General features: G+C 38.9%; 3 protein-coding genes across 10 annotated transcripts; 1 reads left to right on the top strand and 2 right to left on the bottom strand.

Annotated features, from left to right (window-relative positions):
- Positions 1 to 13,503: 13,503 nt before the first annotated feature.
- Positions 13,504 to 42,702, top strand: LOC18446504 (etoposide-induced protein). Of its 7 annotated transcripts, none has more exons than XR_016044334.1 (12): positions 13,504 to 13,830; positions 13,913 to 13,978; positions 20,450 to 20,591; positions 26,289 to 26,341; positions 26,593 to 26,721; positions 26,859 to 26,922; positions 27,074 to 27,159; positions 27,243 to 27,325; positions 40,843 to 40,919; positions 41,308 to 41,436; positions 41,645 to 41,715; positions 42,346 to 42,702. XR_016044334.1 is itself a non-coding variant. In XM_088851797.1 (12 exons), the coding sequence occupies exons 1-11, from the start codon at positions 13,691 to 13,693 to the stop codon at positions 41,688 to 41,690; spliced, it is 1,002 nt and encodes a 333-aa protein (XP_088707923.1). In that variant the 5' UTR covers positions 13,504 to 13,690; the 3' UTR covers positions 41,691 to 41,715; positions 42,346 to 42,702. The 7 variants fall into 7 exon arrangements, 2 of the variants coding, with proteins under 2 accessions (XP_088707923.1, XP_006856683.3); XR_016044337.1 differs by having other exon boundaries at positions 27,238 to 27,325; positions 41,321 to 41,436; XM_088851797.1 differs by having other exon boundaries at positions 41,321 to 41,436.
- Positions 42,703 to 45,342: 2,640 nt separating this feature from the next.
- On the bottom strand, positions 45,343 to 70,450 carry RPL21C (Ribosomal protein L21). Of its 2 annotated transcripts, none has more exons than XM_088851799.1 (5): positions 70,024 to 70,450; positions 69,871 to 69,951; positions 55,416 to 55,517; positions 55,255 to 55,329; positions 45,343 to 45,757 (listed from the first exon to the last, which is right to left on the bottom strand). In XM_088851799.1, exons 1-5 carry the CDS (start codon positions 70,336 to 70,338, stop codon positions 45,746 to 45,748), a joined length of 585 nt encoding a protein of 194 aa, XP_088707925.1. In that variant the 5' UTR covers positions 70,339 to 70,450; the 3' UTR covers positions 45,343 to 45,745. The 2 variants fall into 2 exon arrangements, with proteins under 2 accessions (XP_088707925.1, XP_006856685.1); XM_006856623.4 differs by lacking the exon at positions 45,343 to 45,757 and adding an exon at positions 54,113 to 54,630.
- On the bottom strand, positions 61,198 to 64,311 carry LOC110008320 (uncharacterized). The gene is made up of 3 exons (XM_088851796.1): positions 62,285 to 64,311; positions 62,049 to 62,167; positions 61,198 to 61,900 (listed from the first exon to the last, which is right to left on the bottom strand). Exons 1-3 carry the CDS (start codon positions 63,342 to 63,344, stop codon positions 61,838 to 61,840), a joined length of 1,242 nt encoding a protein of 413 aa, XP_088707922.1. The 5' UTR covers positions 63,345 to 64,311; the 3' UTR covers positions 61,198 to 61,837.
- Positions 70,451 to 72,089: the final 1,639 nt, after the last annotated feature.

Genomic DNA, 72,089 nt, shown 5'->3' with positions numbered 1-72,089 from the left:
GACTTGTCAAAAGCTCTCTTCATCCTCCCCTAGTGGAGTTCAAGGTTCTATTGCATTTCTAATCTCTTCCCATCAAGTTCGTCTAGTTCTTGATAACACAACTTGACCTGTTGATCTTCTGTCATATCATGATGTACTGTAATGCGAAGTGATGGTAGTTGAATTTCAAGGGGTAGCACCGCTTCACTCCCATAGACTAAAGAATAGGGAGTACAGTTGGTGGCACTCCGTGTGGTAGTGCGATAAGCCCATAAAGCTTCGAGAAGCTTCTCATGTCAGTTTTTCCTCGTTTTTAACATTTATTTTCTTAAAACACTGCAAAGGGTCTTGTTGAAGGCTTCAACTAAACCATTTGCTAGAGGGTGGTACATAGTAGAGTACTTTCACTCGAAGAGAACTTGGTTAGCCGAGCGGTTGATATGCTGACTCCGAAACTGGGGTCCACTGTCTGATATGATCCAGTCAGGCACACCGAATCGGTAAATGATGTGATGTCGCACAAAGTTGGCTACTGATTCCCCGAGGACATGTTTGAGAGGAATTGCTGCAGCCAATTTTGAGAAGTAATCCGTAGCAGCTAAGATGAAGGTATCACCCAATGCTGAGGGAGGATCGATGGGTCCGACAATGTCCATACTCCATTGTGAGAAGGGCCATGACATCACCGTAGGATGGAGAGGCTCTGGTGGTTGGTGAATGAGGTTTGAATGTATCTGACACACTTGGCACCTTTTGGCATAGGACAGTGAATCCACAACCATTGATGGCCAGTATACCCTAACCTGCGTATCCGTTCATAAAGCTTAGGACCAGACTGATGAAGGCCACAGATCCTGGTATGTACTTCTTCTACAACTTGCTTTGCTCCTTTTGTGTAGAAGGATACCTTTGAAGGATCATCGAAAGAGAACATCTCCATAAAAAAGAGTGTATTTGGTGGACATTCTTCGTATACTGTTGCATTCAATGCGATCATCCGATAGTCGACCCTGTGAAAGTTGATTATTGGCTCCCTCCAATCCTCCACTTGTTCAAGCTCAACACATATTGGATCAAAGATCTCCTCCTCTCGTCTTTCAGACTTATCACCTTGGTCTTGCTTCGCCTTCTTTTAAGCTTCGAGAGCATCCTTAGCAGCGAGAAGTGCCCCAAATGGATAAGGACGGCATTCTGGAAAAATAATCCTTTCATCATCCCCATCTAACTCTCTAACCTGCTCAATGTGCCTCCACTCTGCTACCCATATAGGCATTGGTTCCTTCAAGGAGATTTGAATAGTGGCATCGAGCTTGGCAAGGGTATTAGCCTGGGAATTTAACCTTCTAGGGATGTGGCCTAAGGAAAAATCATCGAGGTTTTCCATCAAAGTTTTTGCAGTGTCATGATAGGGCATGAGACTGTCTTTCCTCACATCATATATCCCTTTGAGTTGGCGTATTACTAGCTCGAAGTCGTCGAAAATGGCTAACCGCTCCAGTTCTAGATCTAAGGCAACCTCAAGCCCTATTATGAGGGCTTATACTCGGACTCATTATGCGAGTCGGCTTTTGCAAGGGAGGAGGACAAGGGAATGATGCCATATTGCGGGGTAAAGAATACTATTCCAGCACCACCTCGTTCAGGCTGAAAGCCCTCGTCAAAGTACATCTTCCAATCATAAACTGGCTCAGTGCAAAACACTTCCTCATCAGGGAGGTCCCTTGACAGGGGAGTCTCCACCGGTACGGGGTGTGCTACCAAGAAATTAGTCAGGGCTTGACCCTTGACAAATTTTTGCGGTACGTACTTGATGTCGAACTCCATTAGTAATAGTGCCCATTTAGCCCATCATCCTGAGAAGCAAGGGCGCATCATGAGGAACTTGATGGGGTCAGCTTTCAAGATAAGATCCACCTCATGATCGAGGAGATAATGACGAAGCTTTTTGACCGCGAAGGTTAAAGCCAAGCACATCTTCTCAATTGGTGGGTAATTCTTTTCAGCCCCTTGCATGCTGCAGCTGAGGTAATACTCAGTGACTTCTTTTCCTCCCTCATTATTTTGTGTCAGGAGTGCATCGAGCGACTCGTCGAGGGCGGTCACGTATAGAATGAGGGGCTTTCCTAACACTAACGTGGAGAGTACCAGGGGGTGTAACAAGTACTCCTTGATGTCTTCCAAGGCGGCCTGACATGCCTCGTCCCATATGAAAGGAGAGTCCTTCTTCAACAGATGTGTAAAAGTCTTACAACGACCTGAGAGATTTGAAATGAATCTTCGAATATAAGCAAGCTGGCCTTGAAGAGACTAAAGTTCTCATAGCATTGTTGGCAGTGGCATTGCTCGAATCGCTTTGATCTTGACAGGCTCGATCTCCAATCCCCCAAACCTGACAATGAATCCTTAGAATTTTCCTGAACATACACCAAAGGCGCACTTCAAGGGGTTCATTTTGAGCTGATGAACGTGAAGCCTTTCGAACACCTTCTCAAGGTCATGCATGTGATCCTCCTTCTTTTTGGATTTCACCACTAAATCATCCACTTAATATTCTACCTCTTTGTGGAGCATATCTTTGAAAATGGTGGTCATGGCTCACTGATAGGTGGCACTTGCATTCTTCAACCCAAACGGCATCATTACATAGTAGAAGACACCTTCGGGAGTTAGGAAGGCAGTGGCCTCCTCGTCCTCTGATGCCATCCTTATCTGATTGTACCCTGAATATCCATCTATGAAGGAGAAAATATGGCAATGGGCTGGGGAATTGATAAGCATTTCCATGAACGACAATGGGAAGTCGTCCTTTGGGCAGGTAGCGTTCATGTCACGGAAATCGATACAGACCCTGAGTTTCCCGTTCTTTTTAACTGGCACAACATTGGTGAGCCATTTTGGGTATTTGACTTCCCGAATAAAACTTGCTTCCTTGAGCTTAATTACCTCAACATCTATCTGCATTTCAAGATTAGCCCAAAACCTTCTCGATTTCTGCTTCATAGGTTTGAAGGATGGGTCAGTGCTTAGCCAATGTACCGTGACCTGGGGATCGAGACCAGGCATCTCATGATAGTGCGAAGTGAAGACGTCTCGGTTTGCCCCTAGAAAGGCAATATAGCATTCCTTCTCTTCTGGCGTCATGTTTGCTTAAATAAAAGTTGGCCTTGGATCTTTCTCGTAACCCAAGTTTTTTTCTTCGAGATAGTCAGTTGTAGCTTGTCCACCTTCTTCCCATTCTTCAGGGGCTTCGAACTTCCACTTCGTCATCAGTCAACGGTCCAGAGGATCCTTTATTGACCTCGAATGTCCCGACTTCAAAGGTTATGAAGACCCATGCTCTTGACATTTCCACCTCAAATTGGCCTTTGACAGTATAGAGCATGGTGCCTAGTTCTTCCACTGGTTTACTTGACGAGGGGTTAGTTTCAAGGAGAGGGAGTTCATATAGTTGAGACATGCAAGTTTGAGGCTCCTGACTTACCTGAGAAGAACTGGGCTCAAAGAGTGCAAGGGGGCAATTCTGTGATTCAGCGATCATAGATACAACCAACACATCATCCTCATTTTTGCGATGACCATTTTTACATTCTCATGGATTCGACACGAGTTTTAGTGAGATGGTAGGTTGAGAGATAGTTTAGGTGGTGCAGGTTGGTTTTGGAGTACTGGCTGTTTTTGTTATGTAACCGGCGTGGGTTGGGTAGGTAAAGATTATGCCACCGGACTTGGTGTTGACTGGCCAGGTCTAGTAGAGTCTAGTGTGGGCTGGTTGGATTGGGTAATAGGGTTAGGTGCTGGTAAAATGGAGGTTGATTGAGGTTTAGGTCTTGGAGATGGTTGGGTAGATGGGACCAATGGTGATCCCAGGAATTTAAGGAGTGGTAGATTGGTTGATGTGTTAGGATCTGGGATGAGTGGGCGACTAGGGTACTTCAAAAGCTTCGGCTTCTGCATAGGTGGCTATAACTTCTTACTTGACCTAAGACTGATCGGGTCAGTATTGGTCACTACTTCAGAGATCTGCACCATATGGCACGCTTCGTGAGAATAAAAGCTCGACCCTCTTGACTCTCTCATTCTTTGCTCGAAGTCGAGCTCAGGGGACAATTGAGGTTTCTTGGCCTTGCGATTCTTGCGCCGCTTGGGAAGCTCTTCGATAGTGAGAGGAGGCTTTACATTAGCTCTAGATGCCAATTCATCAGCGACTGACAGGAAGCCAGCTGCTTGGGCCACCATCTTTTTTAGCTACGTTCGATGTCATCTGTTAGTGTTGCAACTTTTCAGCTCTTTGTCAAGGGCCTCAAAGTTTGGGCATTCGCGTGTTGAACCTGCAGAAGATGTGTTAACAGAACAAGAAGAAGGGCTAGAAGAGTTGACAATAGAATAAGGGGGAGAGCTTTTAAGGTCGTCGCTTAGATTGGACCGATCTGGGTAGCTTTTAACATCATCACCAGAATTGGACATGTGTAAGGAATCTTTTAAGTCTTCACCCTGCTTGGACCGCTGAGGGGTGCTTTTAATGTCGTCACCCTTATCTGATGTAATGGGAGCCTGAGCTGAGGAAGGCCCAGGAACGACCTCATGACTGGACTGCAGGTCCTAGTCAGTGAGAATGACTATGCCAGAGAAAAAGTCCTACAGGGTTGGTAATGGAGGAAGGGGCTTGAGGAACTCGACCTCAGTTTGTGGTTGAGGGAATTTCCTCTTTCAGCGAGAGGCTCTTGGTGCTCATCTCCTTTTACCTTTTTTGGGAATGGGTGCAGCTCAGGAGCTGGCCTTTATTGGTGAATAGCCTCTCTCTTCATGGATCTCATCCTGCTTCATCCTCGATAGACTTGCCATGGTTGAGAGGCCGAGGGTTCATCAAAGTCAAAAGGCTTAGGTAGCATGTCATCACAGGGGGTATGTGTCTGGGCGACCTCCTCTGTTGACAGTTCAATGGGTTGAGCATGATCCTCTAAGATAGAGAGGACAGAGCATCCTCGTCGTACGTTTTTTGATATTATAGCTTGAAAGCCAAAGCATCATTCTAAGTCATGACCTCAGATCTGGTGATACGGGCACCAGAGGTTCTCAGTCCCTCGAGTAAGGTGTCTAGGTTGTCTTGACAACTTTGGTGTGATGACCCCAAATTGGAGCATCATGCAAAACAACACTTGAAGGAGGTCTAATGGTAGTTCATCGAGCCGATATGCTTGCTCAACTGCCCCGAATGCCTTCTTGAGGCTATCGAGCTGTATCTGCCCCTTCTTGATTAAAGCTTCGATGTGATCTTTTAGGGGTGACAGAATCCTGAGTAGGATGCCCCAACATTCTATGATATGCATGGTTAGGTGCCTCGTTCTCACTTGGGGTGACCTGATGATGAGACTCTGAGTTCAATATGGACCCAGGATCTGAGACCGCTCTCTCGGAAACCATGTGAGGAAGACACGAGAAGGAATACCAACCGGTAAGAGAGGAATTAAGGTATGAGGTGGGACTTACCTCACTTGGGCTCGTGATGCACTCATGGTAGCTCACGTGGGAGCCCTCTTAGATCACGTTGGAATACCCCTCGGGTTTATGACCGGTTCGAAATCTCCTCCTTTGGCCTATTTCTTCTTTTCTTGCAATCACACATACACATTAGAATACAAGACAAGTGGGTTTGAAGACCCCACCTTGTCATAGGGTGAGCGCACACGTGCATGTGTACTCAAAGGAAAAAAGAAAATAACATGATCAAGTTCGTACCAATTTGATAGCCTTCTGACGTCTTCATGACAAAGAATTATCAGTACATAGTTTACAATACAGAGGGGTAGAGAATAAAAGGATCAGATAAAGAAAATACATTAGAAGGAAGAGAAAGAGAGAGAAGAAGATAGAGAGAGGAAAAGAGGGAGGGCAATACACAGACGATGGGTTGTTGCCGTCTATGAAGAGAGGAGAGATAGAAAGAACACAGAAAGTGGCCCACTGTCATCTATGAAGAGGGAAGAGAGAGAAAGAACATATATGACAGCTTGACTACCATTTGCAAAGAGGGGAGAGAGAGAAAGAACACATATGGTGGCTTGCTACCGTTTGTGAAGAGGGGAGAGAGAGAACATAGATAGCGGCATGACTGTCATCTGTGAAAGGAGAGAAAAGAAAAAGAGAGAGAAAGAAGAAAAGAGAGCACATGGACTGCAATGAGGCCCACCAAAAAGTGTAGGCCCACGTCGCTGCCCCTGTGAGAGGAGAGAGATAAAGATATTACAGGAACACTGACGAGGCCTGCCAAAAAGAGTAGGCCCACATCGATACCCCTGTGCAAAGGAAGAGGAAGAGAGACTAGAGAAGAGAGAAAGAGAAAAGAAACAAGAAAGATAAAGAAAGAAAAGAGAGAAAAAAGAGAGAAAGAGTAGAAATAGAGAGAAAGAAGAGGAGAGGGAGAGTTTGAATAGAGAGAGAAGAGAGAAAGAAAAGAAAGAAAGAAAGAAAGATAAGAGAGAGAAAGAGAAGAGACAGAGACACAGACGGCTGCTTGCTGCCGTTTGTGAAGAGAGAGAAAGAGAGAATTGACATAGGTGACGACTGGTGGTGATGTCTGTGTTAGAGAGAGAAAAGATTGAAAGAGAAAAGGGAAAAAGAGAATGGAGATAAAGGGAAGAGAGAGAGATGAAGAGAATAGAGAAAGAGAAGAGAGAGAAAAGAAAGAAAGAAGACAGAGAAGAGAGAGAAAGAACATAAAGAGAGAGAAAAAGAAGAGAGAGAGAAAAGAAAGAGAAGAGAGAGGAGAGGGAGAGTTAAAAGAGAGAGAAGAAGCGAGAGAAAGAAATAGAGAGAAAGAAGAGAGAAAGAGAAAAGACAAAGACATAGACGGCGACTTGCTGCCGTCTGTGAAGAGAGAGAAATAAAGAATTGACATAGTCAGCAATTGGTGCTGACGTATGTGTCAGAGAGAGAGAACAAATCGAAAGAGAAAAGGAGAAAGAGAAGAGAGAAAGGGAAAAGAGAGAGAGGAAGATAAGAGAGAGAAAAGAAAGAAATAGAAGAGAGAGAAGAGAGACAAAGAAAGAGAAAGAAGAGAGATAAAGGGAGAAAGATTAGAGAGAAAGTAACTTAGGGGTACCCACCAAAATATTCTCTATCCTCTCTCTCTCTCCAAGCCATGACCGAATGCTCAAGCAAAAAATAATTTTTTATTCATCCAAAAAGAGGGCTTTACAATGAGATTCATGCTTATGTATATAGAGGTGGGGCCTAAACATGAGTGTACAATCAATTTTTAACCTAATTGTTGAAAATTGGGTAGGCGACACTCAAACCAAAATTTGTCCAAATTGAATTTTTTCACTTTAGGTGTGTTCATCAGCCTCTTGTGAATCTCTAAGAGAAAATTTGGATTAAAAAGGATTTTTTTTTACTATTTTTAATGATTTTTTTAGTAAAATAGGATGTCTATAGGATTCTAGGTCAAAAAAGGTATCTGCATGGTTCTGGGTTCCAGGGTAGGTTGTGTGGACTATAGATTTAGGGGATTTAGGTTTACTAGGATAAATGTGGCCTTAATCCTTCTGGATACTATAGAATTTACTAAATTTAAAATGTGGTGTCTACAATTCGAACAAAGAAAATATATGCTTGGAAGCAGTGTTTAAAAAAACGTCGAGTCGAACCGGACTCAGCCAGTTCGACTCCAGAATCGGCACTGGACGTGTCAGTTCCGACAAATTACACGGAGGTTCTAGAGAGAACCGGGCGATTCTGCACAGTGACTCTCCGATTCACTGTACGGAATAGGGGAGTCCCGCGAAGAACACAGGCTGTAAAGTGTCCCTCACAGGATTCTTCAAAATTTGTAATTTTTTTACATTTTTCTTGTTTTTTTGCCATGTGATCGAATATTGAAGCTTTATGTAGCCTTTTTCAGCCTGTTCATGGATTAAATGGTGGAGAAATTCCATGTTTTTTTATCATGAAAATTGCGGTTTTAGGGTTTCTGCCTTTCCTTTTGTTTTATGCCAAATAGGGCATGAATTTGTGAAACTTTTTAGGCATTTTGATCGTAAATGTGTTCATCAAAACAATTTGTTACGAATTTGTGATAATCTTTGAGAAAAATAGAGTAATTTGGAGATTGAAGCCACGGGTTCACAAAACCAGGTCAGAACTCTGGGTTTTTTTTTTTTTCCGCCATTTGATCAATTTCAGTCCATATTTTAAAAATAATGAGTTACATACGTAGGGTTTTAAATCTTTATCGTGACTTTTATAATTGAATATATTCAATTTTATTTAATTTACTCAATTACAGCCTAATTTTTTAGATGAACACAGTGATGTCTGTGAAAAAAAATTTCTGTTGTTTTTTTTTTTTTTTTTCGCCTTTCAATTTTTTGTTCACGATATATTACAAATAATGTGTTAGATTTCTAGGATTTTTAATCGTTATAGTCTTGCTTATAATCAGATGTATTCAATTTGATTTGATTTATTCAATTTGAGCTTCATTTTTTAGATTCAATGACTGTTATCTGTGAAGAACTGCGTTTTTTTTTTTTTGCTCAAATTAATCGATTTAATTTGATTTATTGTTGATAATGTGTTCATAATTTAGGGTTTTGATTCTTTAGATTGTTGTTTTATCCAAAAATGTACTCAATTGGATGTAATTTATTCGCTTGGAGGTGGATTTTTTAGTTTAAATGGTTGATGTAAGGTGGCTCTATGAAGAACAGAATTTTTCTTTTTTTTTTTTTTTTTTTTATAATCCATGATCGATTTTTTTTTTTTTTGTAATCCATGATTGATTTTTTTTTGTAATCCATGATCGAATTTTTTTTGTAATCCATAATCGAATTTTTTGTAATCCATGATCGAAATTTTTTTTTTTTTTTTTGCAATCCATGATCGAATTTTTTAAAAATTTGTTTGTTTTTTTTTGTAATCCATGATCGAATTTTTTGAAATTTTTTTTTTTTTTTTTTTTTTTTGTAATCCATGATTGAATTATTTGTAATCCATGATCGAATTTTTTGTAATCCATGATTGAACTTTTTGTAATCCATAATCGAATTTTTTGTAATCCATGATCGAGTTTTTTGTAATCCATGATCAAATTTTTTGTAATCCATGATCGAATTTTTTGAAAATTTGTGATTTTTTTTTTGTAATCCATGATCGAATTTTTTATTTGTTATCCATGATCGAATTTTTTGAAAATTTGCTGTACTTTTTTTTTTTTTTATCCATGATCGAATTTTTTGAAAAATGATGATTTTCCTAAAAGATGTGAAAATCGTGACAAGGTTTTGATTATCATACGGTATTAAACCATATTTTTAATTTTTATTGTTTGAGTTTGCTGTACTTTTTTTTTTTTTTTTTATCCATGATCAATTTTTTTTAAAAATGATGATTTTCCTAAAAGATGTGAAAATCGTGAACAGGTTTTGATTATCATGAGGTATTAAACTATATTTTTAATTTTTATTGTTAAATTTTTTATTGAAAAAATTGTATGTTGATAGATTATTTATGCAAAAAAATGCATGTTATTATATTTTTAATGCAAAACTGTATTTTTTTAATTTGTTGTTAATGCATTTTTGAGTTGGAATGACTGATGTTAGGTGGCTATGTGAAGAATTGTTTTTTTTTGTTTTTTTTTTTTAGTACATGATCAATTTTTAAAAAAAATCATGATTTTCCGAAAAGATGAGAAAATAGTGACCAGGTTTTGATTGTCATGAGGTATTAAACCATATTTTTAATTTTTATTGTTAAAGTTTTTGTTGAAAAAATTGCATGTTGATAGAATATTTATGCAAAAAACATACATGTTATTATATTTCTAATGCAAAACTGTATTATATTTTTAATGTAGTTTTGCATTAAAAATGTATTTTCAATTTTTAAAATTTTGAACGCAAAAAATACATGTTGTTAAATTGTATTATCGTGAGGAATTAAAGTGAATATCATTGTAAAAAAATCGTGACATATATGACAATTATATTATCCGGCATTTTTTCAATTTTATTATTAATTTTTTAATGCAAAAAATGTATGTTCTTGATAATTGAGTTATAGCCATGTTCAGAGCTTGCATTTTGTATTATATTATCCTGTATGTTTGTAATTGATATGTACGGAAATATTATTGTCAATAGAAGTATTTTCAAATAACAAATAACAACAAATATAACTACATGAACTTCCCCAACATATTATCATTACACGTGGTGATTATTTTTCTTGTTGAACTGTCAGGTTAATTTTTAACTTTCTACATATTAAAACATTTGAATCATGTCAAGATCTGCAGAAGAGCCTGCATGGCAACATGGGGTCAAACTTGATCCCAACAAAAAAGACAAAATTATTTGTAATTACTGCCAAAGAGTGATAAGTAGTGGGGTACATAGGTTCATGCAACACTTGGCAGGGGTTAAGAGAGATGTTTTTGCATGCAGTAGTGTCCCTAGTAATGTAAAAAAACAGATGGCTGCATTTCTTAATGCTAACAAAGGTAAAAAAATTACCAAACATAGGATGAATAAGAAGATAGCTAGTTTATATACGCCATCAAGCAAGAATGATACAGAAGAGCAATATAATAATGACCTAGAAGAGCAATATAATAATCACCTGGACATGGCAATAAGAATGAGTTTACATGAACAATATCAAAGGGAGCATGGGTTTAGAATGCCCGGTGGGTCTAGCTCAGACATGCATGGTGGGTCTAGCTCAGACATGTATGGCGGGCCCAGCTTAGACATGCATGGCAGGCCCAGGTCGAGCATGTATGGTGGGCACAACTCAAATATGTACGGATGGGTTGGTGGTAATATGTGTTAACAAGAATCAAATGTTGAAGAAATAGTTCCTAGCTTATCTAAGAGTGTTAGTATTGCAGGTCATGGTCGTATAGACCCATTTCTCTCAAAGCTTAAGTCACAACAGATAACCCTAAAAGGCATGGTTAAAGGTACAAGAAACATGTTGGGGAGTTATGTTGGTAAATGGTTCTACAATAAAGGTATCCCCTTTGATGCAGCCAATAGCCCATATTTTCCACCTATGGTTAGTGCAATCTAGAGAGTCGGACCCGGGGTAAAACCCCGACGGCATATGAGCTCAGTGGGCCAATATTAGATGAAGAGGTAGAGGAAGTTACAAAGTGGATTGAAGAATATAAACAGAGTTGGCCAAAGACAGGCACTACTCTCATGAGTGATGGTTGGTTGAGTAAAGTTAGCAAAAAAGAGTTTTTAAACTTCTTGGCCTATTCCCCAAAAGGTACAGCTTTTTTGTTTAGCAAAGATGTATCAGGAACAAAGAATGATGCAAACTTCTACGTACGACTATATGATCAGATAGTGGAGGAGGTAGGAGATAAGCATGTAGTCTAGTTTATTACAGACAATGCGCGTGCATATGTTTCTGCGGGCAGCAAGTTGATGGATAAGAGGAAACATCTAGTAAGGACCCCGTGTGCTGCACACAGCATAGATCTTATGTTAGAGGAGATCGGTGAGATCAAAATTGTGAATGAGACTCTAGAGGAAGCAAGGTGGGTGTCGAGATTTATATACAACCACTCTAAAATATTATTTATGTTTAGATAACACTCTAAGAAAAAAGAGATAATCAGGCCCGCCATAACCCTCTTTGCGATCGATTACTTAGCTGTGGACTCCATTCGGGAATCTGAAGGTGTATTAAAGAGATTGTTTACCTATGAAGAGTGGTTAAATGACCGCCTCTCGAAGTCCAGTACCAGTATAAAAGTGGATGGCATAGTTTCAAATATGAGGTTCTGGTCTCGATGTTCCAGTGTCGTAGAGGCAACTGCCCCTTTAGTCATGGTGTTAAGATTAGAATGTTTCATTTTAAATCATTTTTTTATGAAATTGTAAATGACATTTTTCTATCTATATATTTTATAGGTTACTACTTCAACCTAAAATTTTTCTATTTGACACCTGAACATCCCTACAAGATTATGGAAGGGGTTAGATATATTATTGCAAGATTGGAGAGAAGCCAACGAAACCAAGTAGCAGCAATACAAGAGGTATTATTTAATGTTTAGGTAAGAACTTTATTGAGTTATTATATTTGTGAGGAATAATGCATTAAAACAAAATATATTTGTTTTAGCTTGCTATGTATAGGGATGTTATAGGATCCTTCGGAACTAGACTTGCGAGGAATTCTCGAACTAAGATGGATACAGGTTATCCCCTAGCTAATATTTTGTTCATTCATATATTTAATCTTATGAATTGTTCTTGCCCTTACAATACTTTTTGCATTTTAATACAGCTGAATGGTGGGAGATATATGGTACTGATGCACCTCACATAAAGAGGATAACAATCAAGGTGCTCTCCCAGACATGTTCTGCTACTGGTTGTGAGCGCAACTGGAGTACATTCTAATAGTTGCACACTACTAGGAGAAATCGACTCGTTTCGGAAAAGCTTCGTAAACTAGTCTACATTTATTATAACTTAAACCTCCGAGATCGACAAATAAGAAGGAAGCTTGAAGACTATGGGCCGATAGACTTAGACACAATATTTGTCACAAACACAGCAGACCAATGGGTAATAAAAGAGGAGGAGCCAGTGTTACACAAGAAAGCGTTCCTTGAGGCTATCGGTGAGGAAGATCGTGAAAAAGGTGATGAGCAGCATGAAAGAGGAAGCAGTCAGCCAATGTATCCACAATTCGTCGAAGATGTCAGTGATATTGCACCTAATGAGGGAGAGTGGGAAGGGGGTCTAAGGGAAAATGAGAGAGATGATGATTCCGAGGCCACCCTATCCCAGCCATATTATTCACATATCGAGTCCCAACAACAACAAGGTAGGGATGAGCATGACAGTGTAGGTGAGCATGAAGGATGGACAAGCTTCGGGGATTTTAGATTAGGAACACAACAGAACACTAACACTCAGGGATTTGGATATAGTTAGACGCCTGCTAATATCGATGATTCGTTTTTAGATCGAATTAATGAATTATCAAACGAATTCAATCAATGGCACCAGCGTGACCAAAAAGAAGGACGACGTCGTCTGTCATTGTATTTTTAGATCATATGTTACTAATTGTATGCTTTATTGTAGTCCATGTATGTTGATATACTTATTCCATGATAATTCTATGTTTATCCTTTTGTGTGACATAAATTAAATGGTAAATAGTAGTTCATGCAGGGAAAAAACATATCAATATTCGTATATTCATGCAAATAAATGAAAATTCTTAATGGAGTACCTTCATTTTTTTAGTGAATTCTTAAAAAACAATATTTATAATAAATTTTAATAATTTTTTCAGATTTTTTGAAGCTTTAATCTGACCGATTCACTCGATTTCCGATTCGAATTATCGATTCGCCGATTCAAATCAATTTTTGAGGTACCCGATCCAGATGACTGATCCGCTTTTTAAACCAATCTATTTTTGAGGTGCCCGATCCGGATGACTGATCCGCTTTTTAAACCATTAGTTGGAAGTGGAAAGAACAAAATACGTGTAGCGGACCTGAGGAGGACAAAATACGTCTAGCAGACCCAAATAGTTCGAATAACGTTTCGATGACGATGATTATTATATTGTTATTCATGATGACGTTGATTAGCAGATAGATGTAAACTTAATGGTGTTCTTATTCCGGCGGAAAGTCCGGAGGAAATATTTGTTTATAATGGCGGGTTCGTAGATGGACAAAGTAAGCGGTCCGGCGCAGCAAGGGGGCGTGATGGAGTGGGTGCGCGTGCACTCGAAGCAGGCCGCCATGCTGTGGCTCGCTGGTTTCAAAGAGGCCTGTTGCTTTCACAGGCTCCTCTTCTTCTTTCGCAGGTAGAGAGAGAAACACATCTTCTAATTCTGGCTGCTCCGCTTCTGATCCTTTCTTCTAATTCTGGCTGCTCCGCTTTGGCAGGTCAAGGACATTAGTGGCCAAGACTGGCAAGTGCTTCGCTTTGAACGGATTGATTTTCTTAGGAAGGTACTCTCTTTCTCAAACCGTATGGTCATCAACGAGAAGTATGGTAATTAATATGTATTAGAAATACTCGAGAAGAAATATATAGAAATTTCACCAACCTAATGGCTCCTCTCTTCGACATCAATTATCAACTATCTCATTCTCTGAACAAATACAGACCTTGATAAGGAATCTACTCTCAAAAGAAATAATTTATGTAGAGAACCGACATCAATTATCTCATTTTCTGAACACATTCTCACAGACCTTGATAAGGAATCTACTCTCAAAAGAAATATATAGAAATTTCACCAACCTAAGGCTCCTCTCTTCGAGAACCGACATCAATTATCAATTATCTGAACACATCCTCTGAACAAATACAGACCTTGATAAGGAATCTACTCTCAAAAGAAATAATTATTTAGGTGAGAAGCAGGAAAGCTCAAATCCATCGAACTGCTTCTAGGTCAGATACCAACTAGAGGAAATTGTACAAAGAAAATATAATGGCGTACAAAGAAAATACAATGGCGTCAGCAAATATATCGTTTGGGCAAAATTTTAGGTTTCATTAGTTAGTACTAGGAACTGCAATATTATTTCTCTAGGACTCAAAGTCTTAAAATCTTTCTGTATATTTTGATCTACTAGTTTATTTTAAGAAGGTTAAGTTGCCGTGCATAGATATTGATTCTTCATGGGAAAAGTGCCCTTATGGTTAACGGTGTCTTGCTAACATGGCTTCATGTTTTATCTTTATGGACAATTCAAGTGCGAGTCTTATTAATCCATCTCTTTCTACCAGTGTCTAAAATCAAGGGTTTTAGTTGGGACTATTTCAGGGTCCTAAGCTAGAGTTAGGAAACTCAGTCGACCTACTCTGTCAGAGACTGGGTAAATTATAATATATTGAAAACAGAAGAGTTGAAGATAGGCATGGCTCATCCGGTTCTCATGGTTTTGGCTCTGCAGGGTCCATGTAACTCGGCCGAGTCCAGCTTACACTTGGCAAGTTTTGATTCACTGCTTTTTGCATGTACTTTTGCATAAATATCTAATTTTTTAAGCTTAATGTGTCATGGCTCTAATGTGAAGATGTTTTCTCATAAGGACACCTTTTTAATGTGGAAAGTCGAGTTCCTTTTTGAAGAAATTAGGAGGGGTTTATGCATGGTCTATGAACCGCATATTTGGTTGAATTGGAGTTGTATGTATCAACAATGACATAGAATATTATGAGTGATACATTATTGGGTTACATTGAGCAACATAAACATATGCATTTCGCCTGTGGCCATTTGAGGACTCCTTTAAAAGAAAATTCTGTTTGACTCAATAGTTCTGTTTTTCTTCAATTATGGAGAAAACTAGAGCAGTGGATAGAAGAGAAAACCTGAAAGTTCCTTGAGTTGTTAGCCAACAAACCAGGTACATCCTTTAGAAAGCAAACTTATTATTTTCAATGTCAACCAAAGTATGAGTTGAGAACTTCAGTGTAGTGAATGCTTCATTCGTTTGTTCTTGTGCATTTGATTGCTCCATAATTGGTTACCTAATCTTACAGTAGGACTGATTGTTGGCTTCTTTATTGATTTAACATTTGTAAAGTACACAATCGGATATTGAACTTTGTATGGAGAATCGTCCCTTAGGCTTCAGCTTAGTGGTTGGCATATCAGTTGGTGAAGGAGGTTAGCAATTGACATTAGCAAACTAGAGTAGTGGATAGAAGAGAAAACCTGAAAGCTCCTTGAGTTGTTAGCCAACAAACCAGGTACATCCTTTAGAAAGCAAACTTAATTATTTTCAATGTCAACCAAAGTATGAGTTGAGAACTTCAGTGTAGTGAATGCTTCACTCGTTTGTTCTTGTGCATTTGATTGCTCCATAATTGGTTACCTAATCTTACAGTAGGACTGATTGTTGGCTTCTTTATTGATTTAACATTTGTAAAGTGCACAATCGGATATTGAACTTTATGTGGACAAACCTCCCTTAGGCTTCAGCATAGTGGTTGGCATATCAGTTGGTGAGGGAGATTAGCAATTGACATTAGCAATACTACCCACAAAAAATTAAAAAAAATAAAAAAAAAGAAAAAGAAAAGAAGAAGAAAAAACACTTCCTATGAATTGGAGTTTTCCATCATATACATGTGTCTTTCATTTAAAAGTATTGCTCCTTAAATGGTTCTAGACCCTAGATAGACTTGTATTGATGATAAACTTGAGCTTCTAAAGTGGGTTCTCCTTGATTCTGGAAGTCTCATGTCTGAATCTCATCTTTTTATGTTTATTGGGATCAGGATAGCTCACAACTTTAGCTTTGGGGAAGAACAAAGCTAACCAAAACCGAAAATTAGAAAGGAAAAAGGGGTTTCTGCTCATGCTCTTGATCTTTGGAAAAAAAACTCTAGGAAAGAAAAAGGTTCTTTTATTTTCTTGGTGGGTCTCCATCAAAAGAAAAAGAAAATAATAGAGAATATAGGGAGGATAGGAATAAGCGCAGAAGGGGGGGACTTAGGGTTCTCTCTGTAGTGCTTGTGCTATTATGTATTCATATTTTTCATCAGTAAGTGCCTGCATTTTATAAGAATTTAGATAAATTCATTTTCTTGGTTGTGCGTACTTTCTCATACCACAAATCTCTTTGTGTTTGTCATCTTAGTTTTTTTGTCTATCTCTATTTTTGTTTCCATTATTTTATGGGATGTAAAAGCATTAAGAAAATCTCTTTGATAGATCAAGTTTTGGTATCAAAGTCAAGTTTATATATTGGGTTTGACAATATATAAACTTGAGGTGCCCCAAAATGGTGAGGAGGGTCATGGGTGGATTCTATCATCCCTGCGGTTCAATTAGGTTCACTTAAGAAGGAAGTTTGGATAGACATTCATGCCTACTAAGGGAACTAGATCTTGATAAGTTGGATGGCTGAAACAATTGGATGTTTGCTTTAACAGCTAGTTGTATCATGATGATGTGATTTGTAGAAGATTACAGATCACCTTTGCAGTGGATAAGTTAGGTAGACTTGTACTTATCTGATGGAAAGCATTTACGGCTAGTCTCCAAGTGGATCATAAATTGCAAATTCAATCATCGCAACAATTCACCATGCATTTGCTTGATTACCTGTTTTGTTGCTACTATGAGGTTAAAGGATGTTGGCAATTCTTGTGTGTAATATAGAGGCTAAATGTTCAGGCTTTTTTGCTACCATTTTACTTCTCAAGACTTGATTCATCTCAAGTTACACCACTTGCTAAGAAACTCGATGGATTCCTTGTTTACATGCAGTTTGCCCAATGCTTCACTTTGTTTTTGGCACCTTTATGGGAATATTTATTATGGTTTACAACTTTACATTATTCTTTCCAGCTCTAAAAGTCTTTTGAGTGAATAGTTGGACAATAGCTTCTTGGATGCATTACTTACCATGTTTAACTTTTCTAGAAGTTTCCAAACTGAAATCCTTTCATAAATGCATACCTAGTATAAATTCATACTCTAACATGTCTCTAATACCAAGATTTATCAAAGGATTCTTTTTGAAAGGCTGCATACACAACTCAATAATGGAAAGAACCAATGATGGAAAAGTCATCCACCTGACCTCCTAGGCAGACTTTTGGATAAAACGCCTAGGCATTTTTAAAGAGGACACTATTTGGAGGCTAGAACTAGGCACCTGAATAGGCGGCCTCTTGCACAAGTTTAATCGAAAAAATTCGGCAGGGGGCAAAAAATGTCATTTTACCCCCTTAAAAGGGGGAATAAGGGTTTGGGGGCCATTCTTGCCCCCAAAAACAATTTAAGTGAACTTTAGAGTGAGAAAAAAATTGAAGAAGCTAGATTTAAAGATTTATTGAGAGATCGAAATGTTTTTCGAAATGTTTCTTTTGAGTTATATTCATTTCATTTACAGTTTAAAATTATAAATGTTTAGGTTTGATCTGTGCTTCCAGCTTTCGGCATCTTAAGAATATATTATGTACAAAACTTACTTATTAATTAATAAAGTAAACAACTCTATATACAATTAAATGGGGGGAGGTGTGTTTGAGCGCCCACCTAGGCGCCCCCCCCCCTCCCACCGCCTAGCCCCCGCCCCCCCCCCACCGCCTAGGCGGAGACCTTCAACTTATTGAACAAGAATGAATAATTTACATGGCAAAACCCCAAAAATTGAATCATCCACATAAAGATACTAAGATAACTGAAATAGATTTACATGCTAAAACCCTAAATCAATAAAACATCCATGGAAAGAAACTGAAATAGATTTACATGCTAAAACGCTAAATCAATAAAACACCCGTGGAAAGAAAGTTATCTTTTATTAACTCATTAAAATTCATGCACTTACAAACTCATCATCTTCAAGACCTTATCCCAACTATTTGGGGTCGGCCACACGAATCTTGCTCCGTCATTTTGCTCTATCAATGGTCATACCCTTGATAAGACCATAAGTCCCTATATCTTTTCACACTACTTCCATCCATGTCCTTTGGGGGGTCCTTTCCCTTTTAGAGTATTCCACTTTAACCAAATTGCATCTCCTAACCGGTGTTATATTGGGTCTGTGCCGCACATGGCCAGCCCACTTAAGTCTACTTTCCCTCATCTTGTTGCCTATTGGAGCCAAATTTAAGTTTCCTCGAATATATTCATTCCAAATTCCATCAGTTCTTGTCTCTCCACTTATCCTTCTCAACATTCTCATCTCTGTTGCCCTCATCCTATGTGAATTTTGTTTCTTGAAAGTCCAACATTCCGTCGCATAAAGCAAAGTTGGTCTCACAACTGTCTTATAGAATTTCCCCTTCAATTTCATTAGTATGCGGCGATCACGTAAAAGTTCAGTCGCACATCTCCAATTCGCCCACCTAGCTCTAATTCTATATGTGTCATCTTCCTCAATCTCTCTATTTTCTTGAATTATTATGCACTTACAGACTAAGAAGACAAATTTCTTCTAGCAACATCACCACAGAGAGAAACCTAGTTTCTTTCCTTCTTTTCGGATTGGTTCTTATTTTCTTTGTTTTTCTCCCTCTAGACACCCATCCAAAGAGATAAAGAAACCTTTGTATTTTCGAGAGAGTTTTTTTCCCAAGAACATGGGTGTAAGGGAAATCCGTCCTTTTCTTTTTTCCCTTCATGTGGTAACCCAAAATCTAAGCGCATGAGTTATCCCCAACTCAAGTAAATCCTATTTTGGGTTATCTTTTTTGTCCTGAAAGATCAGGGTTCTTGAGAGATCCTTGTAGGCTCCACATGCCATGCTTACTTCCCAACCCTTTCGTAATTATGCATCTTGGTTGGGGAGGCTTCATTGCTAGCATACAGAGGATTCCTCTTCTAGATTGAAATGATATTGGCTTCTCCATAGAGAGAGCAATATTGGTAGATTAAGGAGGCTGAGGATCCTTGTGAGAATTAAGAAAAAGGTATAGGGGAGGGAATCAAGGAATATAATCATTTGATGTCATCTGGATATACTACTTTCCAAGGAGAACATACCATTGATGTTATTAGGCATGTTTATTAAGCCATGATGGTGGGTAGTTTTTATCCCTTCGGGCTGCATTTACCTTTTATGAAGGAATGGGCATACTGTAACTAGAGGATAGTAAGTGAACTAGTAATAACAAACACGGATCAGGTCTTCTTACTGTTGGTTTTTTGGGGGATAGAAAGTAGGAGACTTAGCTGGGTCATTGGAGATGAAGTCTTCCTAGTTGGAAAATAGACGAAGGAGTTGAGTTAATGAAAGGAATCCTATGATGGAGAGTTGGTGGCCTTGTCTACAATTGTCTCATTCTTATTGGAACGTTGGCATCATTGAGGGACATGGCTGAATTTATTGTGTCAAGGCGGATGTTTGAGTCTCTCCAGGTTAAGTAAATAGATTGATGATATTACCCCCTTGGGGGATGTGGTTGAGATAAATGTTCACCATCTAGGGTTAGATTCAAACTGAAATTAACATTGAGGTTGCAAGAAACAGTATATGATGGGAATCATTCAGGGAATGGAGTTAATACCTATCATTTGCTTTGTGTAGGTTTTTTGTAGCTAGAACAATAGAGCAGCTTTTCTGAAGTGATGGGAAGAAACAGAACCTAAGCATTATTCATTTATTTTCTGGGGCAAAGGAGGTAGATGAAGAGAGGTTTCCTGGGCAATGTTCTCACGACCAGACTGGAGGTTGAACCAGTGTACTGGATTTTTTTTTTGTGGCCAATTTTCAGAGCACTTGAACAAGATGGATTGTGAGTCGTATTTAGCATATATAGAATGAGACGCTGTCGTATGAACGATTAAGTGTTGTTTGGAGCATATGTTTTGGCTACATGTTTCTTAGTTGTTCTTTGTTTCCTATTTGCTAGGCAGTAAATACTTTTCGGTTTGAGATGCAATTGATATAAGGGATATATTTAAGACAAGCAATTAAATAGCACGTTTCTTATTTATTTTGCAGCATATGGCTTGTTCGCTCGCTTATAACACCGATGCTATTGTGGATCTTGCCTGATCAATGGCAACATGACGATTTTGGAGCAGGAAAAGATATTTACAAATATTACTCTTTCATGCGCTCCGTCCTTATTAGCCTTTTTTATGTAAGATTTTTCAACTCGATTTTTTCCATCTAATCTGGTAGCTGATGTTCAGAGTTGCTTTCTGGTTTATCTTGAAATTTGATGATAATAATTACAATGGTTTTGTATATCTCCGACAGATATTAGCTCTCAGTTGTGCTATTATGCTTCATAAATTGTAAAGAGAGTAAAATGGGTGCCTCGTGTTCTTGTATTGAACTCAATATATTATATATGTTACTGTATATAGGTGGCTGTGTCTGTTGTGGGTTATGTCTCCTAATGCTGCTTCTTTTGATCTGGGATATAGTTTCAACTAAACATAAAACATTTTTTGCATTTGTTATGTAGTTTTATAATCACTGTCTTCTCCCAGGACTGTGAACATTCTCCTCCTCACACTTCAAAATTGGACCTTTGAAGCAACATATTTTATATCTGAGTGTTTACGTACATTCCTGTCCGATTCTATGTTTTGAACTTCATCATTTTAGGGGAACCTAAAATACATTTGAATGGAATGTGGAAAAGCTCTAGACAAATTCGAGCTTCTAATGTAGACTATAGCTTGGGGAGTTGTTCCGCAAATCATTTCCAGATTGAAAAGTAAAGCAATTACCAACTGCAAATATCTTTATTTACTGATAGGTTGAAGGGCAGTATTTTTTTGGTTCCCAGACGTGCCTTCGGAATATTCTTCCTACTTTATGTCTTTTCATACGTGCAGGTAGAGAGATGCGACCAATACTGAAGCACCATGTTATATCTGAAGAAACTCCCATGATTAATATCACTCCTTTAGTAATCTGCACATTCTGTTGTAAAGCTGATAAAATGTTCATAGAAATTGGCTTATGAGCGGAACATTAGCTTACCATACACAGCTATGAAGCAGGAGTTGTAGGAAGAGGGAATGCCAAGAGTTCATAGCTTTTATTGGGTGTATACAGTCGAAAGCTGCTTGGGTATGAAATTTGGGCATTGTGTTGCTTCTTTTTCTTTGTAGCCTTATTGGATTTTTTATTTAAGCAAGTCCCTTGAGGTAGCTTGGGAAGTGACACTTTTTAATTATACTTAAAGAGTGGATGATAGCATTTGTGGCAGGAATCTGCCCCAAGTCATTACTCTCAAAAAGAAAAAGAAAAAACAAAACAATGATCTGCCCCGAGTCAAAACTAACTTCCTGAATTATTAGTCTGAGGTTGTCTGCTTTCCTTTCCTGATGATAATGCATTTGGATAAAGTGTCTTTTATTCCACTTCAAACTTGGTCCTATCCTGACCTATCCCAACTAACAGAATTCCTGAGTCCACTTGGTGAGTCCTTAGGAAAGATCGATGAAATTTTATTCTGGAGCCATAATGAAATTTGATTGGTGTTTTCAAATTTCATATTTTCATGTCTTGATACGCAAGCATGGCTTTCTTTATTCCTCTAACAGGAATAGCAGTCATCACTTCTGAAACTATTATGAAACTGTTTTGAGGGCATCTAGCACCCCAAACAATTTCCTTTATCTTTGTATTTTTTGGGATGGTGAACTGCTGCTGTTGCACTGCAACCTGTCCTTTTGGAAGGATGTGTGGTGGGGGGAGATAGGATCTCATTTTAAAATTTACGATAAGAATTTAGGTGGTTGCCATGATTCCCCTTCTTCCTTCATACCCATCCTCAATTCCAATTCGTCTCTTTAGAAGGACCAGCAGCAAGGTAACACCCTTCCAGTGCTCCCCTGTTATCTTCTTATTTAAGAGTGGTATCGTATTACTCGCTTAAGAGTGGAAGCTTATTACATGATTTACACCCTCGAAAGCCAAAGAAATCTGTTGACAATAATGGCAAGCAGCAAACCTTTCAGAGAGTGTGTCATGCATGCATGCATGCAGGTATGCTTGTCAGTGTGTGTGCATTCAGGCCTGGACTGGGCATGTGCGTGCATGCACAAACTTAAGGCCCCTAAAGCCTTAAAATGCATTTGAATGCTGCTAAGAAACTAAAAAAAAAAGAAGAACTTCTAGCTTCTAGGCTGCTAGAAAAGTAAACAATGAACTTTCATCTTCTAGTGGCTTCACCAAATCCAAAGTGTTGGACCCCACTGAGTCCCTTTAAATACATAAACTTTCAGAATTTGGAATTGGGCATATCGATTTGAGTTAATAATAAATAACTTCTGGCCAAAAAACTTAAGGAACCTCGTACTTAAGTAGTGGACCATCATTACTGGAACCTATCACCCCAAGGGGCGATTCAGCTTCACAATCCTAGTTCAGTAATTCCTTCAAGGAATCTTTATGGAACCCGCTTTTGTGATGTTATGAATCTTGATTCCACGTTCATTGAATCTCAATTCGATTTTTCTGGAATCCAGATTCCGTAGCATCAAATACCGCAGTTTGCCAGTGCAGGAAATTGTGGTTTGATGTACATGGAATCTCGCTTCCACCTTTATAAAACCTCGATCCTTGAGAATGCTATTGTAATGTTTAAATATCTATTGCCCTTTCTCCGTGAGTGTGCTTGTAATATCCAAACTTTGAGGCACACTGCTACACTCTGAACTTTAAATCACACTGTCGCACTAATGCTACAACACATTGTGAATATAAAAAAAAACTATTATTTTATTTTCTCTCATTAAATGTAATCACTTTCAGATCCATAGGAAAACATGTAAAAAGTAGACATCACGTCAACCATGTTATATATTGCAAAATAAAGTTAGAAAACTTGCTTGTCTACTAGTGCTAGAACTTGGTGGCTACTTGCTAAGATAATTCAGAAAGAGATTTGGGTTCAATTCTGATCACAATATAGAGAGTATCACAAAGGCAAAAACATAGTCCCATTTTCAAATATATATATGAAAATCAAAATCTCATTTTTGAGTATACATAGGAGAATATTTGTATATTTTGTAAACACAGTCACAAAATTTCTAGTTGACTAGGGAAAAATTTTGTTATTTGAAATTTATTATTATATAATATATGATCGGCGTCTAAGATCGCTATGAGTGTCTGCTAACTATCCTTAGCATCATGTTTCTCAAAAACCTATACTTAACATCATTCCTAAATTTTGAGAACCTTTTTCATAAATATATCTTTTCTTTTTAAATTTCATTATTAACAAATCAAGTATTCAAAATCCAGAACCTCAGTAAACCTCAATCTAGTGCTCAGGTTAGTTGACCTTGACTCTAATATCGTGATTAACGTCACTCAATACATCAATTTCATACGAGGGAACCTGTTCATGTCTTTAGGACCATTGAGGATCTCGATTCCGATACTAGGGAAACCATGGCTGAGTACATAACACATCGGTTCCAATACTAAGAGATTCTTGCTTAAGTTTACTATAGAACCGCAAATCTTTTGCCCTATGAAACTTGTTTCTAGTTGCCTTCGGTGTAGTTCTATGTTGTTGGATGCATGATTCCATAGAGGTAGGAATTTCGATTTCAATTGGGTTGTTACTCGATTCCAAAAAGGTATAAAATCTTGATTCCAAATAGGTTGGTGTTTGTTTCCATAGAGGTAGGAATCTTAGTTCTATTTGGGTTGGAGCACAATTTTCATGAAGTAGGAATCTCAATTCTTGCAATTCTCATTCTACAAATGGCGATTCGGACAATAGGAATATTCTAGCAGCCCACAATTCTACGCTTCCGATTCCTATATCTATTTCGAATATCAGGCATTTCTAACAACTATGCCTGGGACTTTCTGCTACACTATTATTATGGAGGATGTGATGCAGAGTTTTTCCCTGAGGCATAACTTTTTACATGGATATTCAAAAAAGCTTAAATTGAAGATCCCTTTGCAATCTATGACCCATATTTCTGTGACCCATTTATCTAAAAATCAAGAGGATGATTGGAGGCACATAAGCTTTTTCAAAACTCATGTTAAAAAAATTTGCAAGCTAATTTAGATGGTAAGAGCAGCACAAATGTACTTCAAGGGAGCACATTGATCAGCCCAAGATGAAGACCAAATGTACTACAAGGCTTGGATGAATAATACCACCATCCCATTCACTTCCCAATATCTAGTTGCCTTTTGGACGAGTAGCACTCTCTCTCTCTCGTGCGTGCGTGTTGATTAGATTTGATGTGATGTCCTTCCCATGATCATTAGTCATATCATATCAGGACATTCGTGGCTATTTTATAACATGGTTGAGCATTGTTGCAAGACCAATATCTACTTGTTCAAGGTCAAGAACAGAAACAGTATTCTGAAACCCTTTTTTTGTATTTTTGAAATAATACACTATTCCGAAACTTTTGAAAGAGATAAGCGTCTCAAAAGGAGACAAAGATAGGCACATTGTTGTGAGAAGCCACATTGATAGGAGAGATTCTCAACTCTGTTTTAAAGAGAGACTCTACATCTCTAGCTCAAGTTTTGGTGAGTCTACCCAACAAATTACAGTGTTCTTTCCCTCTTGTGTGGCACATCCTTAACTAAGATTTCCCACGACCAAATTCATGAACCTTTCAATCCCCTCCATAAATGCTAGCCTGACCTCTCCATATCATAGATAAATCAGCTCAAAAGCTTTCCTAGTCCCTAACCATATACCAACTCTCCATAGTGTTCAAATTTAAGTTTAAAGTCTAGGTTTGCCATGCTTCTATCTTGCTTGAACTTGCTAAATTCCAGCAAGCATTAACCTTTTTAGAAACCGAAAACCGATCCTAAACATTGCCCTAACCTAACCAAAGCATTCCTCATAACCATAACCCTAGTTCTAATTCTATTAGACCTTGTACCATTGAATTCTCTCTCAGTTATGAAACCTTTGTATGGTCCAAAACCTTGCTGCCCTAATCTTTGTAGAAACATAAAACCCTTTAAATTCCATCCTAAACCTTGTTGTCCTAATCTTTTTAGGAATATAAAACCCTTTAAATTCCATCCTAAACCTTATCCTAACCTAACCAAAGCCTTCCTTATAACCACAATCCTAGTTCTAATTCTATTAGATCTTGTATCCATCGAGTTCTAACTCAGTTAGGAAACCTTCGTAAGGCCCAAAACCTTGCTGCCCTAATCCTTGTAGGAAAATAAAACCGTTTAAAACTCCGAAGCATAACCCTTACTTTCTAAGCTCACGTCACTAGTCACAATTGTGTAGGGGGCAGGCCCTCTTGGTTTCATCATGATGAAATGTGCATTTATGAATAATATCATGCATGCTTATACGTTCATCAAAAGTTGAAAAGGAAAAATACCTCAAGTATATGTTGAAGGTAAGATAATTTCACTACTAATTTATGTTGATGCATTTTTGTGATTGGGTTGTCTCAACATATGAGAAGGGATGATTATAATTTTCTTTGTGAGAAGTAGCAATATGATAAAAGGTTATACCTGGGTATTTCTACAATTTATTTACCTTTTTACCCAAATTTTATTCTCCTTTAGCCCAAAAAAATTATTGATTTCCTTTTCCATGGTTAACTTGAATGGGGCATTTCCATAATTGCTTCGGCTTTGGATATTTCTGGATTGTAGCATTGTAGTTGCAGTGTCTTGTTTTGATAGGAGTAGTTCTTTTATTAATTTATGGAGCATGTAGAACACACTCATTTTGTTTTAAGCATTTCCCTGGGCATGCTTCAATGGCTACTGCTGGATTCTTTTGAGGAGTTTACCTGTTGCAATATTTCCCCTAACATTTTCTCATCTTTTGTTTGCTCGATAGGTGTTCTGGTTTTATCCCTTGTACATTTCAAGCTATATAATTAGCATTGGCTGGTATTGCTATCTCCCTTTTTACCTTTGTACCGTGGAAACAACGTTATGTCTTTTTTAAAACAATTCTTTATAAATGGAACTAGTTCTCTCATATTACTTGTCATTTACTTGCTGACATTGATGGGGAAAGTTATCAAAAAATTTGAAGTTATACTATTTCTGCATTGCAATTTTTTCCACATTCCGTTATTATTACTTCTATTTCCTGCTGGTCAGATCATCTAGATATGAAAATATTGTCCTTAGTTCAGGTATAATGACATTGCCCAGAGTGCGTTTCATGTTATTGGAGGTGTTGGGCATAAAACGGCACAACCATCAGGGCAAAATGATTTGTCCAATGCAGTGAATCATGTTGGCAGGCCAGATGGATTTGAAGGGTGAGTTTTTGGCTTACAAAGTGGTTTTACTACTGTCCAGACAATTCATCATTTGTTATTCGTTTCATTAACATTATCTTCTTCTTAAGATAGATTGCATTAGGTTTGTGCCATCAATTGCTTTACTATTTTTACAGGATTGTATATGGATTTGGAGAGCAAGTCTATTCATTTCTTATGCTGAACATTTTTTACATTGAGGTAAGGTTTACATTTTTTTTGTTGCCTGGTATTGAATAATTGCAATAGGCGTTAGTTAAAAATAATGGAAACTGTTATATTTTGAGTACCATTGTATCTGTTGTAACTATCATGGTACCTGTTGTAATTATCATGGAGATTGATACTGCAGGTTACAGCTCTTGGGTTCATCCCTTATGCTGGAAAATTAATGAATTTCCTCCTCCTTTCCTGGATGTATGCCTACTACTGTTTTGAGTACGTGTTGGCGACACTTTTGTTCTTGCTTTAGCTTCAATTATCTTGGGATGCAGAACAATTTAATTGAATTTACAGGATAGGTACAAGTGGAGTCTTTCTGTACAGGGCTTAGACAAAAGGCTTAATTTCTTTGAAACAAACTGGGCTTTCTTTGCAGGATTTGGTAAGCAATTTAAAGTGTTACAATTAGATTTATTTTAGAAATAGGTTTATTGGCTGCATAAATAATCATGTATTATTTTCTTTGGAACTCCATTCCTCTAATGTGTCCTTGTGAATATTTAATATTTATTCTCTTTCTTATAAGAGAGGGCAAAAGTACCACTTTTATTCTCCTCGGGAGACACTAAATTCTTGCAATTTCGTAGTAGGTACCCATATTTCATAGTTGACTTTACAGACCAATGTTGCCATACTTATCAAAAAAAAGGAAAACAAGAAAAAGAAAAGACTATGCTGTCATGCATTTGAACTCTTTTGTTGTTAGTATATATAATGGGAGAAACAAAAGAAATCTTTTGAAATAGGCAAGGAATTTGCATTGTGTTCCATCTTCGATCTGCGCTGATTTGGTTTGGAATTGGATCAGCCCATGTCCAGTGAACGTTTGGATCCATTGTTGATTTTGAAATGTTTGTGCCATTGTGTTTGTCTATTATGTATATTCCGGATTTTGGATCATTGAGTCATTAGTAGGAACTATATTTATTTATGATTTCCATGTGCTTGTTTACATCATGGAACATCCTGTTACTTCATTTTTGTAAAAATGGTTTTTCATTTCTAGAGTCATTTAGTATTTTTTTTCTTTATTCTTTGTGTCCTCCAAGTGCAGCATATTTTTTTGTTTTTAAGTTTTAACTTTTGTAATGGTAAGGAAAATGTAAAAATAATGGAACACCCACAACTTGGGTGTTCGCATGTTGAAAACCCTATTGGGTCCAAAAAATGCGATACATGCTTGCACAGGTGTGTATTGTAATACAAAAAGTTCTATCTAGGACTCAAAAAGATGCTTGAAGGTCTCCTGCGTGTTCTGTTGTAAGGTGCCTTAGTGAGGGTGTCTGCCGCGCATTGGCCTCCCTCCAGGTTTTCTGCCAAACCACATGCGTAGCCCTACAAAGTGGAAAATCTCGTCAAAGATGTGCTCCAATCTTCATGGTCAGGGGGGAGATCTAGATGCCCAAGCTATGGCGTTCTTGGAATCCCCCTCAACTGCCAGTTGCCCCCCAAGAGGGGTTAAAATAGTGAAGTTCCACCAGAAGGGCTAAGGCTTCGGCCACCATGGAGTTGGTAAGGCTGACAAAAAGGGAGAAGGACCTGTCAAGGTTGGTCAAATAGCTGGTCGCCGACTTTGAATTGGGAGATGTACTTGTCCTGCCTATGGACGTTGGCAATCTTGTGAAAGAAAGCCGTGTTAGCATCCCCAAACTTTAGCCATTTGACTCTAGAGCACTTGTACCAGAAGATCTCTCCCTTGCAAAGAGTAGTCTGGTAGTCGAACTTGGCTTGTCCCATGAGGGAGGTTTCAGTGGGGTTGAGGGGGCAAGTTTCTTCCAAGGAACCTGGGAGCAGACTGACTCAAGAAGGGCTTCTTTCTGCTCTATGAAATTCCCTGGAAGATGGCAAGCCCAGTTTTTGAGAAGGGACTTAAGTAGTTGAATTGTTCTCTGGAGGCAGAAGCCTGCCCATCCATGGACCTAGGATGTGGTGGAAGCCACCAAGAGTGAAAACGAGATTCAAAGGTGGGTTCCTCGAACCAGGAAATTTCAAATCTAAGAGGTGGCCCCTCGGAGGGAAGGGGGTTTAGTATTCAGAAGTATAGGACAATGGTTAGGAGTAGGTTTGAGGAGGGCCACCGAGTGGGGTCCAAGAAGGAAAGAGTCCCATTCATGGGATAGCGGGTATCTATCGAATGATCGATGATCGAATTGAACTGGGTTCCTTGGAGTGGGATATTAATGGGATGATACCTTGACGCAAAGTTTGGAAAGGCCAATATGGCTTGACAATTGCTAGGATTGGTATTGTGCTCAAAGGACCACTGTGTGACGTTGAAGTCACCACCGATGCACCAGAGGGGGGATGATACCAAGGCTATGGAGTTGAGTTGCTCCCAGAATTTGTCTCAGAGGGCCTTCAAATTGGGGTTATACGCTGTTGTGAATTTTTAGTGTAGACCATCAGGGACTCTGGAGAGGACGACAGAGATGGGGACAGCTCTTGTTTGGGAGAGGATAAGGGCATGGGTAGAAGGGTCCCATATAACCTAGATTCCACCCTAGGCCCACCTAGCCTCAAGGGACACCCATTGACAAGGTTGGCAGCCCAACCTTTTGGACTAACGAGAGGAGAGGACAAGGGAGCTCAGTCTCGAAAAGGGTCAGAAGGGATGGTGAAGGTTTCTTGCAAAAATGTAGCACAATCCTGTGCTTGACTCCATGTCCAAGTCTCAAAATGTTCTAGGTCATGTGGACGGAGGGATAGAAGGAGGCACCCTTCTCGAAGGGCGTCGGTGGAGCTGGGTAGCAGAGGGGTTAGGAGAAGAGTGGGGATTCGCTTGGTCATAGTTAATGTTGCATCCAAGGTTAGAAAGTTCCCACTTTGAACTTGGTCTCTGCATCCACAGTGACAAAAACACGAATGGCCTCCTTTGGTGTAGGTTGCCTTGTGCCTTGTCTATGCTATTCATGAATGTAGAGTCCACCGAGGTCGAAGGTGTCGAGTGAGTGCTGGTTGTGTGTGTGGGTGAGTCGTAGCAAACAAGAGGAGGGGGGGAGAGCGTCCCTTAGGAACAGGGATGGAGGTCAGACCGAAGGGGGTGGCCGGGGGGTCTGGGGAGTAGCTTCCGAGGTTGCAAGAGAGAGAAGGGGGAAGAGAGGGGAGAGGGGGAATGAGGTCAAGAACGACTGGGGGGTAAAGGGATGGGGGACTAGAGGGGGGTGGATTGAAGAAGTCAGGGTGGAGTGGGGTGGCATAGGCTGCAGGCTTAGAATAAGGAGTAGATACTTCAACCAGCTCTTTGGGGAGATGGGTAAGCCGAAAGGGGAAGGGGCAGGGGGGAATGGGGAAAGGGGAGGTGAGGTGGGGAAAGGGGAAGGGGATAGGGTAGCAAGGATGGGAGGAGGAGCTACGAGATGGATGTGGTTTCCGCCAAGGAAAGGTGGAGGAGGTGGATGAAAAGGAGGGTAGGGATGAGGTAGGCTGGGAAGCCGAAAAAGGTGAGGGTCTTGTGGTCTGGAGGATAGAAATTGGTGGGGGTTAGGGGGAAAGAGAGGCATACCAAGGTGATGGGAGGACAAGTTACAAGGAAGAGGTGTCCACCACAGAGAGGTCAGTGGAGACATCCATGGCCAAAGCAACTGAAGGGGGACAAGAGAAGGGGGCTGAGGTAGGAGATGGCGGAGCTTCTCTGGAGGTCGAAGGGAGCGTAAGGTTCATTGGAGAGAGGTTGCATGCTGACTGACAGAGTTGTGCAGGAGGTGGATCACCGATAGTGGAGCTTTCTAGTATGCCGGACTTAATGTTTGGGTCTCGCTGAAGGTAGTCCAAGGGGAGAGAAGCTGAAGGGTTGTTGGATTAGAGGAGGTTGAGGAAGGGGATGAGAGGGGCTCACCTTGAGGTTCTAGGGTTAATACTAAGACGACCACTAAGGGAGGTGACTGAGAGTAAGAAGGGGAGCAAGGTGAGAAATGGGGAGAGGCCGGTGGAGAAGAGAATAAGATAAGAAGAAATGCCTAGTGGGGGGAGGGAGCAGACGGTGGAATTGAAAGAGTTGGAAGAGAGCGGACAATGGTGATGGGGGGAAGAAAAGACCTTTCGAAACTCAGAGGGGCCACGTGTACGGCGGTGGGAGTTGGCGTCCTAACAAAGGCCACCGAAGTGGGGAGAGGGAGCAGGACTGACCACGAGTGCCGAGTGGGGGTTTGTGGGGGGGTTTGGAGGGTCAGGGATGTAATGATGGGATGTACTGAGGAGGCCACGTGGCAGCCCATAGGGAGCATTGGGCATGTGAGCAATGTAGAACGGGAGAGCGTGGGAGATTTGAAAAATGTAAGGGACGGTGGATTCCTGTGGAGGTGCCACGAGTGGGGAGGTTCCCTAGAGATGAGGATGCCAGACACATGTCAGGCTGATGGGAGGTGGGGCAAGGTGTGGATTATGGGGGAGCTGGAGTGGTCCACCGGCATAGGAGCGGTCAGGTGTAACCGGGGTGACGGTGATCTCAGGGATAGCAGCATATTTTGTGGTGGCTTAAAGTCATAAAAAGAAATTGTAGTCAATAATATTGGAAAAGTCATGTTAATTTTGGGATTTTTCTTAAAGTGATAGACTATTGTTCAGTAACAAGATACAACATGATATGTGTCCCCCATACAAAAGTGAGGACAAATTGTACAAATAGAAACAAAAATGCTCAGGATCTAAATCCAAGATATGTTATGTTTAATACAAAATATTTGGCGGCTGCCCCTTCTTGAGCTAAGTCATCTGCTGTGGCATTTTCGGCCGTCTAGACGTGCTTAAAATTGACATGTAAATAGCTTATAATCACAACAATTTGGTTGAAGATTAAAAAAAAAAAAATTTGGTTGAAGATGTGGTTCTATTCTAGGGAGAGAGAAACCTTGAACTCCCAGGGCATGATGCTATGTGAGTCCCCTTCCACTAATTGACAGTTACTCCAGCCATTCTCAAACAATATGATACCTTTATATAGGGAGATAGCTTCAGCCATGGTAGAGTTCACTGTTCCGATTGGGAGTAGAAAAGGTCCCCAGTCCTCAGCATGGCCAAGATTAATGAGTGGATATTTACCAAAGTTAAGTTTGATGATACCCACCTATGAGAGGGGGATTGTGATATACTTATCGGCGTGGAGCAAAGCCTGACAGCCAGTTGAGCACAATGTCCTCTCGCATCCAACACTTGAACTCCATACGTTTGTGGTCTCAAAATTCTTGCGGTAGAGATTAACCCTAGCATTTCACTCCAACCACATGGCCCATGTCGCTGGCAAATATATGGTAGCATGCTCAAGGTGAATGCCTGAGGAGTGATAGGTGGGAGTGAAATACTCCTCAAATAGTTTTTGCATTGTTGGTGGAGTGTCCACGACCATCTAGGTAACGTAGTAGGGATATCCTTATGTGGCCTGAGATAGGACAAACTAGAATTATATGACTCATGTTCTTCTAATATTAGGAATTGTGAGTACAATGTCCTATGTTGAATCTCACCCCAAACCAATCAAAGAAAAATAATATTTTTCAATAGAATTTTTGCCACATTGTTTGGTGATGGATCATCAGAAAGTCGTATTCTAGTAAGTGATATCCAATTTGGATAGCCTTAGGCTGCATTATATATCGCTTTGGCCAGTTGAGGTAATTTCTATAACGAAACTTGTAGGTATCGTTCTTAGGATGTTAATTGCTCATCTTTGTCTTTTGATGTGTTTACCATAGATTAGTCGGTGATAGTTTGGCTCTTGTTATAAAGATGGACCATATGGATTAATAAAGAAAGAGGCTAGGGCCGATAGTTTTGAGTCGCATAAATTGGGAGCTACAGCTGGATGAGGAGGAGACGTTGTCTTCCTCCTCTTCCACCTCCTTTTCCTGCTTCTAAACGTTCTTCACATCCGGCTTTTGCTCGTCCTTCTCCTTCTGCACCACCCCCCTCTAGGCTTCACTCCTCTAGGTCCTCGGCCACTCCTTTTTGGAATAGGATTTACAAGCTTTACTGGAAACCTCTAGGCATACCACACAAGGCTTCTCCTAAGGGTGCGTAGTCTTTTACTCCTGGTTACCCACATAGAGTATTATTGACTACTAATTCTGGGCCTCCTGCTTCCTTCGTGCAAGTTGTCGTACACTTCTCGCCCTCCCTCCCTCCTGCAGGTCCTTTCCCTAAGGGGCCTCCCTCTTCTCTCTGCAGCCAGCCTCCATTCGGTCCCTTCTTCGTTTTCATCCCTTCTGAAGAGTCTTCCTTGCTTAAGGCAAACTTCCAGTCTCTTTTAGTAGGCTCTTTTTGCCCTTCTCGGGATGATTTTAGAGGAGTAGAGAAATGGGCACAGAAATTTTGGGAGGATACCAACATTTCGGCTCGACGCCTCTCTAGCGGAGACTATCTTTTCACTTTTTCTTCACAAGCTCATACCCACCAGGTTTTGCAGGACTCCAAATCAGCGATTTTCAAAGGGGAATCTTTGCGTCTGCGTGCTTGGTCCCCCCAGGAAGGATCTTTCAAAAGGCTAAAAGTCTGGCTTACGCTACACCATGTGCCACTCCATGCTTGGTCTCCTACAACTTTTTGGAGAATAGCAGAAACTTGCGGAAATTTGATCTCGATTCGATGGAAATCTTCGGAAACTCTACCTCTAGGTTCCATCCTGCTCCTGGTGGAGGTCCTGGACCCTAATAGTATTCCACCTTGTTTGTGGTTAGAAGTGGATAACCTGTTCTATCCGATTTCTTTGGCCTGGTCAGAGGCTTCTACCCCCTCAGTTAACCTGGTAAATAGCTGTCCGCACTCGCTGCCGGAGATCTCTTCACCCATTCCTTGGTACGTCGGCATCAGGAAATCAGGCAAAGCCAAGCGGCACCACCGCCAGAATCTCCATGACCATTTTCCTGGCAAGGTTAACAATCGACCAAGTTTTTCGGCCAGCCACCAGTCTTCCTAGTGGACACCACGTGGCACCCTCCCTACACAATCTGGGGACGATGGGGACGGTGGAGTCAGAGAGTCGGTGACGATCGCTTGCGTGGGGCCTACCTCCCTTGAACCATCCTTCGAAGGTGGTGGGGTTGGACACAACTGTCTCTTACCTTCGGGTCCCCCGCCTTCCTCGACCCATCGACCCAGTAAGGAGGTAGTTGAAGATTTAGCTCACCAACCTTCTCCTGGGCTGTCGGGCTCGGTGAAGGACTTGTCTTCCTCGGGCTTGGCTAAGGTTTGGGCCTCGGTTGCTGACTCGTTTCACGTGGTGAGATCCCCAATGGACGAAGGTACACTTGCCGCCCTGAAGCCTGCCCCTATTACCACGCGGCAGGTGCATCCATCCCATGTGTCCCTGGCTCTCATGAGGAGACAGATGCCACCTTTTCGCCGCCTTCTATAGCTTCGGCTGCAGCTTTCGTCCTCTCGCTTGATGTTACACTCTCTGCCCAAGAACCTATCCCGCCTCCCCCTCTACCACTTGGCCTCTTGCCGCAATCACCCCTTGACGGTCCACCTAACGCTGTCCCTCCCTCTACCTTTTCTTCCCTTGATGATCTACCTGGGCCTTTCAGCATGCCTACCCCTTCTCAGAGCTGCGAACCTACCCCCTCTCAGAGCTCACCCACCGCCACTAGCTAGGAGCTACAAGCTTCCATCCTGTCCACTTCTCCCTGTAGGTCCTCTCTGTGCCCTCCTGAGGATGCCTACACCTTAGATGAGAGAGCCAGACCCTCTTTCCTTTTCACCCTGGGTCCCCCTCTATTCTTTCTCTGACTTTCCCACAAAGACCCTCCTCTGTTTGCTTCTTTTCTGCCAATGAAAGTGGACCCTTCACTTCTTCGTTTCAGCATCATCACGGTACACTCCCTCCTTCCTTCTCCCCCTGACCCTTCTCACCTCTCTGATCTTCTCGACCCCTTTCTTCCTCAGCCCTCTCTGCTTATCCCTTTCGGCAGAATAACGACGGTACTCTTCCCTTTTGACTTGTCTCCTGCTTCGCTCCTCAACCTTGGTCCCCAACCTTTCCCATATCACTATTTATCTTTCTACACTCCTCCGCCTTCTCTGCTTGTTAACCCTGGCCGTTATCCCGTTACCATCTGGGCTCCTCCCCCTGTCACCTCCTGGATCCCTTCCCAGCTTGAAGCCTCCCCCGGGCACCCTCTTACCTTCTGGAGCCCTACCCAGCCTAAGGCCTCCCCCAGGCACCCTCTTGGCTCACCACCTTTTTCTACTCCTTCCTAGGTTAACCCAATTGCTGAGCTCCCTGCTGCACTTTCGCCTGATCTTAGCCTTGGTTAACCAGTGTCCTTGCAGTTTGTCCTGCTTCCCCCTGTTTCCCCTAGCCAGTCCTCCTACTCCAATGAATTTTCTAGGATTGTTCCTGACCCACTATCCCAAGCACCCTCTTCTTCTCTTTCGGAAGAAGGCGATCCAATGAGAGCTGATGGGAAAGATAACACTCGAGAAGCTAACAGGATGAAGGAGATCTACAGGGTAATGGGATTTGAACACCTTGGACCTGAAGGCCCGGCACATCGGTTCTTGCAGGCGGACGGCCATAGCAGGCTCAAGGTGAATCTCAAAGGACATCGCAAACTGCTTAATCTCTTCTCTTCTATTGATTATGACAAATTTGCAACTGATGTCAAGCATCCTCCCACCACTGCCCAAACCTCCCCCACTCCGAGGCGGTCGCCCAGGATTGCCTCCACCCCTGCTTCTCCCCATAACTTATGAAGATACTCTCTTGGAATATTAGAGGGCTGGGACAAAAGCTCAAAAGGGATTCAGTCTAAGACTTTTCTTTAAAATTCTCCCCATCGATACTTGCCTTGACAGAGACTAAACAACCAGAGTCTACTCTGCAATCCATCCGCAGTGTATGGGGAAGAAGGTCGTATCAATGGGAATCATTATCGACGACATGGGCTTTTGGCGGGATTTGGGTAATTTGGAACCCAATTGAGTTTAATCTCCTCTCGTCCCACATAGGAGAATTCTCGATCTCCTTCTTTCTCTCCAGAACAATTGATGGTGCGTTGCTTAAATTCTCCGCCATTTATGGTCCAAACTTAGCTTCCCCCTTGTCTGGTCTGAATTGGATCTTGTAGCAGCCTTACCACATTTTGCATCGTGCCTGGGTGATGATTTCGATATCACCTGATGGTCTCATGAGAGAAACTTCAATACCAATATTTCCCAAGGAATGTTGGATTTTTCTGACTTCATCTCCCGACATGAACTTGTAGACATTCCAATTCAAGGGAACGCCTTTACCTGGTCCAATCACTTTGCTCAACCCTCCCTGGCTAAACTGGATCGTTTCCTTCTGTCCTAGATTGGGAAATTGCTTTTCCTGGTTCACATGCACTTACCTTGCCTAAACCTACCTCAGATCATTGCCCCATTCTTCTTGATACGCAAGCGATTGGTAGGGGGCTAAAACCCTTTCGGTTTGAATTGGCTTGGTTGGAAGAGTAGTCCCTTGTGATTGTCATCCCCAGTTGGTGGATATCTTTATCTTCCCAAGTCTCTGGTAGAGAGGGATTCAAGCTACAAACCAAACTCCAGCTGCTCAAAAAGTTCTTAAAAAATTGGAGCCTGTCTCAGCCAGGGAATTATTCTCAGTTAAAAATCTCTTGGCTCAACTGTATCCAAGACCTTGATAAAATTGAGGAAGGTAGACCCCTTTCAGACTCTGTAAGTACAGGTCCGAACCCAATCCAAGCTGGAATACCTTTCTACACTCAAGAAAGAAGAGCTTTTTTGGTACCAGAGATCTTGGGTCAAATGGTTAAAATCAGGGGACCAGAACACTGCCTTCTTTCATCGTATAGCCAACTGTAGAAGGAGAGAGAATTTGATATCCACAACTAAGGTGGATAACAGGTTTCTTACCCAGCCTGATAAAATCGAAAATGCCATCCTAAATTTTTTCATGTCCCTCTATACTGCCCCTGTGGGACACAGGCCAAGGATGACCACTTCGGATTTCCTAACTGTTCCTGAACATTGGTTTGGCAAGTTGGAAGGACCTTTTACTGTCGAGGAAATCTCAATCGCCATTGACCAATTAGCTAAAGACAAAGCACCAGGGCCGGATGGTTTTCCCATGGCCCCTTTAAATCTTTCCTGGGTACTTTCCTACCTGTTTTTAGGAGTACTTTCCTACTTGTTTTTAGGAGCTTCTTTGAAGAATTTTTTTATAAGGGGATCCTCAACAAAGCTATCAATGACCCTTGTCCCTAAGAAAGAAGGTGCTGAAGAGCTCAAGGACTTTCGTCCAATCAGCTTACTCAACTCTTCATACAAAATTTTGGCCAAGGTATTGGCTTCAAGACTCAAGCAGGTTCTTCCTTTCATCATCTTGCAGTCCCAATCAGCTTTCATCCAAGAAAGGCTGATCCTGGATGGTGTGGTGGTTGCTCATGAGTGTATCCACTCTAGGCACCTATCCAAGAAACCAGGCTTGATTTTCAAAATCGATTGGGAGAAAGCATATGACCACGTGGACTGGTCATTACTGGATGAGACGATGGCTAGAATGAATTTTGGTCCTCGATGGAGAAAATGGATTAATGGTTGTATTTCTACCCCTCATTTCTCTGTCCTTATAAATGGTAGCCCTAAAGGATTCTTTGTTTCTTCGAGGGGCCTCCGTCAAGGGGACCCGCTATCTCTCTTTCCGTTTACAATAGTAGCCGAGGTTTTCAGCAGGTCTATCTCTTGACTCTATGAGGAAGGACTACTTTCGGCTTTCCTCTGTAGCTCTCAAGGTCCTTTTGTATCACACTTGCAATACGCAGACGATACCCTAGTCTTATGCGGTTCCTCAGCAAACCGAGAACCTCAGAATTTTCCTCAAATGCTTGCCACTGGTTTCAAAGTAAATATGGAAAAATCAAAAATGATGGGAGTGGGCCTCACACTTCAAGAAATCCGATCCTTGATTCCTTCCTTGGATGGTAAAGTTGAGGACCTCCCTACCACTTATCTGGGGATCCTTTTAGGTTTAGGGAAACCAAAAAAGAGACATTGGGCCCAAGTGATTGATAGAGTTGATTGACGTCTAGCTGGGTGGAAAGGAAGATTCATTTCCCTAGCCGGTTGTTCTACTTTGGTTAAGGCTACACTGGCAAACTCCCTATTTACTGAATGTCCATCTTCCATATGCCAGTGTTGGTGGCTAATAGATTGGATCAACTGATGAGGAACTTTCTGTGGTCCGGCCAAGCTGAAAAATCGAGACATCACCTAATCTCTTGGGATAGAGTCCGAATGCCCAAAGCCCATGGTGGTTTAGGTATCAGAGATCTAAGACAACATAATCTCGCTCTGTTGGGGAAGTGGTGGTGGAGATTGGCCACCCAACCAAACTCTTTCTGGGCACAGGTTATTCGGAATAAATATAACATTCCGGACCACAATTGGGTACTTGAGAGGCCATCACAAAGTAGGGCTTCAGGAGTTTGGAAATCCATCGCCTCTTCTCTTGTTCAGTTCAAGAAAGTGCTTCGTTTCCATCCAAAACAAGGAAATAGAGTTTGCTTTTGGTCTGATTTGTGGATTGGACATGCTCCTCTGAGGGACTTATTTCCTAGCCTGTTTCAACTTGGTTCCGACAAGGAGTCCAATTTTGAAGATGAAATGGTCTTGGCAGGGGGCATGGAACTTGGAACCCATGTTTCGAAGGAATCTCTCTGAGGAGGAAGCATTAGCTTTTACCACTCTTTCGGATGCTCTTCACCAAGTGTTCTTACCTCCATCAGGGAGTGATTCCTTGGTATGGACACTATCCCCATCTGGTAAGTTGTCAGTAGCATCTTTCTATATGAAACTTATCCAACCTCCTACTTTCCCTTTAAATCCCATCTCTCCTCTCTCCAAAGTGTGGAACACAATAGCTCCTCCAAAAGTTCAGTCTTTCAACTGGATAGCTGGCTGTCAACGGACCCCCACACTTGATCAGCTAAAAAAAGAGGCATTCCACTCCCTAACAGGTGTGTTATGTGCCTGAAAGAAGAGGAGTCAAACCCCCACCTTTTTCTACATTGCAAGGTGGCTTTTGAGCTTTGGACACTGATTTTACAATTATTTAGTCTCAAATGGGGCCTCCCACATTCGGTTAAAGATCTATTCTTCATTACTCAGAAGGTCCTTGGCCCAAAGCAGGTAGAACCTTGTGGAGGGCAGCAATCGCTGCTACTGTATGGGTTTTATGGCTAGAAAGAAATGAGAGGGTCTTTTAAGGACACAGCAATGAAGTTTCAGAGCTGCTTCATAAGGTTACATCGCTCGTAACTTTTTGGGCTTCCACCCACAATATCTTTGGTGGGATTCTTATGAGTTCTCTTCTCAGGCAATGGGACAATATTATCCAACTACAGCCTTTCAAGCTACAACGACCTCACAACTGGTAACCTCCTCCAGAAAATGCCATAAAAGCTTAACTTCGATGCCTGTTCCTTGGGAAACCCGGGCTATTCAGGAGTAGCGAGTGTTTTCTGTGACCACAATAGAAATATTTTCATGACATACTCAGCATATGTTGAACATGGAGATTCACAATTTGCCGAAGCATTGGCACTCCTAATGGGCCTAAAATTTTTAATCCATCTTGGGGCCAATCTTTAGTGGTGGAAGGAGATGCAAAAAACATTATATCATGGGCAGCAGGCACTACTAACCCCCCTTGGTACCTTTCTAGAATTTTTGATGAAATTTACCACTTATGCAGCGATACCAACGTCTATTGGGCGCATACTTAGCGGACGTCAAACGAGTTCACCGACCTCCTCGCTAAATATGGTGTGTGACTACGACCACACTTGGAAGACAATGAATAGTCCACCTCCTTTTTTGCACTGGACAATCGAGGTCTTCTAGGACACTAGATCGTTTGGTCTTTTATTTGTAACAGGGCATGCTTATAAGCGCAATTTTTTGTGACCTCAGTCTTTTGGTTACAGCCACTTCTAAAGGAAATAGATTGTATTGGGTTTATGGCTTAATTTTTGGAACTGAGATACCTGGCTCGTGGGTATTCTCGGTCCTCTCCCACCGCTTTCTGCTGTATTCCTCTCTTTTATATAAGTAATGCAATGTTAACATTATCAAAAAAAAAGATGGACCATATGAATTGATCTATGTAAGCTGGTAGGAACTGTTGTGATGCCTCCTTTTCTCTATGGCTGTCAAGCACTTCTGAACTCTAAACATACATACTCATTTTTTCTGTTCTAAATTGGATAATTTCTACTGGGCCCATTGATTTGGCTTGGCAAATTTCTGAACTTACAAGACACCAGTCAAGGATATTTCTGAACTAATTAGTGTTATCACCAGAGCATCATGGAACCTTTTGAACTTATGTTGACTCGAGCAAGAGTTGCTCTTCAGGGAGAGCACCTCCATGTGACAGCATACTTTATTATTAGAGTTTTTCTATGTGTATCCGTGTGTTTTCTATGTACATGAATGGACTTCCAGTCATCAGAAGTTCTTGATGTACGCACCCCTTTTTTTGAGTAGAGACTAGGATTAGCAAAAGCATGGGCACAGGAAGTGAAAACATGATTGTAAATGGCAATTCCTATAATTATTATTGTTATTTGTTGTTGTTTGTAATTGTTGTTGTTTGTAAATCAGTTCAAACTCATGACCTCCAAATAGTTGATCCATGAATTTGAACCCTGATGTAAAATGTACTTTGTAAAGTTGTTGACAACTGAAAAGTGTTCTATGAAAGAAGCAATTTTTTTGGGTTTTTTGAATACGAGTGAGAATGATCACGAGTCTTATGTCCTAACGTGGTATCACGGTGTGTACTTGTTATTGTTTTCCCTTTCATTTTCCTTTAAACTCAATAAATAATTTGTCTCTGAACTCTTTGCACTTTTTGTTTCAATTGTTTCCCTATAACTGTTTATTTCTTCCATTAATTCATTGCAGGTAGTCCATGTGCCGTGGTGACTTTCCTTTTTTCTCAACTTGTCGGTTATGCAATAATGGCTACACTCTTTCCATTTGTATGTGTGGAGTTCTTTTTCTCTGTATTTATTTTATAGATTTAATGATGGTTGTGCAATTGTTTCTTCCAAAATTTTCTATCTATGTTATCCTTCATCAGATTCCAAAAGATTCTAAGCATTCTATTAAGACACTCAAAATATCTTAAGGTTAAAAATGTGTGCAATTCCCTTGAAGAATGGAAAATTTTTCCTCTCTCTCTCTCTCTCTCTGTCTCTATCTCTCAAACATCCTTAGCTATAAGCCCCTTTTGTTACCTATGAGCCACTTGGACCCGCAAAAATCACACTAATTATAGGTGTGGCATTCTCCGTACCGGCTTCTTGTCTGCTGTTTGCATGATTTCTTGAACTCTTGGCATATGCCTTTTTACTGACATTGCAACAGTATGGTGTTTCAGTTTATGCTTGCTGCTACTGCCAGTCATGTTGATCAGGTTATAGATTCTCAAAAACGATCATGGGAAAATGAGGGACCACCAAGGCTTCCAGTATTTTATGCTGCTAATGCGTTATCGTAAGCATCATCTGTTTTCATGCACTTGCATATTAATTTGTCAAATAAATTGCTTGACATATTCAGTCCAAATTTATTTACTAAAGAATTATTCATATATTTAGGTTCCTTCTTTGTTGAGGTTTTGTTTCTTCCAAGTTCAGGCACTAAATGCTAATTACTATAAATTGATTATGTGCATTAATATACTCTTTTGGGGTTGGAGCAGCTATGTCAGTCACAATTTAGCTGAAGTTTGTCACCAGATATACTGATTGAAAAAAGTGTCATTCTTTGATGGTAGGACCCTTTTACCCTTTTAGAATTATGGCTTATAGGGATCTTGCTGTATTATATGGATGTTGGTTTGTAGATCATAAAACTAGGTTGATTGGGTATCCTCAAGTGAGTTGGTTCTTTACAACCAAGATTGGTTATCTAATGACATTTTCTGCCAATAGGTTGCATTGATTGTATACACTAGAAAGAACTGCCTGGAATCTCATTTTGTAGCATTGCAGATATATTCTACATCACTAGATTAATTAACTAATTTCTGCCATTTGGTTTAGGAAATGGGCTTGTTGGTCTTTAGATCATCACATTGAAGCTTTCAAGGAGTTGCATGTTAAAATTTGGGACAGTCAGGAGTGGACTCCATTAATCACAACATTCTAAAATTTGTATTACCATATCCCCATATGTGGGAAATAGCATTAAAAATGTTAAAAGCTTTTCGGAATGCAAGTATGTACTCAAAAAGTTCTTTAACCAATTCCATGCATAAAAAAATGGTCTCGACTCAAAAAGTTCTTTAACCAATTCGATGCATCAAAAGAAAAAAAAAAGGTCTAGAACATGGACAAATTATTTGGTAACCATCAAATTCGCGCATAGTCTGTCATTATTCATTGTGCTTCATGTTTGCAGATTGCACATTATGCGATGGTTGACTGAGCTGCAGAAACAGAGCCAAACAAAGCACAAAATGGATGAGTAGTCTCTATTAAATTGCCATCCTAAACAAGGGATGCCTTAGTGTTAATATTTTCCGTTTTGCAGAAGCATGAGACGAATATCTTCATCAATGTGAAGCTGCTTGAAGTTGGTCGCTGGAAGGCATTTTTGTGAATCTATCCTTTCCACTATTTCATTATGAATGCCGGCGTGTATATGTGTAAATATGACAGGTGATTTTATTCATACAGCGACTGTTGGTTGTGTTAGGAACTGGTAGGACTCATACGGTATTTATAAATCATGGTTGTGCTGTATTTTTTGGAAAAAGTTTTTTTTTTTAATGGTAACATATGACTTATCATTAATTCAAATGTAAAATATAAGAAATTTTAACAAAGACACGAGATTACAAAAACGAAGTAACCAACAAGGATGCAGTATAGACTCCTTTGGCAAGAATATCGGCATCTTCATTCGCATCTCTATAACAATGTTGGATCGTTGTCATAAAGGTTGACAAAATATCTCAAATTTGATGAAAAATAGCCTTTAATTTTCAAAGAATATGGGCTTTTTTTTTGTTCCAGGCAATGATATTTGCCGAGTCTCTTTCAATAATTCTGCCTCTTTTCAAAGTGCATAGCAATTTTGAACCTTCTAATAAACCTGGTGTATCTACCTCATGTACAGTTGGAATACCATAAGGACCCAAATAAGAGAATATAATTTGACTCAAATTATTTTTGATGAGACCACTATAGCCAGCTGATCTTGAATTCTCAAAATTAAGCTTGAAGGAGTTCACTGGTGGTGGTATCCAAATAGCTTCATTATGAGTGTTGGTGGTAACACTCAGTTGCAACTGTCAAAAGATTGTTAAAGATAAGATTTTTAAGAATAGAACTACTATCCTTATGAGTAAAGAATCAATCAGTTGAACTGTCAAAATATTTTATTTTAATGTAGATAGATCTTTACTTATGTTATCAAAAACTTTTATATTTCTTTCCTTTCGCACACTCCAAGGAAGACTAATCTAAATAGATCTCCAAATAACAGTTCTTTTTTTAAAAATATTGGGTGTGATCTATTGGTCAAGAGTAGTTCTGACATTATAAGGCAAAGGTAATGATAGATTGAGGCACTGTCGAGCTCAATCTCAAATATATATAACAAAAGGGCATAAGGGGAAAAGATGTTAGGAAGTTTCACCACTGCCTTTGCATAGGATGCATACATTAGTGATAATAAACCTTATTTCTCAAATTGTTAACAATTGCTAATTTATCTTGACACATGATCTATAAGAATAGCTGCATTTTAAGAAACACATGCTATTTCTTAATCTTGAATAAACCAGGATCCAACACTCTCCAACTATCAGAAAATAATAGATTATAGGTCGATTTAACCGAAAAATCTCTCGAATTGGTAAGATTCCAAATAAAGCTATCATCCATATTTGGAGTCAAATATGTCTCATTCAATAATTCGAACAATGTTTGATACTCCTCAATGAATTTGTTTATACCTTTCCTATACTTACAAGGAATGGGCAAACACTTTTAGTATAAACACCCTCGTTGGCCTCATTGACAGATGCTAGTAGGTTTAAAGCTTTTGAGAAAACGTCAGGGAAAAGGTATCTCGATGTCTCATCTCCAATCCATTTGTCAAACCAAAAGAGAGTAAATTCTCCATTTTCCACTATTTTTCAGAATTGACATAAATAAACAGATCTCTCATAGTCAATACATCTCTAAACATGGGACAAACTTGCCTTGTTTTTTAGACTTTTAATTGGGCCAAAGTTCAAATCTATTTTATCTATATCTCTCAGAACAAGCGCTCCAAAAGACTCAGGTTGCGTATGGATCATCTACCATCATTTTATTAAAAGTGTCGAGTTCATATGTTTCAATCTCCTAACACCCAATCCTCCCTCTTTCATTGGTCTACAACTTTTTCCCAACTCACAAGATGAAGTCTTTTCCTTCTTATGTCATCTCCCCACAAGAAATTTCTCATAATTCTCTCTAGTTACTTTTCAACTTTTTTTGGCATCTTAAATAAGGACATAAAATATACTGGGAGGTTGGACAAAGTGGATATAATCAACGTATATCTTCTCCCCATAGAAAGATTAGCTTTCCAAGTGTTCAGTTTCTTGTCAAATCTCTCCACCACCGGATTCCAAATTGATCTTGAAGGCTTTAAATCCACTAAGGGAATTCACAAATAAGTACAAGGTAAGGACTCAACCCCACAACCTAATAAGTGTGTGATTCTTAATACACAACCATTTACGGACAACCAATACCAATGAGCTTGGTTTTACTCAAAGTAGCTTTAAGTCCAGTTGAGAGTTCTACATTTTTCAAAAAAATCTATAGGCAAGTGATTTCCTTAACCGTAGGATCACATAATATAATGGTATCATCAGCATACTGTAAATGTGATACTATAATACCATTATGACCAATATTAACACCTGATATGATCATCTACACTGTCAATTCATTAAGCATGACACTAAAGCTCTCAACTACCAAAATATATAAAAATGATGAATCATCTTGTCTCAATCCTCTTGATCATTTGAAAAAACCAATTGGTTTAGCATTAACAAGAACCGAAAAATGGGTAGAAGACAGACAATCATCAATCCACAATCTTCACCTTGAACAAAAACTCATTTTAGCCATGATACTTTGTAATACCCCCCAATCAACCTTATCATATGCCTTCTCAAAATCTAGCTTTCAAATAAAGCCCGATTTTTCATCATTGATTCTTGAGTGGATATATTTTTGTGCAACCAAAATATTATCTATAATTTGCCTATCTTTTAAGAATGTTCATTGTGGTCCTTTAATAATCATGTGAATCACTTGGCGCAGTCTATTGGCTATAATCTTTGCTATGATTTTATATAGACTACCAATAAGACTAATAAGCTGAATATCCTTTATTTCTGCAATGACATTTTTCTTTGGAATTAAAGCAATAAAAGTGGAATTCATGACGATATTAATTTTACCTCTCTGATAAAATTCTTCTAATAATTGAACAATATCATCTTTCAAAATATCCCAAAAAGATTAAAAAAAAAACCATTGGGTATCCATTTGGGCTAGGAGCCTTATCTCTGCCTAAGCCAAAGATTACATCTTTGATTTCTTGCTCTTCAAATTTTCTGTCCAACCACTGAGCTCATTCTAACGGCAACCTAGCAAAAGGTAGATCTTGAATGGATAGTTGAATCCCACTATCGGCCTCATAAGAACTCTTAAAATGATCAACCAGTGCCGTTTCAACCTTTGACATGTTGTCACAGTCTCTTCCTTCAATACGGAGGCTTTGAATTGAGTTAACCATTTTCCTTGCATTAGCAAAAGCAATAGATCTCGTGTAAATTATGATTGGACCAGGTATAGTTAGCCCCAATAAAAGGAAGATCAATCAATTCATGCTGTTTTATAAAATCTTCAAATAATCTCATACAAGAAGACATAGGAAGAGAAGATGTAAATTCACTTGACCATCTAATAATATTAAAGTCACTACAAACCAACCAAGACACATTTAAATTTAACTGAATATTTGCTAGTTTCTCAAAAAAAGTCGATCTATCAACAGCTCTGTTAGACCCATATACCACTGATAAACACCAAGAAAACTTATCTAAAGGCCCTTGGAAAACAATCGAAATGTGTCTACTTGAAATAAAGTTTTGTTAAGCACTCAAAACCAAACGGTCCCAGAGGACCCAAATACCACTAGAATAACCAGAAGCATCTACTCCAAAAAAATCCAAAGAACTGTTTCTTCAAACCAGTCTAGCAATGCGAAGAGTCGGGTCCTCCAATTAGTTTCCTGGAGAAGTAAGAGATCAGGTCTTTCCTTTCTGCAAAAAAAAATAACATCTCTCTTGCGTTGAGCACTATTGAGTCCCCTAACATTCCAACATAACACTTTCATACAGACTAGTAACCATCTCTATGTTTGGTGACCCTTGAAGGACCAGCAAACATAGGCTGTAAAGATTCAAACTGTGTGCGAGAACAAGCACTTACCTCACCGTGATCATAGTTAATATGACATACCAAATTGTCAAGTTCTCTTTGAAGCCATCCTTTCTTCTTGGAATTCTAAATTTTGCTCCCAATAAGCCTTTCTTCTAGTTCATTTTTATGCTCCTCCTTTAGGATATTTGTAATGGCATCAAGAGAGTCACTGTAACGCACATTAATTGCATCCAAAACATTACCAACTTCCAAAGGTCGGATCACTAAGGACGTGCCATCATCGACATTTTCATAGTCATCATATCTCTCAAAGTCATCTAGTACAGGAATTTCATCATCAGCATCATCACTTGGTGGTCTCATAGCAATCGGAGGAACTATCAGAGGTTCTTCCATCTCATGTTCTTTGATGCTTCGATACTGTTAGCAATCGGAGGAACTAAAATTTTTCATTGAAATAAACAGTAGGGCCTACATGTGATGAGAGTTTCTTCAATAAGTGACTGGAGTAGCCATTAAATATACGGTTACCTCGGCTTTGCAGTAGGTGACCACTAAATATTCAATGAATTGCCCTTACATCTATTCACAAGACTTGACCAATGCATGATTCATTTCTTGCATGTTTGGCATGGTTGAAGATAAGATGTTTTTTCCAGTACATATAAAGCTGGACAAGTTTTGAAACATCTATCCAGATCAATAATTGGTGATCGGGATCAAATTCACTCCAACTTGGCTCCTTTGAAGGATTGGGAATCTGTCTGATTCAATAGGGACCGCCCTATTTTGTTAGGGAATTGGGCGGTTATGTCAAGAGATTCCGAAGTAGAATTGAGTGATTCTCACCTAATTTAAGTCTTAAATATTTTTAATCTTGTAGTCTTTTTTTCACCCAGGGGAATTAGACGATCGGGACCTGTTTGCTGAAGACCCCATCCAGGACCCAATTCTAGGCTTTAAAGCATTGTTATTCCTCGTATTGTGCAGGGACCATGGGAATCTTTTCTATATCACTCCAATGTCATCAAATGTGTCTAAGAAGACTCGATTGATCTCAATACTTGTAAATTTTCCTAGTCTGTTTTTTAGGGGAATTGCTTGCAATTAGTCTAACCTCCCTTCAACAGCTCGTCTTTTCTATGGGTGAATAGACAACTTATGATCAAACCACTCTTGAACAGCTCGCCTTTTTTGTTTTTGGGGTGAATAGACAAATAGCCTATATCTCCTTGTAAGCGTGTATAGACAATAGCTTAGACAGTCTGCCAGCATTTTCACAACTGTCACGCATCGACAGGAATGGTTTCGATGTGTTGTTCCCCTGTTCAAAGTCAAAATAGGGGACGTACATGATGATGACATGAGACAGTCAGGAGTTGATAGCAAACCAATTGGATCCCAAACAATAGTAGCACAGAACTTTCCTATTCATGATTGTAGGATAGAGAGAATGGCTCTTGCTAATGTTTAGCTCAAGCCTCAAGCTTAGTCCTATAGATAAGGGACCGCCTTGTAAAAGAATGACTTGCCATTTCAAAGTACTCCCTTTTGAAATTTGACGAGGGATTGTATGTTATGATACCGTTTATTTTTGGTACGAGGAAGTCACAATTACTTCTAACCATTAAGTATTAAATTGGATTATTTAAGATATGTCATAAAGTTCGAAAAATTTATTTTTAAATTTATCTATTCAATGACATTCTTACAACCAACCAATTTAAAACCTGATGGACAAAAGTAATTATGACATCCTCAAATCAAAGTGATTATGACCTCTTTATATCCAAAATATATAAAAAATGGTCCCTTCGTATATATTTTTATTTGAGAAATAACCGTTAGTTTTGATGCAACTTGCATTTTTTATCAACATGTTAGAATTCTATCAAAATGCATTATTTTGCAGGTGGCATGGAAACCATTTTTTGTCTCGTTGGAATTGAGGGGATCTAAAGTGGTATCCAAGGGACCACTCAAACCACAAATAGACTCTTACTTTAAATGCCACTCCAACAGTGCCGAACCATGACTTGGGGCGGGAAACACAAGCCCAAAGTTTGGGTGATCGATTTTGGTGCAAACCGTCATAGCTTTTGGCCATCTGAATTGAATGTCTCCTATTACTATAGAATTAGATGCACCTAGTAGTCTTTTGACTAGTCAAGAAAATTCTTATGAGCCTTTTGACTCAATCAATCCATCTTTTGGCGACCCCTTTATGAATGATCTATAACTCAAGCTTGCAACGAGATCCAAGAAGAGAAGACAGACTTCTTTAAGGAATTTATTTTTAGTTTTTTATTGTTTTTAAAGTTTACAAGTTATTTATAGTATTTTAATTAAAGTTAGGAGCAGTTTACGTATCTTTTATGCTTTATTTTAAGTAAAAACAACTTGTGAGTATTTTTATAATATTTTAACTTAAGTGGAGTCAGTTTTGGTATTTTTTAATTCTAATATAATAATTAAAAAAAAACTAGGGTGTTACTATTTTTAACACTTTGGGATGTGAACAATAAAAACAGCTTGTGAGTAATTCCAACAAATCCTATCTAGGGTTTTGGAGTCACTTTTTTTGTGCAAGGAAGCTAGATCCACTCAAATCTGAGTTATTAGGATAGTTATTGAACTGTTTTTTGCCTCATTTCTCTATTTTTCTGCATCAAATTGGTATCAGAGCCTAGGTTTTCTTCAACAAAACTAGGAACCAACAACAAGTCTAGGGAATATTGATTTTAAGCCAAATTTCACCAATTCAGCCTAGACCTTGATGGTTTCAACTGATTTGGTTGGTTCTCAGTCTAAGCCTTGTGATTTCGGTGAATCTATGGTAGTAAGAAGAGGCCAAGGCAAGGGTATCTGTATGGATCTACGTTGTGATGAGAGGGATTAGGAGATGGAGCACCTGATACAACAAGTTCAAAAACTTACGAGGCGGCTTGCAGGTATCGATCATCGGTGAGATGAAGTTGTCTGTCCAAAATGATGTTGAGTAAACCCCTTTCACTATCATGCTCTGTTGGATGAGTTGAGCGAAGAGGAATACGATTGGAGGTATGGGTGACACTAAAATTCCATAGATTTAAACTTAGATATTCCAAATTTAAAAGAAAGTCGCAGCCCAATGACTTTATTGACTGATTAAACATGGTAGAGAGGTCTTTTTAGTACAAGGGAAAGCTTTCTATGTGAACCCACCCACATATATAGTATATGTGATCTTTGGTCTCAACTGTTAGATCCGAGTAAATGGCTGAGATGGCTTGAGTCCCAATGTCACAAGCTAGCTCTTAACCATCAGATCTTGATCAGATGACTCATAGTTTTTTATTATTTATTTTTATTCTACAAATAATTTTGAAGCAAAATTTGAGGCATGCATAGATCTGACAGGGCGCACCTAATAAAAATAATAAAAAATATTTAAGGGGATAAAAAATTACCAAGAAACCCCTGAAAATTGCAGTGGCATTTTGGTTATTTATTTTTATAGAAAATATTTTTTTGTATTTTTTCCAAGTTCGCCCTAATTTTATGATGGGACACCCAAAATTTCATGTACAAATGTTTTGTAGAAAAAAAAAAGAGAAATAAAACAATGTTTGGCGTGACATTGTGGTATCGATAATTGAATCCATTTGATTCAAAACGAACAACTATGAAGTGGGGGTCCCATATAACTCATATGTTGTTAGGGTCATATAGAAGCATTTTCCTTTATTACAAGGATGTGCTAGAGAGCAAAGCAGTTAAATTTATTGCCATTAAATTGAAGAAATGTACTTTGGTATGGTGGGAACAACCGACAACAATGCAAGAGAGAATGGGAAAGCCCAAAATTAAATTCTTGAGAGGCGATGAAAAGGAAATTAAAGGAAAAGTACCAGCCTAAAAATTATTTACAAACCTTATATCAAAAGATACATGTGTTGTGCTAAGAAGAGAGATCGGTAGACAAATACACATATAAGCTTCACCTTTTGACTGCCCGTAGTGATGTGTTCGAGCAGGAGGAGCAGTCTATTGCCAAGTATGTGAATGGATTGAGCCAATCAATTAAAGATGTGGTAGTTTTGCAACAATATTGGACCCTTGATGAAGCTCATGAACCAAGTCTTTAAGCCATAAATAGGAAAGTTTGGTGGTATACTTTGATGATATCCTCTATTGAAAGGCCCCATATGGACCATGTAAGGCTTGTGCTAGAGTTGTTATGAAGGAAGCAACTATATGCAAATTTGAAAAAGTGTGAATTCATGACCAACAGTTTAATTTTCTTGGGTTTTGTGGTTTTCTCTAAGGGAATCAGCGTGGGTGAGATAAAGGCAGCAGCCATAAGAGAATGGCCAACCCCTACATCAGTCCATGACATAAGTAGTTTCTATGGTCTGGCCACTTTTCATGGACGGTTCATTAAAGGATTCAACACCATCATAGCACCACTCATTAACTCTTTGAAGTAAGGGTTCTTTCATACAAATGCAGAAAAAGAAAAAAGCATTGAGAGGATATAGCAAGCCATGATTGAGTGACCCGTGCTAGGATTGCCAGCCTTTGATAAGATGTTTGAACTAGAATGTGATGCCTCACATGTTGGTATTGGGTCTATTTTGAGCCAAGAGGGTAAACTCGTCACATATTTTAGCAAGAAGCTCAATGATACACGTTGATGGTACACCACATATGACATAGAATTTTATGTATTCATTCAAACTTAGTACACTAGCATTAATATATTTTTCAACATGAGTTTCTTTTATTTTAAGATCACGAGGCACTGAAGTATGGGCAGTATAAGCTAAATAGCCGACAAGCTAGGTGGGTGATATATTTGTAGGAGTTCACCTTCGTGATTCGTCACAAGGCCTGGAATCAGAATAAAGTTGCAGATTCCTTAAGTCGAAGAGCGTCATTTTTTACCACTATGGCAGCTATGGTGACAAGGTTGTCTGTGTGACTTGTATACTGATGATGACGATTTTGCAGAGATTTGCTACATGGTGGGGGCCTTGGGAACGCTTTGAGCTAGACAAAACAATCGCATTGGTGGAGTCTAAGTGCTATTGGCCCAAACTTAGTCAAGATGTGGCTAGGCATGTGGAGAAATCCAGAATGTGTCAAGTTGCAAGGACCAGCGTTAAAATTCTATATTGTCCACTTCCCAATGTCAATGCACCATGGAATGTTAGCATGGACTTCGCGTTGGGTCTTTTGCGGATTGAACGAGGTATGGACACTATATTTATTATGGTTGACAGGTTTTCAAAGATGACACACTTCATTACTTGCCAGAAGACTCTAAATGTAACTCATGTGGCCAATTTATATCTTTGTGAGATAGTGAGACTTCATGGGATTCTCAAAATGATTATATCGGGTAGGGATACCAAGTTTTTCAGTCACTTTTGGGGAACTTTATGATGCAATATGGGTACCAAGCTACAGTTTAGCAGTGCTTATCATCTACAAACTGATGGTCAAACTAAGTTGGTTAATCAAACCCATGGTAACCTACTCCGGAGCATAGTGGATGACAAGAAAAGACATCAGAATTTGGCTTTGCTACAAACCAAGTTCACTTATAACAATTCCCGCCAAGAGTCCATTTGAGGTCGTGTATGGGTAGAATCCTACCCATATGCTGGATTTGACTCCTCTACCAGCTAATGGGTAGGGACACTTTGATGTTGACCTTATGATCGAGAACATGAAGGATGTCCATTACTAGGTTCGAGTTAATTTGGATATTTTTACTACCAAGTACAAGGAAGCTGCAGATAAACATAGGCGTTCAAAACTTTTCGAGTGGGCGATTCAATGATGGTTCATCTACAGAAAGATAGGCATCCTATGAGAAAATACAAGAAGCTGAATGATAGGAAGATTGGACTATTTCGGGTGCCAAAGAAGATGGGGACTAATGCCTGTAAGATCAACCTTCTAGCTGAATTGAGAAGAGCCGAACTCGAGGTCAAGTTCTTCCCAGTTGGTGGAAAGAATGATGCACCTGACAATCCTGACTAATCAGAAAAGTTTCCATGAACCTTTTGACCTAATCAATCCATCCTTTAACGCCCCCCTTTATGATCTACATCCCAATATCGTAAGGAGATCCACGATGCAAAGGCCGACTTTTTGAAGGAATTTATTTTTAGTTTATTGTTGTTTTTACATATTTCTAATTACTTCCAATGCGTTAATTAAAGTTAGGGGTACTTTAGCGATCTTTTATGTTTTAAGTGAAGGGACTTAATGGATATTTTTATAATGATTTAACTTAAGAAGGGTAGTTTCAATTTTTTTTTTTTATGGGAAAACTACGTAAATATCCGTTATATTTCCTGCTATTACGAAAATGGATGAAACTTTATATTATTACCCAAATGTTTGTTTTCAACTTCATAACACATTTTTTTAAAAAGAAAAGACAAAATTGCCCATTTTCGGTTTTTGAAAAACCGAATTTTAGTGTTGCAATTAACTCAACAAGTTAAAAAATATATATAATAATAATAAAAGTATATATATATATATATATATATATATATATATATATATATATATATATATATATATATATATATATATATATATAGCTATTTTTATCACTATTACTTAAATAGTGTATCAAATCCTGCCTATTCTAAGATGGGGCTGTTTTTTTTCTTTTTAATAAAATAAAAAACATCCATTGTTTATTAAAAAAAATTAAATTGCATATAGAGGGACTTGAACCCATGAAAGTATAGATGCATGTATGATAACCGAAAAGCCACACCCATTCCATGATGGACCTTTTTTTTTAGCTTTTTAATAAAATAAAAAACATCTATTTTTTATTAAAAAAATTAGATTGTGTATGAAGGGACTTGAACCCTTGACATGAAAGTCCAGAGGCATGCATGATAACAAAAAGTCAATTCAACCTCATGTAAATATTTGGGCATACATAATATTCAATTTAAAGAATTTGATTTTTGAAATTCAATTTTTCAAAAACCGAAATTTAAAAAAAATTGGTTTCTGAAAAACTGAAATTTAAAAAATTTTGATTTTTCAAAAACCAAAAATAGGTAATTTCATATTTTTTACAAAAAAAAGTGTTATGAAATTGAAAAAACTGACGTATGTGTAATAACATAAAGTTTCACGTATTTTCAAAATAACGAAAAGTATAACGTAATTTTCTCATTTTTTATTATAATGTAGTAAAAAGACCCTAACATCAATTTTTAAAATAAAAAAAATCAAAAAATAATAATAAAAAGACTAGAGGGTTAAAGTTTCTAACACTTTTAGGACGTGAATAGTAAAAACTGCTTCTGAATAGTGCCAACAAGCCCTATCTAAGGTTTTGGAATCTTAATGCACCTTTAGGCTTTTTGCCAAGCCGGCGGATTAATGATTTAACCTAGCCTAAGAGAAAACTATAGTAGAGGCGAACCATATAACCACTCAAGCACCAGAGTAAAGCCTTTTAATTTTCAAGAATTATTTGTTTTAGGTTATCTATTTATGCTTGAGGCTTTGGAAAATTTTCTGGTATTGGCTTGTCATTCGAGTAGAGAGAATGCACCCAAAATTCTACGATTTTCAGCAAAACAAAAACCATTTCTTAGAACTACAAATTGACAGGAAATCAAGCATGCTTCCGACTCCTCGTGTCCACACATTAATAAAAAAACATTTGTTAATTAAGCTAATTGCAGCATGAAATAGTCCCAATTTTATGATCATGAGGCACTCATTCAATAGGGATTCACATTACTAGACTATAGAATACATTAGATCCTACAAATCCATAAACCACTAATTAACATATTGCAACATATTACTTTTTTTTTAGAGAAGGTTAACATATTGTGACATATTACTTTGCAGTCCAAAAACATGCTGACATTCTTTGTGGCTGAGTAACATAGCAACATTCTTTATGATAGCATGGCAATATGGCACCAATGCCTCATAGGTACGATGTCAAAAGAAAAATAGTGTACAGAAAATGAATCCGAAATCTACTAGTCAGCTCTTTGGAAACTCTTTAGAGCTACCCCAACTCTAAAAGTCACGGGCTAGAAATGGAAAGACCCTAGATTCCTATTTGGTTCAAAAAAATTTGACCAATATATACAGCAAAACAAAATGGTGAAGACTAGGCAAGTGTGGCAGCAGGTGAATCTTGATAACCAGTGATGCCCGTGATCCTTATCCTTGTATGCGGCTGCAGATTATTAATTATTGTATAAGTTTTATATCTGACCATATATCCCACAATACAGACCCACACACCCATATTAAAAGGACAAAAAAAAAAAAAAAGAGGGAAAAAAGAAAGGAATGTGAATTTGCTTGGCAAGGATAGTGGTGAACTCTGTTTTAACTCAAAGATTGTCGTCAACAGATAGTGGTGACTTGTGTGTCTTGTGTCAACAGTCAACAAGCAACAAGCAACACTATAGCCAGACTAAATGGTTTGTGTGTCTTGTGTCAACAGTCAACAAGCAACACTGAATCCCTCAACAATATAACCAGATTAATTACTTTGTGTTTTTTAGCACTCCAACTAGACCACAGTTACAAGCACTAATGAATCACCATAAAATGAATTAAAAGAAAGTAAATAACTTTGCTTGCTAGTCACTTTTATATTGATTTTTTGAATTCGAACACAGTTTCCAGCATACATGCATGTGCTCATATGTGTATGTGGCTTCCAACTATAGGTTCACATATAGTTTTTTGAATATTTTAACTTGGACCATCTAAAAATTCAACAGCTTTGCAACCCAGTTTCAAGCTTTCAAGGAACTATAATCACAGCAAAAATGAATATTATGGAGTCTACCTGCAGGTGTCCAATATTCCTCCTGTAGTTCTTTTTTTTTTTATACTTGAAAACAACAACTTTAGGATTTAAGCCCTGAAATTGATGGAAATCAAACATCACATTAAACTGGGAAACCATTGCTACTTTTCTGCTGGTTGTGGGAGATCGTAACTTCTTACCTGTGCCTCAACAACAGCATGTACAGCAGCATTTGGCACAACTGGTTTGCCTATGTAAGTGCTTGTCCTTGTCCCAACCAACAAAACCTTGTTTAGGATGATCTGCACAAAAAGAACGATTAGAAAGGAATATCAAGAATCATTGCATGAGAAACTAGAAATGTGATCCCCACTAGCAGTCTGCATGAGAAAACTTGCACGCAACGCGATCTATCTACTTCTTTCTTCCAAGGTTCGTGAACTTCATAGTTACAAGACAATACTACACAGGTATTCATGTACCTAGGATAAAAATAGCTTTTTAATCAGTTACAAAATTTATGTTGTTCTCAGTCATCAAGTCACATTGCCCAGACCTTTTGTTCATTGATTTTAACCCAAACAAATGAAAAAAATTGCTTTACGTTAAGTAGGTCCTTACATAACATGTTGAAGCACCAGTCTGCCCCATGATAGTATACTTTGGAAAAAGATTCTATAAGCCAATGGGCTTTAAGTTACAGAATAATGAGCTTTAAGTTACACAATAAAGCCGTTGGCTAAACCACATGGCTAGAGGGAAATCTTTAGGCTGAAATTTTGCATAAATTTGATGCAATAAATGAACAATTTTAAAAAAGAATTAAATCTGAATTCTTGAACGTTTAGATCACCATCCCTCAAATGGATGGAGCATGCATTCAATGAAAACGGCGGACTCATTTTGGACCTCTTTTTTTTGTGTGTACATATATGTATATATGTGGCGAATGATTCCATACAACGGTTTTATAGTGATATAATGAAACATTCTTCAAAAAGTGTGTTAGGGCATTTGTTTGACCCCAATTCTTAAATATACACTCTTTTTATTCCAATGAACAATCACAAAAGGTCAAATTTGATAACACAACCAAGAAAGTGTGTTTTTAACCCAATTAACATAGCCATCTATTTAGGTAAGATGCTTAAATCTAGGCCTTAGAAAGGTTTTTTCCCTTTCCAAATTTTTTAGATGGATTTATTATGATTAGATGAACAATATTAAAAAAGAAAAAAAATGATTTTTGAGTTTGTAAAGACCTACATCTTGAAATTGATCAAATGAATGATCTAGATTCATTATTGGAGGGAACTCATTTTGACCGTATCTAGGGTGCAAATTGAATTTTCTTTTTTGGGTTTGATTATTGGGATGAAGAGAGGATGTGTGCAATTTTTGGGGACATACAAATGCCATCAACATGTGTGTGTGTGTAGTTGACTTAGGTTGCTAGTTTGAAATGAGAACGTATGTAAATTCTGAAGTCCAACAAACCCCTCTTGTTCCAACAAGATTATGCTAGAGTATAAGCATGTTCGCTTATGTTCTATATGTGTGTGTGTCTGTGTGTCTATATATATATATATATATATATATATATATATATATATATATTAGGATATCAGGAAAAGATTTGATTCACATTGAAAAAGACCGCTACAGTGTCAGCTAGCTCAAAACTATATAGCTAGGGGATCCTAACCCATTGGACTTGGAAGAATTTCTTGTGCTCCAAAGTTTACACATGCAGATGTCCTCTAGGCAATCAAGATCCAAAACAGAAAAAAAGTGCACAAAAAAGGGAGAAAATGAGTCCAGCATTTTCAGTGAAGATGGCCATCCATTTGGTGGACAGGGGATCGAAGCCTTTAAGAGCTCTAAATCAATTTTTGTTTTAGCCATACGATCATGCTGCCTGGGTATATTTGTATGAAATAATGAGGCTTATGGATTTTGGAATTACTTGGAGGAAATGGATCATAGGTAAGGTTCAATCCCATCACTATCTAAGAGGCAAAAATTTTCTTTTCGTCATGCTTGACAGTTGGGCTAACATTTCCAAATTCCCTTTTCAAATTCTAATAAAAGAGCTTCCTCACCTCTTGAATTAATCTACTCTGATGTATGGAAACATGCACCAATTGCATGTTCTTCATATCATATACTATGTGATCTTTGTGGATGATTTTTCGCAAAGAAACTTGGATTTATTTCCTAAAGGAATAATCTCAAGTATTCAAAAACATTTATATAGTTCAAAATTTTTATTGAGAACTGTAGCAACTGGTATGGGCTCATGCCTATTAAAACCTATGTAACAGCTGTAACTCCTATACATAATGGGCCTCATGAAATGGTTGTTATGGTGTTATAGGTTCATGCCCATTAAAACCCACAACTCGTATAAATAATGGACCTCGTTCCCATTAGAACCTGCTGTAACAGCGATTGTAACTCCTGTTGTAATGGTTGTAATTCTTTTGCATGCTAACCTACCCATAGTGTAACCCCCATAGGAATATTTGTATATATAAAGCACATTTCCCTACGATGTCCAGAGTGTGAAAAACATATATGTATATACCTGTGCTTGAATCCTACTCTCTATTTCTCTCTTCTTCCCAAATCTTAACATGGTATCAGAGCAGGGCTTGAAACCCTAGGATATCTAGTACTTCCGGTGACCCTAGAATCATGATTTTTCTTCCTTCTTGGGCGTTAAGATGTGGTGTATTAGCAACCTTGTATATTCAGAAAGATCATCTCACTTTCTTTTACCAATAACAACCGCATATTTCCAACAACCTCATATTTCCAGCAATCCCACATTTCCAGCAACCTCACACTTGAAACTAAGGAATTGGTACCTTTAAACAGGCCGAGGAGGGGGGGGGGGGGGGGGGGGGGGCCTTACAGTTCCTAGTTCAAGAGAGAAGGAAAATGTTAGAAATCAAGCATAATATTTCCATGGAAAGTAGTCAATCTAACCACCCAGGATTGATGATTACTGCAGTTAAGCTAGATGGGACAAACTACTCAGAATAGTCCCAATCTGTCAAAATGTTCATAGGAAGCCAGAGGAAATTGGGTTACATCACAGGAAAAGTGAGAGCGTCTCCAACAAATGATCTATCTCATGATGAATGGGAAAATGAGAACTTGACAATAATGGCCTGGTTCTTTCATTCCAAAGCAATCAAGTATCAGCAGGGGGCTGCTGTTTCTTAAGACTGTAAGGGATATATGGGAGATGGTAGCCAAGACATACTCACAACAAAATGATAAGGCCAGGATTTACCAATTGCATCGTGAAATGGCGAATTTGCAGCAAGGAGAAATGACTGTGGAAGAGTAATTTGGGATACTAAGGCAAAAGCGGTAAGAACTAGACCACTATTAGCCTATTAATCCCACAGTTGATGACAATATGACATTAAAAAACAGTCCGAGCAAAGAAGGATTGTTGAGTTCTACACAGGCAGTATAGGTTCTAGGAAAGGACAAATTGCCCTCTCTTGAATCTATCTATAATTATGTAATGGGGGAGGCCAATAGAAAAGTTATTGCAGAAGGACAAAACTCAAGCATCCATCATGAACGATCAGCCTTTGCAACAAGCTTCAAGCAAGGAAAAGTGGGTATGAGACCAAATCATGCTCCACTATCTCCAGCCGAAGAGAAGAAAGTCAAATGCTGCCATTATGGGAAGAGGAGACACACCCGAGAGCATTGTTGGGACTTGCATCCACACTTGAGACTGAAACTACGGAACGCAAGTGTCCATATTGTATCGAGTGACAGGAGGAAACCTTAGCCACCCAACACAATCTATCCAGTCCAAGAGATCAGGTCATCAAAGATTTACAACACCAGCTGATTTAGGGGCTACTGACCATATGACTGGTAAGAAAGTCAGTTTATTGTCTTTTTCTACTTCTTGTGAAGTTAAACTTGCTAATGGATCCATGACTAGTGCCTCTAGGAGTGGTACATATAAACTTTCATCATCCTTTTCCTTACCCTCTATAATACATGTGCCTTCTTTTCCTTCCAACCTTCTTTTTGTTAGCACCCTAACAAAACAACTAGATTACAATGCCACATTTTACCCCTCACATTGTCTTTTTTAGGACCCGAAAATGAGGAAGACAATTGGTGGTGGTCGTGAAGACAATGGGTTATACCTGTTCAACAAGGGATGCATTACTATTGCTCTTACCACTAAGTCTCGTGGTCATGAGCAAGTCCTCTTGTGGCACAACCTTTTAGGCCGCATGTCTGTAAAATCCTTAAAGTTGTTGTTTCCAAATAAGTTTGTTTCTTTGAATGTTTAGTTACAATGTGAGATTTGTCAATTGTCTAAACATTGTGGGACCTCTTTTTCTACAAGTAAAAATATAAGTTCTAAGCCCTTCCATCTTACTTATTCTGATGTTTGGGGGCCTACTCCTGTTACTTCTATTTTTGGATATTGATATTTTATATCATTCATTGATGACTACTCTCGTTATACCTAGATATATAACATTGTGGGACCTCTTTTTCTACAAGTGAAAATATAAGTTCTAAGCCCTTCCATCTTGTTTATTCTGATGTTTGGGGTCTGCTCCTGTTACTTCTATTTATGGATGTCGGTATTTTATCTCATTCATTGATGAACACTCTCGTTATACCTAGATATATCTTATGTAAAGTAGAGATGAAGTACCTTCAATAGTAAAAACATTTCACAAAATAGTTCAGACCCAGTTTAAGACCCAAATAAAACTTTTTCATTCTGATAATACACAAGAGTATCTAAACCATGGAATAAAGAATTATTTTCAGAAACATGGTAACGTAGTATAGAAACTCAAACATCATGTTCCTATATACCACAATAGAATTGTGTCGCAGAACAGAAAAATAGACACTTGTTAGAAGTGGTGAGAGGCATCTTAACGGGAATGAAGATCCCTAAGACATATTGGGATGAAGCAGTTCTTACTACTACCTATATGATCAATAGAATGGCTACACCTGTTCAAACTTCACCATACACTTCCTTTGTTCTCTCTTCCACCAAAAATTATTGGTTGTCTGCTTTGTGCATACACTAGGGCCAGCTAGGAATAAATTAGAACCTCGATCTACCAGATGCGTGTTCCTAGGATACTCAAAATCTCATAAACGATACTAGTGTTACTTTCAAAGGATGTTACCTTCTTTGAGAATATACTCTACTTTTCTTCCCAAAGAGGTTCAATATCCATTATGCCACCTGAAAATCCTATTCCTCTTCCAGCGATCAAAAATAGTTTCAGTAATCCAACTAAGGATTAGGTGGAATCTACTGGGAAACTATTGAAAGTGTAAACCTGGAAAAAGAACATGGGAAAGTCTGATGTAAATGATCAATCATCAACCTCAACTTGTTGACTCGTTGGGCACTTCTTCTCCTCATACCTCTATACCTTTTGAATCCAATTTACCTATTGTAACACGAAAAGAAAAAAAGAATTGTACTTCTCATATGATTAGTAAATTTGTTTCTTATGCTTCACTTTCACCTTCTTTTTGTGCATACCTTTGCTCTACTTCCTGTATTTCTATTCCCACCAAAGTTGCAGATGCATTGGCTCAACAACAGTGGAAAGGAACTGATTGCCTTAGAGAAGCAACGAACTTGGGATGTAATTGATCTGTCAAAAAGACAACATGTAGTAGGATGCATGTGGGTGTATACCTTGAAGCCAAGGTTTCAAAAAACGCTAGGTGGCCCCTAGGCGGCCTGCCTGGCGCCCAGCGCCCAACGCCTAGGTGGGCGCCTAGAACCTCGGGCGCCCTGCAGTGCAAATTCTTAGTTTTTTTTTATATATTTGTTATCCAAATGCACATATATGCATATATTTGTGTCAAAATTTGTAATTATTCCAAAATTTGAACCATACAAAACATTTAAAGGTCTAATAGGCCACTGTAAGGTCTCCAACTCTCAAATTCAGAAATTCTCCATATTGGCATATTCGATATCCATAAAATAAACCATAATAACATCCAAGATTCCAAGTCTCCAACTCTCCAAGTCATCAACAAACTGACTTCCAAAACTATAGAAAAACCAGTAAACCACACAACAAAATATTCCAAAAAGGCAAAAAAATTACAAACCACATAACTAAATAAAAATCGTTCAGACTCCAAATGTCTAAAGCCCAAACCAAGATGCTGCAATAAAGTATTAAAGTTACTTCAAAAGAAGAGAGAAGACAATTAAGACATCAATAGGAATCAGAATCATCATCTTCATTGCTTTCATCTACATCAGAATTGAGGCCATCATCAGAATCATCACCCTCTTCAACATATTCCTCTTCTTCCAGATATTCTTCTGAATCTGCCTCCTCTTCCTCTATCTCCCTCCGTGAAGTAGCAGCAGAAGAAGTTGCTCGAGTGGCCCTCCTAGGATCATAAGCTTGCCCTGAAGCCTCCTCGACCATTTCCCATGTCAAACCCTTCCAGGGAAGACCTCCTCAGTACCAGGGTCACTAACTAGTCAATCTGAAGCATTCTCCATGTCTTTCGAAGAGATAGGGTCCTTCTTTGGCTGGTTTTTTTTCTCCTCGAGCCTTTGATTCTCTCAAAGAAAAACCAAGTCATTGAGCTTCCTTTGCTCAAGCCTATTTCTTCTCTTTGTATGCACCTATAAGGAAAAATAATGCATAAGTAACTACTATAAGTCTATGATCTTCTTACCTTTTATGAATCTATATTACAAAATGAATATGAACTTATAAACAAAAAAAGCATATAAAATTTTATTCCTTTAAAATAGTAAAATAGTAAAATACCATCTTAAACGAACTCCAATTGCACTCACAACCAGAAGAGGTAGTTGTCAAACTCAAGATCCGCATAGCCATCTTCTGGAGGTTTGAAGCGCTACTCCCATGTTGTCTCCACCATTGGGCTGCAATATGTGGGCAACCTTTATAATTAATTTAGGTATTTAACATTATCAAAACTAGAAAGAAAATTATAAATTATATTTTATAAAACAAAAGTACATAAGTCAAAAGAATATTACCTGGTTCGTCTTTGTTTCTCTGCCTTAATGCCATATCTTTCCCAAATGACATCAAAGAACACTTGTAAGAAATTAGCTCTTCAATTGATATCTTATCTTGGACATTTGGATCAGGAACTAATTTCTCAAGGCACTCATTAAAACCATCCATAATTACCCCTTTTGACTCAATATCTGCATCTGCATAAAAGAATTTGGGGTTCAAGTAGTAACCCGCTGCATGCAATGGTCTATGGAGCTGCCTATTCCATTTATCATCTATAATCTCCCAAATTGGGGCATACTTCGCTGCATCATCCCCCAAATTCTCTGCAATCTCATTCTTAGCCCTTTCCATTACATCATATATAAAGCCCATGGAGGGCTTATCAGCATCAACCAAGCGCCAGACCTTCACCAAGGGAAGAAATACTAATATTGCATGCTTCACCCCACGCCAAAAATATTTCGAAAGAATAATATCTCGTGTCTTCTTTCCCTTGGCATCTCTAGACCACTTACACCTACTCCACTCCTCTGAAGCAAACATAAACCTTAAAGCGATCCTCCTCTTATACATGCTTTGTAAACTAAAGTAGGCAGTGGAAAATCCAGTGACCCTAGGCCTCACTAGCTCTCTCTTTTTTGTAAACTTGAGCATCACGCTAAAGGTAAATATGGGACTGTATATGAAAATTGTAACCTCCTTAACCTTAAAAATAATTCCTTTAATAGGAGGCAATTCACCAATTGCCTGAAGCATAAGATCTACGCAATGTGCAGCACAAGGAAACCAAAATATGCGAGGCCTCTTTTGTCCTGCAGCTAGATTGGGAGCAGCATTATCTGTGACCACTTGAATTACATGTTCCTCCCCAACCTCCTCAATACCCTTATCAATGAAAGAAAATATATAATGTGCATCATGAACATCATTGGAAGCATCGATTAAGCGTAAAAAAACTGTACCCACAGGACAATTTACTAATAAATTCATGTTACTCCTCTTATCACTCCACATATCTGTCATAAGAAACCCCAAATTTAGCCCATCCCTCCTTACGAGTCTTGAGATATTCATTAGTGTACTCGACTTCTTTCTTCAGTAGTGGATCTCCAATCTCATAAGGAGTTGGAGCTTTCAAACCTGGCCCAAATTGCCCAATTGCTTCCAACATTGTATGGAAGATATTCAAACTAGCAGTGTTAAAAGAAATGCCCGCATGGTAAACCACCGAGCAATATACTGAATCACCCTGGCTCTATCTTCCTTTTTAAACCTATTGTCAATTGTCACCTGTTTTTTCCCCTTTCCCTTGCCTTTCTCAATTACTGTCTCAGGGCTAGATGTAAAGAAACTATCTATAAGCCCTCTCGTACGAGCCTTCTTAGACTCAAAAGCCCCCTTGGTCTTAGAGCTCTGAGTACCAACCATAGCTATCTCTTCTTACCCCTCTTCATCATCCTCTTCTTCAGTTTCTTACATGGGGTGACATCAACTCTAATACCGGCAAGATGTTTCTTAAATCTATTTATGCCGACATTAGAAACATGTCCACAGAAATTGCACATAATTTTATTTTTGTCATTCTTATCTGGGTTAACACAATATTTCCATCCAGGATCTCCACCCCTAGTAGAGCCCACAAAAGACATCTCAAATTGAAAAATAAATCTCAAATAAAGATTACAGACTGACTTTTTCTACCCAATCTCTGATCTTCAAAGTTGGCTATCTCAGTCGAGCTACGAATCAATTTAAAAGTCTTCTAATACCACCAATAGCACCCCAAAAATAATTTCAATCAGAAAACAAACTTTTTCAATCCACAAGAAGTACTTTCAATTCTCAGCAATTGCTTTAGATTCTCATAAATAAGTTTAAGATTGAGGGTTTCTTGTTCTTTTTTCAGTTTGGGGTTGAAAAATAACCCCTAAACTTATTTTATACAAACTTGGGGGTTAAAATGACTCCCTTTGCCCTTTTGGGCGAAGTTCAAAGAAAAAAATTCATAAACTGTGTTGGGCGCCAGCCCAGAACTGGGCGCTAGGCACCCGCCTGGGCGCCCGCCTAGCCCGCCTAGGCGCCCGCCCAGGTACAGCCGCTCGTGTTGGGGCGCCCAGGTCTAGACGTGCGAAAAATTCTTTTCGGGAGCCGGGCGGTCCGTTTTTTTAAACATTGCTTGAAGCACAAACTAGATGGTTCGATTTAGAGATACAAAGCTCATTTGGTGTCTAAGAGTTTTACACAGTTATATGGGGTCCATTATAAGGAGACTTTTTCTCTTGTGACAAAGTTGAAATCAATACAAGTACTTTTATCCATTGCAGCAAATAGGAAATGGCAAATCCACCAACTACACATGAAGAATGCTTTCCTCCATGAAGATCTGCAAGAGGAAGTGTATATGGAATTACCACCTGGGTTTTATCCTCAAGGAGAGAAAGGGAAGGTCTGCAAATTAAGGAAAGCTATATATGGATTGAAACAGTCACCTCAGGGGCTTGGTTCAAAAAATTCAACATGGCAATATGTCAATTCAAATTTCAAAGGAGTGATTTTGATCATTCTGTATTTGTTAAAAGAGAATCTTGTTCTACCACAATACTGATAGTGTATGTGGATAATATTATGCTCACAGTAAATAGTAATCACAAAATTCAAAAAGTGAAAGAATTCTTGGGCGGTGTTTTAGACATCAAGGATCTTTAGTCCATTGAAATACTTTCTTAGAATAGAGGTGGATAAGTTTAAATAAAGATTTTTTTTTGTCCCAAAGGAAGTATACTCTTGATCTCCTCAATGACACAGGAATGCTGAAAGCCAAACGAGCAGAATCTCCTATAGAGGTTAATCACAAACTGTATGATCAACTTTTAGAGCCTCTGAGTAACCTTGGTGTATATCAGAGATTAGTGAGGGTAGACTTATTTATTTGACTGTCAAACGGCCAAACATTGCATATGCTGTAAGCACAGCATGCTCTGAGCACTTGGAGGTTGTTTATCTCATTTTACGATATTTAAATTCCTCTCTAGGGAGAGAGCTACTTTATACCAGTTAGGTCATCTTGATGTACAAGGTTTTTGCGATACAAATTGGGCTGGTTGTTGTCTTGATAGACGATCTACCAATGGCTACTTTATAACAGTGGGTGGTAATTTAGTCACTTGGAAGAGTAAGAAGCACAGTGTTGGAGCTCGATCTTCAGCATAAATCGTGTATCAAGCAACGGCAAGTGCTACGTGTGAAATAATTGGCTCCGCTCTCTTCTTCAAGAGATGGGCGTTAATGTATCAACTCCTTTTCCTCTACATTGTGATAATCAAGCAGCAATTTATATTGTCCCTGCCCACAGATCTTCTGGTGCATGGAAATGCATTGCATCTAGTAAAGTTAACATTCTCAGATATATTAGATTTAGGTTGGGAAATGGACTTCGTATTAGGTTTTGGCTTGATATCTGGCTTGGTGAAGCTCCTCTCAATCAGGTTTCCCCCTCCCTCTTCAATATAGCTCCTGACAAGGAAGCCTTAATTAAGGATTATTGTGAATTTGGCAACTCTGGCCTTGAGTGGACACCCATCGTTAGGAGAAACCTCTCTGATTCTGAAATTTTACCTCTTAACTCTCTCCTTTTGTCTCTTTCTTCTTTTTTATGCACTTTTCAGAATCAAGATTCCCTGTTGTGGTCTCCAAACCCCTCTGACATTTTCTCGGTCTCATCTTTCTTTCTGGCCTTGCCACCAAATCTCAACCCCTCCCCTATTTTGAATAAATGTTGGTCCTTGCCTGTGCCTCACAAAGTACAAAACTCTTACTCCTGACCAACTTCAGAGGTATGACTTACCTTTACCAAATAGATGTATAATGTGTCTCTAGGAGGAGGAACCCAATCCCCTACCTTTTTTTATGCTATCCTATAGCTCAACAATATAGTCCTCACTATTGAACCTCTTTGGTATTCAATGGCTAACCCCACCCTTCGACCATAGCCTCTTATCCACCCTTCTGACCCCGCCTTTTCCCTAACTTGGCAAGAAGCTCTGGCAAATTTCTGCGGTTACACTTCTCTGGGTCACCTGGTTGGAAAGGAACTTCAGGACCTTTAGGGGTAGGTCGGACGCCTCTATCTTCCCTCATCTCCTATTGGGCTAAGACTATCCATGTTCTTGCTAACTTCCCCAGCAACTGCTTTTTAAATAATTGGAATTCTCTGTTGGCTCTCTCATCCCCAGTTGTTGCTTTCCCACTTTTCAACCCTGATCTCTTCTCTCCACCTTACTCTTTTCTTAAGTATCCCTCCTCTTATCACCTACACCTCTCCCCTCTTTCTCAATGCCTTCTCCTCCTTACTTCCCTACAACAGCTCGCCTTGTGATCTACCTTAGGAAGGAAGAAGCTTGGAGAGGGTCTAAAATGTCTATTGCTTCCCCCTCGCTCTCAATGCATCACCTCGCTTAGTGTTCTATCATAGGGTGGTACAAGAGTGAAGAGGTTTTACCAGGCCTTTAGTATGCTGGTGTCAAGTGTTTACCTCTTTAGATGCTGCTGCCACCGCTCTGAGTCTGCCCCTGCTACAAGCTACTGCTGTTTTGCATTGCAATCATTCTTGCCTTGCCAACTTCGATAAACAATTACAGTGTCTCTTCATACCCTTATCTAGGTTTTCTAGTTCTAAGTTTACTTTCTCTTTCTTTTTCTTCTTGCTTTGCTTTGGTTTATTGCTTTCTTCTTTCTGTTTTCTTTGTTCTCTCCTCACCCCCTCTCGCTATGTACACTGAGCACCCAGTTTGTGGGCTGCCTTCCCTTTCTTGAATAGTATGTAATTCTTCTTCATTTATAAAGTTAACCGATTCTCAAAAAAAATTATATTGCCTCAAATCTAGTATTTCATGAAAAAATTAAGCATATTGAGGTCAACTGCCACTATGTGTATATAGTGTGTGAAAAATATATGTATTTTACTTGTGCTTGAATATTTCTCTCTCTCTCTCTCTCTCTCTCTCTCTCTCTCTCTCTCTCTCTCTCTCTCTCTCTCTCTCTCTCTCCTCACCCAATCTTAACAAGAACCATTTTCGTAAACCAAATTTGTTCTTTCGTAGTAATGGAGGAAGTGAGTTCTCGGGATAGAGCAACAAATTTTGTGCCCACATACTCCACAACAAAATTGAATAGCGGAAAGAAAGCACCACCATATTGGCGAGATTGCGTTTTCCTTGATGCTCACGAGCGGGGTCCCAAAATACCTATAGATTGACACCTTTCACACGGCTGTTTATGTCATAAATCAATTGCCCACTAATGCTTTCAATGGCTGAACTCCTTATGATATGTTTTATGGTAAGAATGCAGATCATTCATTTCGTCGATCTTTTGGACACCACGTTTATGTTCATATAGATTAGAGTCAAAGGAAGAAACTTTCTCCTAAAGCCGAAGTGCAATGTTTATAAAGGCTATCACTGTTACAGCCCTAGACTCAAATGCATTCTGAACTCAAGAAATGTCACATTTGATGGAATGATGATGTGTAATCCACCTAGAACCATTTTACAGCAAGATGAAAATGAGACAAGAAGGGCATAGTTCGAGATAATCAGCAGGATTGCATAACGCAAAATGAAGAAGTTGTACTACTTGGATGCACCACTAGTTACACTCGTTAGTCAAGCATTGTTGATGAAGATGTTCCTCATCACCCCGACGAAGATATTGAATATCTTTATGATGAGGAACCTCCATCTGAGCAACAGCCTGATGTTGCTCCTTAGGATCCGATTGTTTATCGAAGATGAAACAAAGGTATCAGGCTGCTTCCACACATACACAAGAAGGGCAACATTACAATTGGGGTGACAGATTGGAGAGACTAGAAGATACTACCGGGGCTACTGCAGCAAGTCAAAATGTCTGAAGGTCTACTCATGTACGTCATACACCTCATTGAGAGGCAAAATAGAACTAGTTCTATCAAACCAGCATGGTTAGATAACTCATTTATTCACTGGGTATACTCTCATACTTTCATGTACTACATAGGCTGCAAAAGAAGATGCTCCAGGCTGGAAAAAGAAATGGCAATTGAATATCCTACTTGATACATTCATAAATTACAACTTTTGATTTGCAATAAAAGATGAAATCTACATTCCTCGACATAATTGAATCATTTATGAAGTCCACTCGAACTCACTTGGGCCATTTATACTCAATGAGAAAGAATCAAATCACAAAAATGTCTGAATATATTTTTGGTTTTTTGCACAGAGTAAGCTCAAATCAACAGGACTGAATAAACCGAACCCCAACCCAATAAGTGATCTCCTAGCTCAACTTTATAATCATTTCCAATCTTGTACTCTTTTTCTAGCATTAATATGGGACTATTTTTTCTCCTTTTTTATTATAAATATCTGTCCTCAAGCTTTATTTTGTAACCTGATCTATTTGGATACCCTTTCTCTCATTGTGCGGGGCTATTCTATGCTAGTTAAAGCTAATCTGAGCTCAGAAACATTGTATGAGAATTTCCCAATTAAATATTCCTCCCTCGCCTAAATTTGTGGAAAAGCACTTCAAATCCCACAGGCTTCTCATACCAAGAAAGCAATTGTCACTTAAGGTCATTCTCTTATTAGCTAAGAATGCCCCTTCTCTATTGACTAGCTAAGAGTTACAACTCTTTCTCCATCTCTATTACTCATGTAAATTAAGAACATTCTCCACTTGCCCTGTTGACCAGTGATGGCCTTTTCCCTCTTTTTTCTCTCTCTTTTGGGAAATTCTAAATTTCTATTACTTCTCAACTATAGTCACTTCGTCACAAATTCATTATGGATAAAACAGAAACTTTGCATTACTGTGCATCCATTTTGAAACCCAGTAAAGAGAAGCAAGCAACAAGGCTACCCTGGTTGGCATCATCAAGTGCCATTCTGACCTTCATCGCAAAATCAAGAAGAAAACCAACCTACCCCACAAACCAAATGTACAATAATTAGATAAAAAGACGTATAGTAATCAATCCAGGCCTTGTTTTCATATCGACAGAAAAATTTGCTGGACTTATGAATTGAAACCAACTCCCACATAATGGATTAAACACCCCAACATCCAAATGACAACCCATACCTAACCAAAAGATTCCCTGGAATTTTAGCCATCATATTTTTCGCTGTTGTCTCTCTTTCTTGCTCTACACCCTCCCTGCCATTTTATTTCGAGTGAACTGCTTCCCTTGAAACAGAGAGACAGAGAGCTCATGTAGCTCTCATGTTTTGAGGGAAAACTCATGCTTTGACCAGAAAAAAAACTCTTCTTGTTTGACAAAGTACCTTTTAAAATTTGGACAAAATATACTCTAACATTGTGAAGAACTGGTATGCCCCATACAAACGGCCTCAAGGTCCAATTCACTAATCAACACCTAGAAAACAAACCACATTTTAAATTGCTAATGTTCTGCGGCAATTTATGCTAATCAGACTACGTAAAATGGGTCACAGTTACATAAGCATCACATTTCATGGTCCCCCCACACTTCTCAACAGCTTGAAACAAACCAGAACGAATGGAAAATGGAACCCATTATCCAACTACGTACCTTATCATTCACATTGGCATCTTTGAGTCTCTGAGTATATATGAACCGTCCAGGGAAAACAATGTATTGCCGCGACCCAACCTGCATCACAACCAAATATCAAAAGAAGAGAGAGAGAAAGAGAGAGCATGGTGGTGGAAAAAAGCTACTCACCATAACCACAGCGTAAACGTCTTCTCCTATTGGGACTTGAGCTACTGCTTCTGGTTGGATAGCTTGGGCTGATTCTTCTTCAGTCTCGGTGAGCTCCTCTGTCTCAGGAGGAGGAGCAACGGTGACAGATGCAGGCCTTCTCGATAGAAGGGGAGGCCTAGAGAGAGAAACACGCGAAGAGAGAGAAAGTGAGATTGGGTTTGAATTGAGAACGTGGATTTGACGATGTTTTTGAGGAAGGAGGGATGTGGGTCTTCTTGAGAATGAAGAAGCCAACCCCCAAGAAGAGGATGTGGATGTGAAGATTGAAGCCATGAAGAAATGAGACGAACCGAATGCCCCTCTCTCTCTCTCTCCACTGCTACACAGGCGTGCTATATCAGAGAAAGGCCACCCCTCCTTATCCTCAGTAGAATGAGGATCGGACAAATGGCCCGCATCTTCTCTCGCAGTGACCAGCAAAACGAGACAAGGTTTGAAAAAACGGTCGGTGATCGGGATCGTCCATCTCAAAAATCAAATCGGTTGGATCTGCAGATTGGCGATATCGAATGGAGAGTTATAGGATTGATAAGATCCACCGGGAAAAAAAAGAACAACTATCAAAAAAAATTTAAATTATTTTTTTAAGCTTTCAAAAAAAATAGTGGTATTTACATTATAGTTTTTTATTATTTTATCAAAAAATATATAAATAATGAGAACATATCTCATTTATGTGTAATTGTTATCTATTATATTTATTTTATAGTCAAATGAAATTTAAAGTATAAATCATTATAAAAGAATGGATCTTTCTTTCTCATATTTATAGTGAAAATAAAGAAAGTGTATAATAGTTTTGACCCTTTTTTATTTAATAGAGAAAACAAAAGTATTAACATGTAAAATAGAAAAGAGAGTAACAATATCTCTCGCAAGGTTAGACGAGTTAAACATGTAAAAAATTAGGGTAAAAAATTAGCGATTGGTTATTGGAGATTGTTGGCTTGTGGATTTCTGAGCTGATCCTTGGCTATCAGAAAAGTCAATATGGGACTCTTATGATATGACTATACATCAAGACCTTGAGGTTGTTATGCCAAAGGTTTCTGATTATATTGGTGGTGCTCATCAGTCTTGGTCTTACCCTCGCCTACATTAGTACCTTTGATTCAGATATGGCAGAAGATTTAGAGCTTTACTCTCCCATTACATTCACATAGAGATTTTCCGGTATAGATTCATTCTGCAAGTAAGTTTTTTTTTGACTGAAGAGTAAGTTTTTTTCGACTAAAGAGGCTTGGGAGTTTATTCATGACAAGGATATTTCTCTGCCGATTTTTAGAACCTTGTGGTCATCAAAATGTCATCCTTGAGCGAAATGGTTTTCTTGATTGGCTATTCACAATCGATTATCAACTTTCTCCCTCCTACAACAGTGTGGGATAGCTATGGTTCCACCTATATGTCCGTTTTGTAAAAACTGTGATGATAGTATCTGTCATCTATTGTTATTCTGCCATTTCTCACAGACTGTATGGATATCTCTTGCATGGCGATGCGACAAGCGATTTATTTATGGCTCTTCTATTCCTAGTATGTTGAGAAGTTGGCTATCTTTTAGGTTCAAATCCAATGGTTTTTTTAATATTTGGTTTTCTTTATTCTTTACAACTATATGATTTTTATGGATAGAGCATAATCAAAGAGTTTTTCGATCAAGTTTAACCAGGACAGAACAATTGCTTACACATATCATATCTCATGCCCCGGAGTTAGCTGATGCTAAATCTTGGGCAGTCCATGTGCCAAAAAAAGCGATAATTGAGGATCTACAGTTCACTTGGCATCAACAGAAGGACCAAGTTGTCATCCCAATGGCATGGTGTAGTAAATTGTAGACAACGTCTTTCTAATCATGTGTTGTCCATCACTCACATTTTTCATGATGCCAACATGATGGTTGATATTCTTGCAAAGAGGGCCACATCTCGTTTACAAGCAACTATTTGGCGTTCTCATCTTCAGGACTTCATTTGCCTTACTTTTCTTCTTGATTTATCACAAGTGCCCCTGTAACTTTT

This window comes from Amborella trichopoda, chromosome 11 (genome assembly GCF_054954075.1).
Source record: "Amborella trichopoda isolate Santa Cruz 75 chromosome 11, AtrichopodaSantaCruz75HAP2 v2.0, whole genome shotgun sequence".
NCBI lineage: Eukaryota > Viridiplantae > Streptophyta > Magnoliopsida > Amborellales > Amborellaceae > Amborella > Amborella trichopoda.
The sequence above is the reverse complement of the archived record's forward strand: the minus strand, read 5'-3'. Positions and strand labels throughout refer to the sequence as shown.

Bases quoted from the DNA above. Each gene is read 5' to 3' on its own strand.
- LOC18446504 (XM_006856621.4), top strand. From the start codon at position 13,691: ATGGACAAAGTAAGCGGTCCGGCGCAGCAAGGGGGCGTGATGGAGTGG. The intron at 13,979-20,449 runs GTACTCTCTTTC...TTTATTTTGCAG, and splicing joins GGATTGATTTTCTTAGGAAG to CATATGGCTTGTTCGCTCGC. The intron at 41,437-42,345 runs GTAAGCATCATC...TCATGTTTGCAG, and splicing joins TATGCTGCTAATGCGTTATC to ATTGCACATTATGCGATGGT.
- RPL21C (XM_006856623.4), bottom strand. From the start codon at position 70,338: ATGGCTTCAATCTTCACATCCACATCCTCTTCTTGGGGGTTGGCTTCT. The intron at 55,518-69,870 runs GTACGTAGTTGG...CTTTTTGTGCAG, and splicing joins ATGCCAATGTGAATGATAAG to ATCATCCTAAACAAGGTTTT. The intron at 54,631-55,254 runs GTAGACTCCATA...AATAATCTGCAG, and splicing joins GGAATATTGGACACCTGCAG to CCGCATACAAGGATAAGGAT.
- LOC110008320 (XM_088851796.1), bottom strand. From the start codon at position 63,344: ATGAATATCTCAAGACTCGTAAGGAGGGATGGGCTAAATTTGGGGTTT. The intron at 62,168-62,284 runs GTAATATTCTTT...CACATATTGCAG, and splicing joins GAGAAACAAAGACGAACCAG to CCCAATGGTGGAGACAACAT. The intron at 61,901-62,048 runs GTATTTTACTAT...TTTTCCTTATAG, and splicing joins ATTGGAGTTCGTTTAAGATG to GTGCATACAAAGAGAAGAAA.